This window comes from Cyprinodon variegatus, unplaced genomic scaffold, assembly GCF_000732505.1.
Source record: "Cyprinodon variegatus isolate N-32 unplaced genomic scaffold, C_variegatus-1.0 Scaffold680, whole genome shotgun sequence".
Classification (NCBI taxonomy): Eukaryota; Metazoa; Chordata; class Actinopteri; order Cyprinodontiformes; family Cyprinodontidae; genus Cyprinodon; species Cyprinodon variegatus.
Window position 1 is genome coordinate 1 of NW_015151133.1, and position 55361 is coordinate 55361.

Consider the following 55361-nt stretch of genomic DNA (forward strand, 5'->3'; position numbering starts at 1 on the left):
TTGATATTAACATAAAATGCATTATCCTTATACAATCACAGTTTTTTACATTAAAATCACACTATTAATGTCACAGCCCTCATTCATACAGTACACTGGCGTACATGAAAGACCAGCACAAAGATGAAAACAGCTGCATGCATCTTCCCCAGATTATATATATATATATATATATACATGTGTATATATACATGTATATATATAACTGTATAATATCTCTACCTTGTATGAGCTTTCTCTTTTTTGTTTTTTTAGATTAAAACAAACTCAAACTTTAGTCCGCACTTTTTGGTCACATGAGTATAGTCTGATCAAACAGTTCCCCTGTTACTCTGGAAATAAATATAGCTTTTACCTGACTCTGCACTGGTCTCAAATTTTTTTTTTTAGCTTTTAACAGTTTGGTATATTTCCAGAACTGGACAGTATTTAACTTTTCCCATCTTTCCCATCATTGCAGTTTTCTAGCTTGTACGCCAAAATCTGGTTTCAAGGCAACTTTGCTGCATCCTCTAATCAGCTTCTTTTAAAAGTGATGTCTGCTACTTTTCTGCAAAGAAAGGCTTCCATCTACCAATCTTCCATAAAGGCCAGATTCATATTTATGCACGTCTTTGTAATTGATAAATGGACTAAAATGATATTAAGCTTTTTGGGTCATACTGACAACTTAAAAGTGTTTAGGAAAGGCAATGCAAAATAAGGGCTTTAATGAAATAAATGCTGAACTAACAGGACCAGGATGAGAAGCATGGAGCTCTGAAACAAGACATAGAGACAGGAAACATACAAAATACTCAGGGACAAACTGAAAACAATGAAAACGTACAAAAGAAACAGGTGAACATGATCTACTAATTAGCCTGTGGCTTAAGTAGAGAGAAGGACAACATGGGAGAAACATAAGAAAGAAACCAATAAAAATATATAAAAAGAAAGTCTAAATAAGTTAATGACAATACAATGATATAAACAAAAGAGGCAACACTAAGAATTTAATAAGAAGAAACAGACAAACTACACATTACAGCCATAGATCATGACAGTGACAGGAGGAACCTAGAATCGCACCCACATTTATCCCCCCTGCAAGACCCCCACTCAGCCGCCACATCCCTCCACCTCATGTGCTTTTAAAGACATTAATCGAGATTAGTGAGGGAACATTTGTATTTTCTGAGCATTTTGATTTTATGTATGAAGCTGCTACATAATACTTCTTGACCCACTTTTGATGACAACATTCCAGTATTCTTTGTTAGACATGAATCATGCCAGCTAACAGAGAACAATCATCTTTTCTGGCAGAAACAAGGCGATGCTGCCAGAAAACCTGAGAGTTTTGATGTCAAACCATTGCTCGGCTCACATTCCCGCCTGCAGCCTCCTTCCATCCTGTTTTTATAAAAGTATGAGACAGTGGTGAACATGTGGATCGCTTTCCTTTTGTTTTGCTCCCCACAGCTATGCAGTACATGTTCTTCTTTAACCACCGTAGTGTTCTCCAGGACTGGCAGGGCACCGACCGCACCGTCCCCAGCATGTGATTAATTACACCCCCTGTAGGTCCACAGGCCCCTGAATCAGCCGACTGACATTTGCCATGCTGGCACATTGTAGCTACTGTGTGTATATGAGGGTGCTTCTCTCATTTTACACCATTATCACACTGACTACCCAAAATCTTGCATCTCTATTAAAGTCTCTGTTGGACTCAGCAAGGTACCTGATCAGTGAGAGATGTGTCGTCTTTATGCCCTGAGGTGTTGGTGGTTGGCTGTTGGGGGTGATAAACCTCTTGAGCCTCATTGTTCTGCATTTCCTATAGAGTCTGTGAAGCAGGCCAGATTAACGGGTCTTGTGTTTTCTCTTAAGTGGGCCACTCAAGGGAATATTAAGCCTTAACATTGGAATTAAAACTATGCAGTTGCTAAAACAACAAGCCAGCTGCCTCCTTTGACCTCACTACTAAATATCTACGTGGGGGATTTTTTTTATTTTTTATTTTTTGCTGTATCGCTATGTTTAAAAAAAAGAAATAATTATGCCATTGAGTTGTGTTTTTAAAAAAAAAAAAGTTTTAGTGTATTTCTATTTATTACTTGTATTAAATGCTTAACATAGATAGAATTTAAACAGTCCGATCAGCGTATCTCATGGTTTTATTTGAATAAATGTGGTAGGCAACTTCATTTTTTTTTCTTATATTATTACAAGAAATTTACAAATTCAGGTCTTTATTTGCAGATTTGGTTTTTAATGTAATCAATGCAGATGGTTTAAAAATACAGCAAAATTAGTATCTGAGCGAATATTTACAATTGTTAAGGCATCTTAAAAATTACATTCAGGAGTCTGATTTTTTGGGGGGGACAATTAACACTGCAAAAACGATCTAGAAATAAGTTAAAAAAAAAAAAGTCTTAAGATAAGTGTATTTACCCTTAATTTGAGAAGGTAAGATAATTTGTCAATGGAATGAGAATTTTTACTCTTAAAATAAGATAATTAGATAATATGCAGTGGAAATCAAGCAATGCCATTATTTTTTTTCTTATTTTAAATATAAATTGTCTTGTTCAATGGCAAAGAGTCCCCCTTACCTCTTCAGGTCAAGAAAAAATGCACTTATTTTAAGAAAAAATGACTTATTTAGATTAAATTTTTTGGCAGTAAAGAAGGAAAGCCTGGGATTTTTCCTTGGGTAAAAATCGTGTGGTAAACATTTTGAAGTCTTGAGTGAAATAGTCAACATGTAATATTTAACATAGTTTTCATCTACAATAAACCACGTTATAACTAACATTGTAGAGCTTTATGAACTTTTTAACAGATTGTTCTTTTTGAAGAAATACAATGTCATCATGACACTTCTCTATCAGAGAGCTTCTGTTTCATTATGTTGTTCTCTGAGTCTTTTGTCTGCCTCTCTCTCACATTTGTCAGTCAGATGAATCAACAATAATAGGAAAGGAAAACTGGAGAGAGAGAGCAGCCACTCCCATTTTCTCTTCCATGCTCATTATTTCTGCTGTTGCTTTGAAAGAACAAAGCTCAGAAAGAAGCAGATGCAACTGTTTTCTTTTTTTTTTCATTCTTTAATAATCTTGTTTGATGTTTACCCTGGTAGGTGCAGCGTAAAAGGTTTCATAATATCTATTTACTTTGATACAGTTTCTCATACTAATATTCATGTTCAGACTAAATCTGCCTTTCATTTAATTGAAAATATTCTATGCAATAATGGTGCTCCATTTCCTTACTACACATAGATGTTTTGGCCTTGTGGACGAAATTATACCTCATTAGCACCACAGATCTTATAAACCAGAAGTGCGCGACTGTTACAGAATAAACACAGCTGGCAGCAACGATTCAATAATAGCCTTACTTCGTTTTAGGCTTTGTCATTATGAAAAAACACTCACTGTAACATTTCATTAGCAGTACGGCTATTGCTGTAGTGTTACGCTTGATTTATGCATAAAAATAGCTTTATTATGATTATGCAGGGAGTATTACAGATTATATGGACACTGCAATGTAAGCACCTGGAAACAAGCACCTGTAGTTGTTTGTGAGAGTGCACTTGTGCCTGTAAAGTTTATCCAAGGGGAAAATGCTCAATAGTGGTTGTGAAGAGCCAAAGACCCGCCCCCCAAAAGCACAGAGGCAGGCACGGCCTTACGTAAACATATCACCAGAATGATTGACAATTAGGAGGACCACTTATTTTTGACCTTCAGTTTGATTCATTAAATATATAACTTGCAGACTAAGATGTTTTATTCCCAGACAGTCAATTTATCCTAAAATTTAAAAGGGAAATTGTAATAAAGTAGACAGTCCCAAAGGTAAGGCAGCATGTCCTGACATGACAGTGCACACCCTTGCTACTAGTAGACATGCACCATTCAGAACATAAGGGCTTAAAACGTGACGCACAACGATAAAAAGGAAATTATGTTGTCAATAATAAAACATGCACTTTAAGACAAGCATTTTAACAGCGAAACATTGTGCTAGTGTTTTGAATGTAAAAAAGAAGCCAAAGGTATGAGACGATTTCTGGACAGGTCTTTAAATGTCTACATGAACAACAAAACTGAATAAGACCTGCACTGTTTATTAACTGGATATTGAAATAACTCACCAAGCAAAAATTAGTTGAAAAGACCAAAGGACGTCTAAATTTGGTTGAAAAGTGAGACGTAAATAAAGGTGTAACTCTCAGATCATTGAAAATATGTTTAAAACTGGGTTTGCAACATCTTTTCAACATCTATTATTAGACTAAAGTGCGAAAAAATCAGACCAACCAAACACAGCCCAATTTTTCGCTTTCTGGACAAGACTATAATGGACCACGCAGATTTAAACCCGGCATACACTGTGCAATTTTTTTTCAATACTTGCACGCATCAACTGCTCACACTGTAGGACTAAACGCAGGGTTTAGTAGCACAGTGTGAGCAGCAGCTCACGATTTATGTTTGGCCCGACGCACCGATGCGATCTTCCTGCTCACAGTGTGCGACTAAAAACCACGTCGGACTCAGCTCCTCAGTGAGATGGAGCTGTTCTGATGCGTCTATCCTGAAGCCAAACATATAGAAGGGGCATATTAAGCTCACTATAGTGAACCACATTGTGATGGCAATTTGTGCAATTTTGTGCTGAGGGTCCTAGAAAGAAAGAAAAAGGATGTGGCTGAGCAGGCGTGGCTGCTGCTGCCCGTCAATTTTGGAGACGGAGCTGCTTTTCACTCATTGCATCCCTGCCATTCTGCTGTGTTTACATCTGAGAGGAGGAATAAAAAGAAGAATCCTTCTTTGCGCATGCGCCCTGAGCGATTTGCCCACGACGGTCTGGAGAAGCCCGACCTCCCGAGTCCTGATCAGGAGGTGGTCGTGAGAGGCTGATCGCAGCTCGTAACCCCCTGTACACTACACCACTCATGACGCACGATCAGGCTGAAAGTCAGCCCGATCGAAACATTCTCGCATGACTGGAAAATCGCCTCGAAAATCGCACAGTGTACGCCGGGCTTTAGCTAGAAAAACCATCTAAATGACGTCTGGTGTGAAAAGGTTATACCAAGGTTTAAAAAAAAAACACCCCTGCACGTTTCAATTAATAAATTTAACTGATTCTGGCTTCGTGAACCTTTGGGGTTGGATCAAATATGTCTGACACACGTGAATTTATCACAGTCTGCATTTTTCATTCAGTAATCTTTGGATCTTGTGGGAGCATGTGGAAGTCGCCACCCCCTGACCATATGAATCACACCTTGACAACCGGCATCATGTCAAGCAAAGGGGGCGAGATAAGCGTTTAGCTCTTACATCCCACCACTTCCGTCTCTCCTCTTTCATCATCAAATACAGAAGCAGAGCTTTTCCTCCCCAGCATTCCTCACAGGATTTCATAGATTGGAATGCAAAATGTTACTTTGCTGCATGCCTTGCTCTTGCTCTCTCTCCATTTCTGTGTCTCCAAACTATCATGCAGCCTCATACTTTTCCCATACCAGAATAGTATATCTGATCAGGTTTCAAAATAGGCCGGGATATTTATAAGTACTCTTGTGCTCTACATTCCTACGATAAGTGCGGAGTGATTAGTTTTGATTGTGGGGCCATGGATGGAGAGTGAGGCTTTGCAGTGTTTGGAGTGTTGTTGAGGTAACAGACTGTGTTTTCTAATCCAATGTTCCCTGTGTGTTCTTCTGCAGCAGAGACCTTATTTCCTGTGCAGCAGGTCTGTGTGGCAGTGATAATAGACAGACGTGCTTGGATCTTTGTTCTTTCTACCCTCCATTCCTCTCTACATTGTGTTCCTTTTGTCTCAGTGAGGATTTTTTTTTACAGCTTAAGCACTATGCTAATAAAATGAATCACAAAAGAGACAAAATACGGTATGTTTTAAATGGCTCTGCTCTTTCCAAAAGGATTTGCTTACTTTTGAGATAAATCCTACAACCTTGTAAAATGTAAGGTAGGAAACAAATTCATATCACATTAAGTCACTAAAACATTTCTCAGAAATATGTTTATGTTATTTCGTATATTTGAGTTTGAGATGCCTCTAGTAGATGGCTCCTTAGAGTTCCAGAATGAATAGGGGGGGGCACCCTTCTCAGTAGGTCATGTGTGCTGCAGTGTCAGATGCATACATGCTCTTAAATTCTGTGAAATGAAAAACAGCATATCTAGTGCACTCGGAAATTGGATTTAGAAAATATAAACTGGAACACTATCTTAAATTTTAATTCATGATTGATATTTGCATCAACCATTGTAAATATTTCTTTGTTTTCATATATGGGACATTTAGGCTGCGTCGGAAACATCCACCCTAACCCCTAAATTCCTCAATCGCTATATAGAACGTGGACTATATAGTGGACTTGGTTCTGCTGGAGGTTTCTTCCTGTTAAAAGGGAGTTTTTCCTCTCCACCGTCGCTACAAGCATGCTTAGTGTGAGGGATTGTATTTGAGTCAATGAGTCGATGCAATCAACTTGTTTGCCTTAGATAGAAAACTTTTAATCAATTTGACTGGATGATCTGGTTGAACTGTAAAGTGCCTTGAGATGACTTGTATTGTGAATTGGTGCTATAGAAATAAACTGAATGGAATTGAATTGACTTTATAGTGAACTCAGTTAACAGACCATTTGGACAGATGATCACTACTTTTTGCTTCCTGTTGGTTACATATCTCCACCTCCCCACACGGTGCCTGCACCATCTTTGTTATTTGTTGTCACAGTGGCGACAGAGGCCCGCTATGACAATAAATCCCATAATGCTTTGCGAGGAGAGCTCTCCTCGCAAAACATTATAGGATATATTTGCTCGTCTAGTGATCACGGAGGATCACTATTTTTCAATGCGTATTGTGGGATATTTTGAGTCCACTACTTTTTCATCCACTAGGCGTCCGGACGCTCATATCTATCTCTATATAGTGCCCTATAAGAGATTAAGTCTGACATTCAGACACAGCCTTAGTCAGTACTACATGTAGTACTTTATAAGAAAGACACCTCCTAGATTATTAAAACTAATGGTAGGCAGCATAGTGATTGGCTATTCAAACTGTTCATCCAGAGCTAATCATGGCTCCTTATTAAGTTTAAATTTTAAACTTATTATGTCTTTTTTTTATCTGACTATCAATTTTTCCAAATTCTTTAACATCAATATAGAAAAATCTCATCTGGCCTCCTTGTACAAATTTGTATTTAAACATGAAAATAGACATCACATCTATGTCCAATCTTTATTGTTACTATAAATCTAAATTTTCTTTTAGGGACATAAAAGCTAATAAAATGTTGTTGAACAAGGACAACTATTTCATACCCTTAGTTTTAGGGTTTTAAAGCGTTGTTACTACAGATGAGCTGTAGAGAAACTATTGCACCTCTGTTAGATAGAAAAAACATGGTTATATTCTTTTAAATAATCCGAATTATACAGGAATCTTTCCATCTACATCACAGCTGGCTGATGGTTGAAAGCTTTTCTTCTGAGTAATCCACATATTATTCATTCTGATGACATCAGACCTAACCAACCTGGCTGATAACTTCCTCACCATAAACTGACAAATGTTTTACTATTTAAATCACAGCACCATGTTTTTCACCATCATATTTCACTGTTTACTTGTCCCTCCATTGTTCCCTCTTTTATTTTTAGTCTGTTTTCATTTCTGTTTATTGATACATTCCTCTGTGCTCCTCTGGTTTCTTGCTTCCTCCTTCCGAACGTCACAGGTTAGCATTGCTCACCTCCGGCTTTGTTACAGCCAATTAGGAGAACCCACAATCAGTGCTTCCTCCCTGCACTCTTATGTAGGGCTTTGTGCCCCGCGACCAAGCTCAATGTTCTTCTCTCTAATCTTCCTGTCTCCTAGCAGCACAGTGAATATTGAGCCAGTCTGTAAATATGTGAAAATGTGTTGTTTCTGGAAGTGAATGTGCAGTTGAAAATAGAAGCTGCACTCAGGCATATGAAGAGCTGTTGAAATTACTGCACATTTCCCATCATGTGCATCAGACCTACAAAAGCTTTAATCATGTATAAGGGAGGAATTATACCAGAACAGAGTCAGACGGCTTTTAAATAAGCACTCATTATTTGCTCAAATAGAACAAACCGGAACTCTGCTCACATGAGTGGGAGACATCAGATTGTAAAGCACTGCCAGTAAATGAGACGCGCGGCAGCGCCACGTGACGCAGGTTCAGACGCAGGTGTTCAGCTTCACGGCCAAGTTAGATGTTCGCAGATCAGCACCTGGTGCTGTTCCTCCTCTAGAGCTGCAATGCCACGATCAACATCCAAAACCGCAGACTGTGTCGGGGTGAGCCTGCATCCACCAGCCCCCCCACCCAGTCAGCGACCTGCACTGTATGCTTTGGCAGCAAGTCATCCGGCTCGCTGCTGCAGACACGCAAGGCCAAACAGACCCATGCTGCTCTTTCTGCTAAGACTTTTTATCTCCAGAACTTTCATTCCAGTGCTCTCCTATAACACCACTCCATCAGTGGTCTGTTTTAGGAAATCTTACTAAATAAAAGATTCTTTATTTATCTTTTTCAGCAGTAGTTGTTTACCTGATTGTTTTCTTTCGGAGGGTTTTTCAGGGACAGTGGTTGGGTGTTTTTCTCATCTGCAGCACTAAGTTAAGATAAAACCCACATCTGAGTGAGTCAGTACTCTGACTCTGCCTGCTGCACATAGAGTTTTACTTTTCAGCAGCGCCAAAACAGGACAGCAGGACTTGGACTTCCTTAAGACAGGCACTTAAAACCAAATTCTCCCAGAGTTTAATGGGATATCACCCATAGTATAAAAGCCTGATGAATCACTCCTACTCTTAAGACTTGACAAACGGCAGTTAATGATTTGCTCACCAAACTCTATTTAGCCAGTTTAGATGGGGATTACTGCAGGCTAATTATTAGCCTCATGCTAATTAATTTAGCAGCATTTGATTTCTATTGCACTCTATAAGAATGTGCTGTGAGCATCATAGGATATTATCATGCAATGTTATCTTCAGGGCCTACATGAATATGATTGGATCTAACTCAGCACACTGCTGCCCTGACTGTATGTTTAACCTGCTGGATAGTGAACCTCCTCTCACCGATGGAGATGTTTTGTCAGTCTGAGTCAGTTTATTGCCAAAATGTAGGCCAAAAGACTCCGCTGTGCCATTCACCTTTTCCACGTGTTCCCTACATGGCTTGTGGCAAACTTCTTTTTTTTATGTCTTTCTATAAACAACTTACTTAGAGCACTACTAATATATTTCCTGTCCAGACTTTCTTCTTTCTCCAACGCTTCTTTAACTGATTGCATTTGATTTTATGCTGGGGTATCTATCAAGAGTTTCTGAAGACATAAGCCCCATTTACACTTATCTCTGAAAACCGATCGGTGCTGAGCTCTGTTCCTTATGACCATTTAAAAAACACGCTAGCACGGTTCCTCTCTTCCTCTAACGGTACTACTGCTCTCCAGAGGTAAACAAGCAAAATAAACATGGCGAGGTCCGTAATAATCAGGAAGTTTGCAGAGAGTCAGGCGAAAAAGGCAGCCTTCGGTGAATTTCCTTTATAGTCAGCTTTTGGGAAGAGGATACGAAAAAAACGAACGTCTAATCAGGGCTTACAGACGCAGGAAACAAGGACAGACATTGAGGTTCATTACACTGCTAAGCAGAATCCTTACTGGAAATAGTTTTGCTTGGTAGGGAAGCTTGTATTTTTATGAATGTCTGAATTTTCAAGATTACGGAGGTTGACTATAAGGAGATGACGCTGTCTGCTCAAGAGCTCTTAGTTATCTGATAACCGAGCCAGAACTGAACCGCGCCGAGCCCTACTAATGAACTAGTACTAGTTTAGCACGTTTTGGTTGAGTCTGGTGCTGTACGGTTCAGTTCTGCACACTCAACAGTTATCTTGGTTACCATGCTCAGACCGATCGTGGCACAGTTTCAAAGGGTAGTGTAAATGGGGCCATATACTTAGACAACTTTTATTGTCATTTTGTAACACAAAGAAACAAAACGAAATTTATTTTTTTTCAGCTTTCATGACATTTCCATTTCAGCAGCAGTGATCAAATGTAAGCAGTGTGGGAGAAGAAAATATGGTAAATAAAAAACCTTCGATATTAAAGTTCAGAGTATTAAATATATATGGTGGAATTACGCAGTGTTTTGGTTTGGTGTTGTCAATGTGAAGGAGAGTCTGGCATGCTTTAGAGTTTTCTAAACTTTTTCAAAACAAACGTTCCCTAAACTTTTCAGACTTTTATTTTTCTCCTTTTCCACAATTGTATCCTGATTTTAATTATCTGCCTCATACTGTACAATTCCAATTGGTCGTATGGTCAAAGTAAGTAAGTATTTAGTAAAAATTTCCTAAAATAAGTGTATTTACCCTCAATTTGAGTGGGCAAATAAGATGATCTGCCAATCAAATTAGTAGTTTTACTCTTAAAATAAGATAAGTAGATAATATTCACTTGACATATGACAATGCAATCAGTTTTTCCTACTTTAAATGTAAATTGGAAAAAAAAAATTTACCTTCTCAATTCAAGAGCAAATGCACTTATTTTTTGGAAAAATTACTTACCTAGATTTCTACTTTTTCCAGTGTGGTAATAGATTTTCAGCTGATTGTTGTCTCTCTGTGGCTGGGCTGTACTGTTTTAGATTTGAATTCCAACTGTTGTAGGCTGTTTTGTTGTTGAACCAAGTGCCTGATGCTGATATCAAAGCTGTGAGATAGTAGATGAATCCAGTAAGTTTTGACATAAACCTGCAGCTTTGCTCTTTTTCTCGGCCCTTATCGTTTCAGCTCAGTGCTTTGGTGTCAATCAGCCAGCTTCAGTATTTTGATCCACTCGGATGGTTCTCAGTTTCTCTTTTTTAGAAAACCACATGCAGCTGTTTTTATCCACCAAAAGCAAAGCCTTATCACGCTGAAATAAAAACCAAAGCTTTACATACCAGCTTTGCGTGAGTAGACATGGCAGAAAGGGCCTGGATTCATTCCCGGTTATCCTGCGTGCAGCTTATCATTTCATATTTGTTGTCTGCGCTGTCGTATCAAATAAAGGCATGTAGGTCCAACTTTCTGAAGAAAGGCTCAAAATAACCCATCTGCTAATCCGGCCTGCATACTGTACATAGTTGGCAGCTCATTGGAGTGGTTTCAATACAGGAGTCCTCACAGTTTGGAAAAGTATAAAAATTGCATAAAAGTATGGAAAAATGTATTGCAGATGTTATTCCCTATCCCCAAGAACATTTTCAGTTAAAAAAACACCTTTTTTTCCAGTCCTACAACATATTTTTCTAGAGCCAATAAAAATCTGCAAATGTAAAAAATATGTACTTAATAAAATGCCTTATTTTGAAAGCAAAAGAAAATCAACATGACTTATTTCATATTTTTACATTTTGGAAAAATATGGATCATTAACTTTTAGAAGGAAATGAAACTTTCTTTTAGAACTATGCCATCTGAGTGAGCTTTTCCCATACACGTGGAAAATAAAGACAGAAAGGCCATAGTCTGAAGCTAATTAAGCAGTTAATTACCTTTAAAAGTTTTGTCCCAGCTGACCCTTTTAAATTCAAAGCAGATATTGAACAGAAACGTTCAGTAGATCAGTGATAGGCAACCATGGTAACCCATGTAACTTATACTGTTACCTAATTGTTTTATTAATCCATTTTTAAGAAATTGTTAAATGAGCTGTGTAGGAACGCTAAAATGTTTCCAACCAAAATAAACTATTTTTCATTTTGAAATTTAAAATTGGGAAAACCATTTTCATTTTATAGATATCCCTTCTTATGTGTTTTTATGTATGAATCACTACCAGATGTCAAATAAAAATATCTGTCTCTGGAAATGTGATGAACAATAAAGTTAACTTATCTGTTTGCACCTTCTATGGTTGTGTCCATGCATAGCAAGAAGGGTTTAAATTGACCTGAAAAGTTCAAAATATGAATCAGAAAAAGAACTGTCCTAATTACAAAAACTGCTTGGAAAAACATTAGCCTTAACATGTAACAGGCAGGTATTATTAGGGTTTAACAAGCACATACAGAAATAATATAAACAAATCCTAAAATGGGCTGCTCAGTGGGGCAGTGGGTAGCACTGCCGCCCTGCAGCAAGAAGATCCAGTTTCGATTCCTCGCCCCTGAGCATGCATGGGTTCTCTCCGGGTACTCCGGCTTCCTCCCACAGTCCAAAAACATTGCTGTTAGGTTAATTGGCTTCTCTAAATTCTCCTTAGATGTAATTGTGTGTGTGAATGGTTGTTTGTCTCTGTGTTGCCCTGCAATGGACTGGTGACCTGTCCAGGGTGGACACACCGCCTCTTGCCCGTAGACTACTGGAGATAGACACCAGCACCCCTCGCTTGGGATAACATGACAGAAAATGGATGGAAGTTCAAAATATGGTTGAATATATTTTCTGGAAAAAAGTACCATTTACATCACACACCCAGACAATAAGCTAACAATACAGTTATATTTCTTAGTTTTACCTTTAATTCATCGCTCATACAATTTACATCAAATATGGACTTTCCAGATAAGAAATATATCTGATCATCATGTACTAAATAGGTTAATGTTTGTGTTTTTTTCCTGTCTATTTGATATGTTAGCTGCTGACTCTATTACTAAGTGTGCCAAATCCAAACATGTTCCTCAGAGAAAGTAAGGAAGTAAGAACTCACACTTCCAGTCAATGAAGATCAGGCGAACAGAATAGTTTACACTTTTAATAGTCTACACTTTTAAACATGCCTTTGATCTTAGAAAGGTGCTTCAATGTGCTCAGCAGAGCAATTATTAGTCATCCATGCATAGATGCACATGCAAGTGGAGGCGGAACTACTGTGCTTAAAGTTTTATCAGGAATATCTTGGTCTTCAGAGTTTTTCCTACAGCAGATGGTCTCTGAATGCACCATTCTGCTTAAAACACGTGTCATAAGTCTTTGTCAAAACTACTGATGTTTAGCTTTGTATGGACTATGGAGTCTTTGGTGTTCCTGTTGTTTTTGTTCAGTCATTATGGTTGCTGCTGGATCATTTGATCTTCTTACGGATGTTAACCATACAAGTTTTTTTCACATGTCCTGCTGTGGTGTTGCAGGCATGCCAAATACTGTATAGAAGAAGGTTTCCAACATATGCCAGGGCTGGTTTGCTCTGCTAATCTGATTTATTCAATGCATATTCAATCCAGCATCGAAGTAGATGGAGCATATTTCTATAAACCATGAGGTGAAATTATTGGTGGACCTTGTTTAATGAAAGAAAAACCCACAATGATTACAGAAATATTCTGAATCTGCCAAAAGTAATAATATTATTAAAAATCAATGAAAATTAATGGATGAAAGTCAGACATTGTTTTTCAATCATGCTTCAACAGAATGATAAAAAAATAAAAATAAACTCATGAAACAGAGGTGAAACAAAAATGATGGTATCTATAACTTGATATTTTGTTGCACAACCTTTTGAGGTAATCAGAGCAATAAAACAATTCCTATAACTGTCAATGAGACTTCCACTCCTCTCAGCAGGTATTTTGGTCCACTCTTCATTAGGAAACTGGTCCAATAGTCTCAGGTTTAAAGGCTGCCTTTTCCTGACGGTATGTTTCAGCTCCTTCCAAAGCTGCTCGTTAGGATCTAGGTCAGGGCTAGATGGCCACTTCAGAATACTCCAGTGTTTTCGTCTTAACTATTTTTAGCTGTTTGTTTTAACCTGTGAAAGAGCCATGACCTGCGACTGAGACCAAACTTTCTGACACTGACCAACACATTTCTCTCTATAATCCCTTGAAAGTCTGGAGATTTCTAACCTTGCGCTGCAATTTGGATTGTTGTGAGAGCTGAGTTTTCAGTCTCACAACAAATCCGTAGATTTGTAACGTAGAAATAACGTAGACCTCAACTCAGTTCTACACATATCAATCTGGCTACTGACAGGTTAGGAGATTTCATTAAACCCTTTAAAGTTTCAAGACACCCTTTGCCAGATTAAGCAATTCAGTGCCGAACGATAACAGAGCCTCCTGCTTTACAGTAGGAACAGTGTTCTTTTTCTACATTTTTCCATCTGCAAACATAGGGCTCTTCCATTAGTATTCGTATGATCCATCTCTTTGACTTGTTTTCCTCCTGCAGCCACATCCAGTGAGGGTGGCTACAGTCCTGTGGTTTTTACATTTCTGAATAATATGTGCAACTCACAGGAACATCTAGCTCCTTGGTGATGGTAGCTAGACAGCTAGGCAGCTAGACACAAAGAAACACCTCTGTGCAACCATAAGACCTAAACAAAATTAGCCTCAACTTGACTGCCTACTGAGGATATAATTCAGCTATTTTAATTAGGCGATTTGGACTAAGGACATATCTAAATGTTGCAGGACATCAACCCTCGAGGACTGCCAGTACCCATCTTTAATTTAGCGTGACATTGGACGCATCAATTGCTTTAACAAGACAACTAATCCATGTCATTGATGTAATGTTGCAGCCCAGACATACTTCGGTTTTAAAAGGCTCGACTAGTGTGACTAAAAAAGTTTCTTGTGAAAGCTGGATGGCTTAATCTATACAACTGAATGGAATTGTCATCAGTATTTTCATATATTTTGGCTAAAGTTGGTTTCTATCTCAACTTATTTAAAAAAAAATAGAGGTTAAAATGCTTATTATATAATGCTTTTAAATATTACAAATTGGGAAAATGCAAAAGGTAACAAACTTGTCTATTAGATCAATAATTTCTAAACATGTGCAGAGCCATTTTACAGAATCCTATAACATCAACCATTTTCAATAAATGATATTGATCTATAATAATAAAAACATTAGCAAAGTTTCACAGTCATCCAGAACTGGGATGTCCTTTTTCCACCTGACCGACTTTTTATTTTTCTGGACACCCATGCATTAACCATCTTTCCACCCTTCACTGGTCATCTGTCTCTCTTCTTATATTCCCTGTTTTACTGTCTGTTATCTTCTTGTTCTTTTTTCCTGTTTGTTCATTTCTTTGTATTATTACACCTTCTCTATCATTTTCTTTTTCAGTCCAGTTGCAGTTTTCTAGATTCCATCCACCTATTTAGTAAGAAGGGAACATTATCTTTTAATTAGATGGCAGTTAAAATAAAGGAGCGCTTGTCCTCAAACTTCTATGTATTTACCTTGGTAATTGGTTTCGGTACACACCCAGCCGAGGAAATTGCCCACAGAAGTGACATGCTGCATAATATGGCGCTTTGTTTTTACAAACCCAGACGGTTTATTTGAAAATGTCTTCTTTTTTTCCTACAGCCATTTTTAAAGTAACGCTAAATGATTTTGATTTACCTAGATTTTTGATTTACAAACTTTCACACTTTAATTTTTCCCACAGATTCTTATTGATTTTTTTAATCTAAAACTCTGTATGAGTTTGGGATAAATTCTGCTGTTCTATTTTGTGCCTCAGGCTGTGCAACCCCAGATGAGCTGAGCACAGAAAGAGCCCATTCTGCAGTGGAGAAGATGTTTGAGACCCTCCGCGGTTTAAGCCACATGAGAGACCACCTCAAGCAGCTGCGGTCTGTTTACACTGCAAGTGATGGAGTCCACCAGGTCAGAGATGATTCTTTTTCTCTCATTATTTTGGGATTGCAGTAATGCGTGCTATTTTCACTGCAAAAACTAGTAGAACTTTCTTAAAATACTTGTATTCACCTTACTTTAAGTAGGTATATAAGACGATCTGCCAATAGAATGAGTATTTTTATACTTCACATAAGACAATTAAATGTTATAGACTTGAAATGAAACAATACAGTGTTTTTTTTTCCTATTTCAAATGTATTTTGTCTTATTTCATTGACAAAAATTACCTGGTTAATTCAAGAAAAAATGTCCTTATTTTAAGAAAGATTTACTTATTTAGATTAGCATTTTTTGCAGTGTAAGTGTGATCTTGTTGCTACTTGTTGTTTTTATCTTTATTTATTTTTCTTATCCCCAACACCCTTTGCTTTATCATCTCAACCACATAAAATATACATTCAGTATATTCATCAAAGGTAGTGGAAATCCAAAAGGCTAAATCTATTATTCGCATCATTCAAGAATACAATATAGTAGCAAGCGTTGCATCCAGTAATTTTACCCTCAGCTTTTTATTGTCATTACACTGTCACAAGTACAGAATAACAAAGTTCACATCAAACCCATCTCCTTGGGGAGCGGTGGCTGCCATTGTGCGGTGCCCGGGGAGCAGTGTGGGGTTAAGTTTTTTTTTTTTTTTTTTATCTCTGTATTGCAATGTGAAGCTCTACTACTTAATCTAAAACTGCCACTCAAATCATTTTTAGCCATAGTTATTCAGCGCTGCATGTTAAACTGTTTTTAGATTGCTTGCAAAGTCAAATAACTGCTTGTTAAGGTTAGTGAATTCTAGCTAAATTCTTAACATTTTATGGAAAAACATAGAAAAAAAATGAAATGCAGCATTGGGCAAGGGTTAAAATAGATAATTTATATAATTGAATGCTTATTTGAGGTCAAGATGGATTTACATCGAGATTTTGTACTACCAACTTTTGGGGGCTTATCCGGGATCCAACATTTTCAACAATGTTCCTTCTTTTTACAAACCCTTTATAGTTCTCAAGCTTTTTAGATCACTATGTTTTATTTTTATTTCAATTTGTTGTTAATTTGTTGTGCAATTTTAACAAATAAATTTGAAATAAATTTTATTTAGTTTTAATATTTCAGTTTTAAATAGGATTATAGCCTTTTTTCTGTTTTGTTGTACTAAGTAATACACAGAATTGGGTCAAAATGGAAACTTTACAATATTAATATGATTCCACCTGATTTACTTTTTGGACAAAACTATTGCAAAAATATTGCTGCGAATGTCTAGATTTCAAGAAAATTTTTTAAAGGGATGTATCAATTTGTTAAGTTTCATGTGAAAGAGAAACTTGAAGTAAGGTAGAGTTTTAAAGCGGCATAGTCACAGAATTTTTTTATTTTTTTTATTCACAGTAGGTCAATCTGGTTGCAGACAATATTTTCTGAAATATTACCATATCAGGCTTGCACATGTTTTGTAATTTTTTATTAAGTTTTACATTTGCTAGATTTTTTAGTAAATAAAGCCCTTGGTGTGTGTTTCCTTTAAGGTTTGAAAGGTATGATATTGTGCTTATGCAAACAAGATAATCAAGGAGGTAATAGGCTAAACTAGTTAGCACCTTTCAGTGGAGTTATGAAAATAATGATGAAAACTCATCGATCACTTTAGATACAGATGTACAGAAAATGCAGATGTTGCTGCAGATTAGATGGATGCTGAAGTAAAAGTCCTTACTTATACTGATACAAATAATTCCAAAAAAATTAATAGATGGATAGATTGATTGACTGCTCTATATAATGTGGAGGGAATGCAGACTACTAAAGATCAGAATCCAGAGCTTATCAATGGTGTAATTACTGGTGAAATAGCATCTGATTGCATAAAATTTGCCCTCATTCAAATGAAAATTTTTTAACCTATGACTTTTTATTTTAATTAATCATCATCATGTCCCGGTTGGTGTTTGGCAACATTTCTTTTTCCTTACTGTTCTTTTGGGAGGCTGCAAGAAGGATTCGCTTGGCATCAGAACTTGGAAAGACTGTAGATAAATTTATTCTAAATAGCACTATCAGAGTGGACAGCTGGTGTCAATAAGCTTCATCGTGATCAAATGTTTTTTTGTCTTTTACGTTACATGTGTTTAACGCCACTATGCCCTTTTATGTTTATTTTTGCAAACATACAGAACTTGCCATGGAAAGAGAATATAATTGATTATATTGTCTATTAATACAAAAATATTATCACTAAACTGCACAATGCAATCCCAGTGTTTCTTTTTACCGTACTTAAGACAAGGAAAAACAATAAACCTATTTCAAATTATAGACCAGCATCTTATATATGCAAATGAGCCACAGTAACTTTGTTAGAACAGATCTGTTTATTTGTATTTTGGTGGAATTATGGAAATAACTTCATGTAAAAGGAAAACAGCATGACATCTGCCAGCTACCGCAGGTTTTCAAGAAACATCAGAAATCCATCAGCTAACCCAGCTGGAGTTCACTAAGGTGGATATTAGTTGATCCAGATGACTGTCAGATTCAGCTTTTCTTTATACACTAAGGTTCCATTTTCCTGGAATCCTTTTTTAAAGGTTATTTAGGGGCAGGCTGAGTCAAGTTGCTCTGTTAGTGGAGTGCTTGTTTTATTTCAGTAAAAGTTAAGGAGCATCTCACCTCAAGGGAGTCAAGGGTGTTTTCAGTGTCATGATGTTTTGTAAGTTGGTCACTGTATGCTGTTTAAAAAGGCATAATCAAGGTCACACTTTTAATTAATTGTCAAAAATAAGTTTATTGGTGAAAAAGATAAAAAAAAAAAGGAAAAAAACAGTGTTTGTATGACATAAAGGAAGATTTAAAATGTTTTGTAAAATTATGCACTGAGCCTTTAAAATTACACAAGATTTAACTACTTCCATTTAAAAGCAATCAGATACGTTTTTTTATTATTATTATTTGTTATACAATAAAAATGTGCCTTTGGTTTGTTTACTGCTTAATTTTGAGCAATATTAGTATGTAAAAATTATATAAACAAAACTTACTAAAGTGTTTTACTCAGAGTAAGAAATACACATATCTAAAAAAAAAAAAAAAAAAAAAAAAAAGAGGCTGAGGGTCCAAGAAAAGGCCAGAATAAAGCTCTGTTATATTTCAAACCCCACAAATCAATGCCTTTTTCTCTACAGAAAGTTTTTCAGGTTAAATAATTTGCAAATGGTTCACATGTCCATTGCAAAACACCAGACTATGTAGTAATATGATTTATTTAAAATGTTGGCAGGTCAAAGGAAAACAGTTTATTCATAAATGGAATGAAGAGCTGGAAAGACGGCTGTGAAGCAGAAAAAGTTCATAAGAGAAGGAACTTATTCAGTCATATAATGAATGTTTATTAAATGTATGGAAAGCTCTCAGAATTGAATTAATAAAAGTGCTTTTTGGACCTTTGAAAATTCAACAAAATGTATTCTCTACCAGTTTCTGTTTCTCTGAGTTTAAAAATAGTTGTAGTTCACTAGAATTAGCAAAAACTAGAAAGATGTAGAGCTTTATTTTTTCCTTCAGTAAAATGTTGGGGGGTTTTTTTGTTTTTGTTTTTTATTATGCATGCTGGGATAGCTATTGATTGACAGCTCTGTCCAGATAAATACGCATCTTTGTCATGATTGCTATCGGCTCAGCCTCTGATTATTTGGTTGTGGAGGCAAGCAGATGGTTCTACAGTAAAATGTTGCTCTACTGTCTGGTTCACAGTATTTCTTTGAACCTACTGGGATATTAAGGCAGACTAGTAGAAGGGCTCCTTAACAAAAGTTCTCCTAGGGTCCAGAAATGGCAAGGCCTGCCATTGACTGCATTACTAAATGACACACAGTAGTTTAATTGATGAAATATTTTGATTTTAATAAATATTCACATTATTGCTGCTAACATGAAACCAACAGTGAAAAAAACAACATAAATATCAACTTTTTCCACCATACATTGAGTTTGATTTTTTTTTTTTTTTTTGCATAATATGTTAGTTTATCTTTGTATAATATATATAACTCCTCTCTTTACCAGCTTTTTGCTTATAAAAATAATGAATGCCATGATATCCCATCCCTGATGTGAGAAATATTTCCATATGGTCCATATTGACAGGATTTCATCTTCCATTTGCTGCAGAATTGTGTCCTGAACTTCCATGATGCACTGCAAAAAATTGAAATCTAAATCTAAGTGCATTTTTTTTTTCTTGAATTGAGGAGATAAATTTGACTCTTTCCCAATGGTACAAGACACTTTACATTTAAAATAGAAAAAAAAGAAAATGTGCATTGTCTTATTGTCTTCAGGTGCTTATTATAGTAAAGGACCTATACTTATAGCGCTTTTTCATGTCAGAGGACTTGACCAAAGTTCTTTTCACTGCATTCAGTCATTCACAAACTGATGGTGGTAAACTACAGTGTAACCACAGCTGCCCTGGGGCTCACTGACAGAAGCAAGGCTGCCGTACATTGGCGCCACCAGTCCCTCAAATCACCATTACTACGCAACAAGGGTCATGTGTCTTGCCCAAGGACACCATAACACCGGGGCTTGAACTGACCACCCTCCAGTTCCAGGGCTCCTTCAACTGACGCCACTGTGGCCCCAATATAATCTAATTATCTTAATTTAAAAGTAAAAATACTAATTCCATTGGCAACTCATCTTATTTACCCACTCAAATTAAGGCTAAATACACTAAATACATAAATTTAAGACATTTTTACTTGTTTCTAGATTGTTTTATGTTTATGCATTTAGTAGATGCTTTTATCGAAAGCGACTTACAAAGTAGACACAATTTCATAGTTATCATCAATATGACAAAAAGTTCTCTAAAGGAAAAATCCCTAATCAGAATCAGTGGTGACAGCAAAAAGATAGAGGGAAGGTGGAAAGAGTAATAAAGGGGAACAGAGCTATGGGTAAGAGTTAGGATAGGAGATGCTCCTTGAAGAGGCGTCGCTTGCAGTGTGAGACTGGCTCACTCCAATACATCCTAAACATGTCTGTCGGAGTGAGCTCTGCTAACTGGGAAGCCACTGGAGAACAATGGACTCATTGTCAGCTTTAAGAAATCAGTTTGAGATGACTTGGGATTTGTGACATGTAGTATTATCCTTCAGGAGGTTTCTGTTACAAGGTGGTTAGTCTGTGGTCAGTAAAACTCTGTGGACTGGAGAGTTTAAATGATGCTCATTTTGGTAGAAAGAAGCCCAACAGCTGCCTCCTCCATTCTACTTTACCAGCAGACTTATAGGGAAGGATGGGTCTATGTTTTCTTCGTATCTAGATTACATTTTAACCTGACCGTAAATGTTGAAGCTTAAGTCATTTCTCAGAGGATCACGCATCATTTTTTAAGTTTTAAATTTTTTTTTCAGCCTCATCAAATCAAAGTTTTTTTTTCAGGTCAGCAGTTCGTAAAATGTTTAGCCACTCCTACGTCCTCTTTCATCCTGAATCAGATTCATGGTTTGAGCTTTAACGAGTCATCTTCCCTTCGTTTAGATGCTTAAATGTATCAAGCTGCTGCAACATGATTGGCTGATACGCTGTGTGTGTTAAAGCAATTTCAAATCATGAGAGTCTGTGTATGAGGTGATTAGTGCTTTATTTTGAATAAGTATGAATATTAATGATTAGAAAGACTTCTGAAAAAACCGACAACATTAACAGACACATGACAGCTCCTCTGCTTGCATTAATTATGCTCCTGTAATTCAAGTAATAACTGTTCATGCCAGCAGAGTGCAGAAATTGAAAGCTGTTCCAAGAAAAGGAGAACTTAAATTAGCTGCAAGTGGTCAAACCTGTGGCAGAATGAGCCTGAACCAATAAACTGAGGTCTCCAGAGAGAGGAGGTTTAATTTCCCTGCTGGTGTAAGAGCCCCAGTTAGGCTCTAAGAGCACAGAGATGGGACTTACATAAGAGAACCCAGTCTCTACTGATCCGCCACATTATTATGGCCCATTACCAAGTAGTTGGGGTCTTTGTGACATTCACTGGTTTTTCCAGAACGCCCCACAGATAAATTGAGATCCTGAAATTTGTTGTTCCTCATTGCTTTGTTGATAAATTCGTCACGAATGACGTGGACATCCTGACCTTTTTGAAGCTGCTGAACCTCGCAGCAAACTAACCCACATACTCCAAAACATGTACCTTTAATCTGGAAAAAAAAAGGGACGCGTTATATGCAACCCATTTTTAGGGAACAAATAAAAACAAAACTGCTGATTATTTTATTCACTGCAACATCCCAGCCTGATACTTTTTTTGTGTCAAAGTGGGATTATTTGGTTATGAAACTTTTTTTTTTTCCCTCCAACAGATACCATTAACCATTAAAAGTATTTCAACGGATACTTGATACTCTTATTTCAAGCAGCCTGTTTTTACATGCATGCTTGTGTTTGCTGAGGAATATTTAGGCCGTGTCATGGTGATATGAGTAATCCCCATGTTGCTTTTGTTCTGTGGGTGTTTGAGGCGGTAGTTTAATTGAACTGCTTTTACTGTAGCTTTGTGAAAACAGATGAAAATAGAAAGGTGAGTGACCACAGGTTTAATCTGCATGCAGTGAGTCATCACTTTGTTTACGTCGAGGTTCATTTTTGCACACTGACCCATTAGGCTGTATGATTTCAAAAATCCTCATTTGGCTGCTCGTTGTAGTGGGAGGTGGGTAAACAAACAGAAAGAGGATATTAGTGGAAACCTCAACACGTATATAAACAGTTATGCAACTTTTGATCTGTAGGTGAGTTTGTTTTATTAATCATATTAATAAATGTGCTCATTTTCACCTCGATTTTGAAAATGAATAAATAAACTGCCATGTCACCATGCTTTAGCCTCAGGGAGAATAAGAACGTATCCAGCGTTCCAGACCAGCATCTGCACAGACTTCTGCCATAGCGAGCTCTGCCAAGTCTTATCTGGGTCTTTATTGTTCTCTGATACAGCAAAACTTCACTTCCATAAAAAAAAAACTGCTTTGAATTCTTGGTCCATCAGCTAAGAGTTATAAATGGCATATTTCAGCCTGTGCAGCTGGGGGAAAAAAGTCCTTGTTAGTTGTGAGGGTTTTTTCTTTTTTTTACCTACCTATTCAAAATATTAGAAGATATTTCTGAGCTCCTGCTTTATCAAGGGCGTGTGTTTATGTAAGCTCTTGTTTTTTTTTCTGTTGGGTTGAATTAAATGAGAAATCAGGTGGTTTTGATAAACCAAGGATGACTGAATATGACAGAAAAAATATGCTTTGTGGGCAGATTTATGGGTTATTTAGGTAACAGTATTTTTTCTTTTTTTTTTAACTGCCAATATCTCTTAATAACCATACATCCCTTTAGCATAGAAGATTCTCCCTTTTAGGGGAACCGTCTTTTTTGTCAAGAAAACTGTGTTTTTGTCTTTAAATAAAAAACCAAAGTCTTGATCTTTGGTTCCAGACACATCTTATTGCCTCATATGGTAGTAGTTAACCTACAGTGGATGTTATTGTACATGTTAAAATGCTTTTTAAAGCAGTGGGAAGTTTATTGTTGGTTATTTCTGCTAATGGTAGGTTTTGTTGCTCTCAAGTTTGATGAGATGCATCCTAAATTAAAGAAAAATGGGAATATCTTTTTACATCTGGCTAAAATGAAAATAAACAAATATTAATTTATTTATTTTTTCAAAGTGATTCTTAGCTTGATTTATCCGCTTCACCACCCACTCATAATTGGTCAACAGGCTGTTTTTAGCCACATTTAATGGATTTTTCTGTCTTGGCTGCAGAGGTGTTTAAGCTCCTCTTCCTGAAGTGACTCATAAGTCAACAGGCTGTTTGGCTGAGATGAGCTGTTTATAACTCTGTTGGGAGACGTTTTATACAACACTGGGAGGGGTAATAGGAGGACACAGTCAAGGAAAAACTAAGTATTCATATTAATTATACACAGAGAGTTGGTTTTGAATTTTAGTACTAGAAGTGCTGTCCCCACCATTGTTTTGATCAGTAACCGTCCTCCCATGTTTTTTCAGGCCACATACCGTCCGTTCCTGCGACAGATCCTGGAGGAAGTTTTCCAACCAGACCGACCCGAATGCCCCGACATCGAACACATGTCAGGAGGCCTCACAGACCTGCTGAAGACCGGATTCAGCATGTTTATGAAGGTTAGATATATAAGAAGTTATGCTTTCACTCCAACAACTTTCACAGCAACCAGGGTTTTCTAGAATAGAATAGAATAGAAATCTATTTTATTCTCCACGAAGAAAACAATCCTGGTTTTTGGGTTAGTTTTTCTCTCATCTTTTACTGTAGGAAGTGGGGTAAAATATCTACCCTAAAAAGGATAGATATTTTATATTTTGTTTTACTCATCCTTTAGTTTGTCTTTATGTTCATTTCAAATTGCATACAACAGATTTATTTATCTTTATGTGCAAAAACACAAACTCTGTCATGCTATCAGTTAAGTCCACATAAACAACCCTGCTTTATGACCCCCACAATGAAATCATTAACAAAAAATAGCCTTGTTGGTAGAAGGTTTGGGAAATTTCTTTCAGTAACCTTTACAAAAAAATTATCAGAAAAAAGGCCAGTGTTGATGTTATACATGCCATCTACCAAACAGGTCTAGGATCAGTGGCGGCTGGTCATAAGAGCGTGCCAGGACGCCGCCCCACCCACCAATTGACCTTGATTGACAAAAACATACAAATTCTTCCCCCTAGGGTGCAAAATTATTTGCCCATTGACTCTCGTTAAAAAGTGTACATGCGCAGTACCTCCTCTGCAATGCAAAAGGTATAGGAGAGCTCAGGGCGCACCTCTTATGTGCGCCCTGAGCTAACAGGAACTGTTAGCAGATCATGGTGCAGCTGATTGACAGGTCGAGTCGCAGAGGTGAAATCCCTTAAAGCAAACCTACCAATAGAAGCTGGAGGGGAAAGAGTTTAGGCTGATCAGGCTAACATCAAAATTAATCAGCAGTCCAAAAGACAGATGGAGACGGTTCACTCGCTCTTTTTCCAGGACCTGGTTTAGCTACAATGCTTGGCTAACTGCATGCAGCAAGGCTAATGTTTTATTCTGCTGACTTGACCCTCTGCCTCCTTTTTCAAACGTCAGGATCTGATGCATCACGGATAAAGACAGATAGGACTGATTTAAAGCACTTTTTAGAAAAGGCAGAGAAGAATGAACAATCTGGGATTCTCGTGGAAAATAACCTAATATAGTGTACTTTTTATAGAAGTTTCTTAATTTGCATAGTTGCTTAAACATACACGTTCTCAGAAAATAAATAGTTTTTATACATAAAAAAAAATATAAAGCTGACTAACAGCTTTTTCAGTATTAAACTGTTACATTTTTTTTTACGTTTGTGACACAATATTGGACCATGCAAAACACAGATTTGCCTTCATAAAGGCTCAGAAGGGCTAGATATATGTACAAAAAGTAAACCTGTAAATGAAATTATGTTTTGTTTTTAAAAAGTGTTTTTATAGTGTGTTTTTTTTTTTTGGCATTCATATAGATAAACTGGTGTGATAACTTGGCATAAATTCGATTGGTTTTTGGTATACGAGAAGACTCCACCACTGTTTAGGACACTACATGCAACTCCATGTATTATTAAAAACATGTCATGTTTTATTCTAACTGGATTTGTAAACACCTTAAGAAGGAGGAAAAGCACAGAACACAGGTTTTAGGACCAACAGCCACGTGTCTCCACATGGAGTCCCAGCTGCTCCTTTTTCAAAAATGCTGCTCTAGATGGGCCTCCCCACTGGGGAAAAAAAAGCCCTCGAATTCTGGCTTTTAATCCAAACCAGTTGGTGCACATTGATGAATACATGCTTTTTATATACACCTTATTCACCTCCAAACATGGACAGGGGATCATGTCAGTGTTCCACTTAAAAGGGTTTTATTTCTTCCACATTCAATAGCTTAGAAAGGTATTTAGTATCAGGCTTCAGACAAACACAGAGCAGGACAAAGGTTTGAAGAAGGAAGTAGTAGATGCTGTGGTGTAAGTTAGTATCAATCCCTTTAACTCTGATACTCTAAATTAAAATCCGTGTAAGCAACTTCCTGCAGAAAATAACAGTTTATTTTATTTTATTTTTTTCCTTTATTTAACCAGGTAAATCTCATTTTCAAGAGATTTTTTTAAAAGTAGAAAAGGTTTCTGCCTCATTATTTAAAAAAATACTATACCAGTAAGTCCACATGTGTGTTAAACACATGTGGACTCAATCAAAATGTGTGCTTAGTAAAAAGTATGCTTAATACCTGCTTAAGTTATTTTCAAAAGTTAATTTTAATTTAAGAAACATTCAAATGCAATAAGGTCAGTATCTGTTATTCTCCCTTTGTCTTGGTTTATCACAGCAAGGCCCAATAAAACACGTTTGAAAGGGGTGAAATATCTTTGTAAGGTTCTGCAAATTAGTCTCTTATATAAAAGTTTACTTTAAAGAGTTTAGTTATTCTTTTTAAGAGAATAAATACGTTTTTTGTTAGAGAAAAGATCCTTGCGAAGGTTGATTTGAGTCATACAGCCTTCAACATCATAACAGTCGCTGAAGGAAAAACAACTCAGGTTAACAATTATGCTTGTGAATACAGGAACCTTGGCCTAGTTTAGCACTTATTAAGAAACGTTGCCTAAAAAAAGGATAACTCAAAAAGAATAAAGTTATAAACCAGAACTTGAGGCGTGAACCCTTTTTAGGCAATAAAACACCACTATAAAATCTCTATTTTTAACCAAAGAACCCGCCGTTAACATGGTTTATAGGCTATAGGACTGGACCCTGCTGTCTGAGCTGAAGGCCTGTGCAGTGTTGCTCAGGAGAGCCCCTCCAACTGTCTGTGACCACGCTTGTTTGTGTGTCTGGTGTGCCATGTTTAGTCTTTGTTGAAACAGAGTCCCACTTGTCCAAGAGTCGCTCCCGCTGCTTCAGTCCAACTCCTCCATAGTAGGTTTGTATAAATGACTTTTAAAAAAATGGGACGTCGTCCAATCGGCTGTTTGGACACTAACGTTATTGATGGTGTCATATGATCACAGAGAAATAAAGAGGAGAGGCATTTGGGCCTTTACCAGGAGGTGGGGCCTCATTTTAAACCTGAAAACCTGCCATTGAAAGGAACAATAACTGATCTAAAAGATAACAGCAACTTACTAACATGGGGGTCTGTCCTACAAGAAAAAAAAAACTATCTGCAGTTTGTAATTAAATTTACATCCCTGATCATTTTCTGGTCGTAACATAAAGTCATTATGATGGGCTGGAATTTGAGCCTTTTTTATGTATGAAGGTGTTTGATCTGTTCAGCATCCTTTCAACTCCGACCAGCTCCCCTGTTCTAAATAAACATCCCACAGCATGATGGGATGTTTTTTAGGTGGTATGTAATAATAAAAAAAATACGAGGAGCATAAAAGCTATTGTAAGCTACTATTATATTTCTGTATGTGAGCTTAAATAATTTATGACCGTGACTGAGTGGATGTGCTCTCTTCGTCCTCTGGCATGGGAGCTGCCTTGGAGCTCGTCTGCCTGTCTGTGTGTTTCCTGGACGGGGCCGCCTTTTACAGCTGCTTTTTGTATCTCTGCTTCTGTCTCCTTGAACCCCAGTCGGCCTCGGCAGATGGCCGCTCACACTGAGCCTGGTTCTGCTGGAGGTTTCTTCCTGTTAAAAGGGAGTTTTTCCTCTCCACTGTCGCTACAAGCATGCTTAGTGTGGGGGATTGTATTTGAGTCAATGAGTCAATGCAATCAACTGGTTTTCCTTAGATAGAAAACTTTGTATCAATTTGACTGTATGATCTGGTTGAACTGTAAAGTGCCTTGAGATGACATGTGTTGTGAATTTGGCGCTATATAAATAAACTGAATTGAATTGAATTGAATTGAATAGGTTAAAGAGCCTTTATAAGATAGGAGTTCAACCCTCGAGTTAGTTTGAAATGAGAAATTATCAAGGAGCACTGCATTATGGGAAATGATGGTAGCACTGTTGCTTTGTATAAAGAAGGACCAGGTCTCAGACAAATCTGTCTGAGACTCTTAATTGTGCCCCCTTCACTCAACTATCGCAGTAAGAATCCTAACCTTAAAGACAAGGGATCAGTAAAATTATTACATTTGAAATATAACCGTTAATTTAAAAAAAAAAAGGCAATGTCAGAGCCTCAAAATATTTGTCTGGTCACAATTAACAAAGGTAAGATGCTAACTTTTTCATCCCGCCCCTCAGGTGGTAGAAACACATTTTAACCGATTTTGCCACCATAATAAAGAGAGGAGAGTTGCAGCTAGCTCAGATCCATGCATCTGAGCTAGAAGTAGACGCAACAGTAAGGTTTCACAATAATGGACAGCTGAGCATTTAAGGTCATGCCAAGAATGAATTACTGAGCAAAATATACCAATATGTTTGTTAGAAGGCTGCCCCGATCCAATGTTAATATCCGAAATTGGATCGATATCAGCCAAAAAAATTAACATGGGAATATACTTTATCAGCCTGCCTCTAAAATCTCCTTTATTAGGAAGCTCATAGAAACACTTAACTTCTATCCACTTTTATTTAAAGTTTGTAGGTCAATTGTTATATCTAATGTTAAGTATTGGTCTCTGTTTGTAAAATATCCCTTGATCAGGTCTTTTCTATCATTCCACACTATAAAATAAGGAAAAAAGTTTGTATAAAGAATGAATCCTCTAAGCTGCCATATTGGTGTCGTATCACAAATTAAAAGGTTGTTTCTGGACACACCTAGCTTGTGATAAGTGAACGGGAAAAATGATAAAATAATTGCAATTTATGTCAAAAAAGAAGCTAAACAGATGTGCTATGATATATTTAACAGTAAGTTTGCTTTACGGATTTTTTTTCCTTTTCCAATATCTAAGAAAGAGACATCAGAAATTATAAAAAGAATACATTTTCATAATAATTTATATTAACATCTGTCGTTGTCTTTGATTTGATCAAAAATTGTTTGTTTTTTTTCTTATTACTATTGTAAAGGAGTCTGAAGAACGATTTGCACGAATACAAAAACATTATTTTTCAGCTGGAAAAAAAAACCTCACATTTTATCAATGTAAAAGGTATAGCGGATGATTTTCGCAAAATTTTGAAAACACCCACCGTCTCCACCGAGAGGTATCGTCCAATTGAACGCGTGCGAGAGCGTGCACAAGCACATTTCTCCTCGTGCACACCCTGTTTAAAAGTTGCTGTTTGCATCGCTCATACAAGCTCACTTTCCAAAAGAAGATTTGTAGTTTCTCCTTTTTGTAAGACTCACCACCAGTAAGTGGAAATGGGGACGAGCACTTAGGACGGCCTTACATAAACATATCACCAGAATGATTGCCTATAAGGAGGACCGTTTATTTTTATGATCCACCTGGAAAAAGAACATCCTCTACTACCGGTATACCTTTTAATAGTTTGTTTTTATGCAGAGGTAACCTTCCACACAGTTTGCTAAATTTTACCCTTAAAAGAACAAGTTTGGAAATAATCTGAAGTCATTTTTTGTCCTTTTTTTTTAGCTTGATGTGAAAATGTGTTTTGCTCTCCATGTTATCCATTTAGAGCCTAACATTACACTGGAAAAACTATGTAGAAATAAGTAAAAATTTCTTTAATTCTGTGTATTTACCATTAATTTGATTGGGTAAATAAGATGATTTGCCAATGAAATTACTATTTTTACTCTTAAAATAAGATAATTAGATAATATGCACTTGAAATAAGACAATGCAGTTGTTTTTTTCTTATTTTAAATGTTAATTTTCTTGTTCCTTTGGCAAAGTGTCTCACTTACTTCCTTAGTTCAAGAAAAAAAAAAATAATTAAAATGCAAATTTTTTGCAGTGTAAGCTTTAAGTGTAAGATTTTTTTATTTATTTGCTAGGTGTTTTGATGAGCCTCATCATCCTTATTTCTTACACTGTAAATCATGTCTGTGCTCATGGCCCCTCCCTCTGTTTGCCCCATGGCAGCACACATGGCTCATGGTGTGTGTCTTTAGGCGCACACTGCTTGTGTTGGGCTCTCACATGGAGCAGGCATGTCCCTTGATGTCTTAGTTAATTTAAATTGGTAACATAACACGAGCAGAATCAGCCTGAATAATATTCGCTCGCACCTTTTTTTGCAGAAGCATGTTAAACCATCCCTGACACGCCTCAGTCCACATGTCGCATCACAGGCTGCCGCTTCACGTGGACAGCCACCCTTGCCACAGGTCCACCCCCTGCCGCTCTGATTGCTTGGTTAGCACTTAGAGGTTTGTCCTGACCGCTGCCAGCCAACCAATAGAACTACACCTTCATGACCCAGCGACCAATAAGCCTCCCACTTTGCTGCTGCCAAATGACATGCCGTAAAAAGGTCTGTCGGAGGCCCCTCTCACACAGGATGGTGGGACATTTGTATCCGAGGAAAAGCAGGTGTGAGCAACCTGCTTCCATTTTCACGTGTCAGCCATCCTGACACCAGTGTGTGGATCCAGAAAACAACACCTACATTCATGGTTTTACTACAAGCAGCTGCACCGTTAGAAACGCAAACATGAGTAGAATCAGATGGTTGATTTAAATGTGATAAAAACTTTAGGATGATGTTTGACAAAGAGTGCTGTAAAAAATGAAATCAGTATAACGACGTGCCCTGATTTCCAGGTGAGCCGTCCACGTCCAGGCGACAACCCTCTGCTCTTCCTCTTCCTGGTCGGTGGAGTGACGCCATCAGAGCTTCGCCTCATCAAAGATACAGTCAGCTCACTCAAACCAGGAACACAGGTCAGTAGGCTAAAGAGGTAGAAACCATGTTTTTTAGCATCAACTTAAGCTTTTTACTCAAGTAAAAGTGTAAAAGTACCGTTTAAAAAAATACTTAAAGTATAAAATAAAAGTAATTTAGGAAAACATTTTAAGGAGATCTACTTTAAAACTATTTAACCTATTAAGGAAAACAGTTTCCTAAATTCTGGATGCTGACTTCCTTATACTTAATCTTTTTAGTGTTTTAACTAATGGTAAAAGAGTCAAATTTAACTTTAACATCTTGAAAAATTATTAATTTCAGTATGTGGAGAATAACAAGTTGGTGCAGCACCGAGTCCAACCACAAATACAGGAATTGTCTGGATAAAACTAATTATTTTGATGTGTTTTTGGGGTTTTTTTTTAAATACCAACAGGCAATAATGAAAAATAGCTTAAATGGAGTCTATTTTTTTAATTTAACGAGTTGAAAGTAGAAATAATTGCAAAAAAATATGAGGGATAGAAGTAAAAATGTTTCTAAAAAATAATTACTCCAGTAAAGTATAGATATCCAAAATTTCTACTTCAGTAAAGTAATGAAGTATTTTTACTTTGTTAACCCTATTTTTTAGCACAAACATTTCACAGTAAACCTTAAATATTGGCTTTTTTAAATAAATGTGTAAAGACTGTCGGACTGGAATTTGTGTTAGGATAAAAAATTAACATGTATTAGGTTCTAAAAATAAGAAAATACAACAAATTGTATGAATAATATGTTTTAGATTATTTCTTACTGTTTTAAAGAAATGGCAAAAATGCAATTACTTTATTTTTGTCTGATTTTTTGAAGTGTTCCAGTCACATTTGTCAATTTGTTTATTTCTTCCTCTGGTCTGCTTACAGTTTCCCAAACCCTGCAAAGCATTAACTGATATTCATATCAAGTTAGATGCAGATTGATATTTAACCTTTTAGCTTTAGCCATGAAGAATAAAAGCAAAGACTCTGATTCATGATGGGTCGTAAGTCCTGACCTAATTACGCAGGTGGCAGAGATCAGGTGTGAAGGTTAGAGCCCTGTCTGATCTTTCCAAGGATTGATGCAGTTTTCACATGTCTGCCTGTTTGTTTAAGGCCGTCTAAGTGCCTTATACATATGCAGTCCACACCGCCACACAGAACATGCAGATGCATGCAGCTTCTCTGGTTGAGCGGAGGGAGAGGGAGGGAAAAAAAGGGACATCAAACGGGGTAATGTAGGGTTTTTATAATAAATGGCTTTGAAAATTAGGCCAGAGGCAATGAAAGGCTTGACAACGATCAAAGCTGTCCATGTTGTAATTAAGAGAGCTGAATAAAGATGAGATTATACAGTAAACTAGTGGGCCACACACACACTAACCAGAGCAGGTTCATGTGCAACACGCTGTCTACGTGTAAACGCACAGTGGCTGGTGTCTGCTGTCCAGATGTGGCTGAGGGTTCTGCTTCTGCAGAACTTCCTCACAGACATGCTCACTCTGCCATTACAGCCAATTTTAGGTGCTGACCTGAAGTTAAAGCAACACTGCTGAGCAGAAACAGAGCTCCTCTGTTGTGTAACGGCACTGCTGCCCTCATTCTAACTACAGCACCATGGGAGGGTATAAACCAAGTAAAACTGCAGTCTTAAACTTTATCTTCATCTGATTGTTGCTCTGCATCCAGGTAAACAAGCAGCACACAGCACCAGATAAAGAGCTTTACCAATGAAAACATCAAACGTCCAAATTAAGGCTTGGAAAAATATGTAGTAAACAGAAGAGTTAAACAAACCAGAATAGGTTTCATATTTTAGATTCTATAAAGCCGCCACTGCTTTCCTTATACTGCGTTATCTGAAGAGGAATGGTTTTTACTTATCATGCGAGGCCTGAGAGAAGAACTTCTTGCCTTCTTAGGTCGTGTTCACAGTCAGGACCCAGGCTGATTCTCATTACCACTATTTGTTTCTGAAATAATACAGGGCTTTGGAGAAGAATTCAGGCCAATCAGATTTTAAAAAGAATGCACAAAGTTTTACACAAAAAAGATCCTGCATTTATATGCACCAATGTATGAGTGAATACTTTGCAGGACCACCTTTTGCTGAAACTAACTTCTCCGATTTTTTTGGTGTATGTTTCTACCAGCGTCGCCCATCTAAAGGCTGGTAATCTTCTAATTTTCAAGCAAAATAGTTGAAGCTCTTTATGCTTTGTAAGGCCTCCCTCCACAATATCAGGTCTATAACGGTTTTTGTTTAGTTAATCTTGAAACAAAACAAAAAAAAACGAAAGCTTAAAGTACCAGGAATAAACTAAACACATAAATATTCAGCATCAGGAATATCACCAAACAACAATCAGTTTGTGTTTAAGTAAACAGTATATATAAAAATTATTGTAATTTCCTTTTTTTTTTTCATACATTCCTTCTGAGCGAGCAAAAGTTGCGACGTCCTGGCATCCTTTTTTTTCTATTATAAAACCCTTGCTTGGTTTGTAAATTAGGGCAAACATGTCCAACTAGGTTAGACTTAAACTTAGACTCAACTTTATTTATTCCTTGGCATCACTCCTTCAGGGAATTTCTGGTTCCAGTAGCTTATACAGAGTACAAAGGGCAGAGTTAAACCAGGATGACATTAAAAATAAAAATAGAACAGACAATATAAAAAAAAAATGTAGAAAGTACAAAAGAGCTTTAAAAAAGTTGTAATGTCATTGAATACGTTTCCCTTAGATATAAAAAATCTGCACAGTAGAGAACTAATGGAAAACTACACAGTAGTTGACTTGGATTATTGCACCTGTACTGTAGAAATGTACAGACCTTATAAATAAGTAAGAAATTAGAGATTGCTCAGTAGTTGTTATGTGTTACTGCACAGGTTAGCAGTTGTTCATCGTCTCTCCAGTCCTGGATGATGAATTGAACAGTTCTCAATGAGATCTCCAAAGCTGGGCATATCCTACCCTAACCATCTCTAACTCCTGTCTGGTGTTTTCTCTCCTCTATTGACTTAAAAATAAAAGTTAATTTCCTAAAGCTGTGAAGGCAATTGTCTCTCTGTAATCAGGGACCCACCCTCCATCTCACCTTCACACACACTCACACACACACACACACACACACACACACACCCCTTCTTAGACACACCGACAAGATTAGAAAGACATTAACCCTCCCTGCTGACGGTCAAATAGACCAACAGCCCATTTCACACAATGCTACCTGCTTAATATCATTTGTTGTATTTATATCTTCTGAAAAATGTGCTAAAACAAAAACATTCTTTATAATGAGTTAATAGTAATACTTATATTTCCTTCTTCATAAGTGCTTCTAATTTCTGTCTGTGTTCATTGTGAGACAGATGTCTCAATAAAATGACAAAGATTCTTGATTCCTGATTCTGGAAATAATCCATTTTAAAACTTAAGCCGGAGAAATCACCATTAGATTTTTTTTCTCACTGCTGTTTTTTTTTCCATTTTCTCTGTGACCCTGTTAGCTGTTAGCTTCTCCTGCACATCAGCTTCTAGTCTCTTAACCCCCTCCCCGTTGGATAACTTGATGTTTTTTGTCAGTGTATCCTACATCTGTCCTTTGTTCAGATCCACACAGAAGGCTTTGTAAATGTTCTGCTCCTGAACCAACTGCTGGATTCTCGTTTGTTGATTTTGTGCTTTTGTCACAAGCTTTGAATTTTAATCCTTGCCTGTGATTTAAAACTTCACCTGCTTTGTTTTCCTAACCTGCCACCTTCTACACCTTTGCCTTCTAAATATATCTATTTGTATAAAAGAAGATGTAACTATAGAGACTTTTATAAAATCTTATATTTAGTATAATAGTTCTGAACAAGCTCTCAACAATCTTTAAGCTCACATGATTTATGGTTAGATTGAAATTGTAGCTTAGTTGTTCTCCTGTGACGGATGGTAGGATCTGGTTAAGATTTAATTTTGATGTTAGTCATATCTTTAAAAGAGGTGTTTTCATGGTTTAGATGGTGCTTTAAAAACTGCTTGTTTCACAAACAACATTCCTTTTTATTCTGGAATTAAAAAATAAATAAAAATCAAACATTTATGCAGATGATGCACATGTTTACTTTTATTTTTGTAGGATGAATCAATCCTGTCATTGATTTCAACATAAAAAAAAATATATAAAAATAAAAAAAGAAAGATTTTAAACTGTGAATCCTTAGTTTTAGATCAGAGAATTTACTTTCATCTACACTGAAAGACATTCAGAAAGATTAAAACATATTCAATATTTATTGGCTTTTTATCCCAATTGAAGGAAATGGTACCTAGATGGCTTTAAAAAAATAGCAACTTATTTTTAATATAGTTCTATTATTTTTCACTTGCTAAATGGTGTATTATCAATGAAGAGGATTTTCCCTCGACCTTTAGGTTTTTCTTTTTATAATTATTTTATTAGTAATTAAATAAGCAATATTTTTTGATGTTTCTAATAGGATTGTAGCCTTTTATCTAAAAGCAAATACAGTTAAAGGTTCTAGATAAAAGACTTTATACAAGATTTAAGATATTCTTAAAAAATGTCTTAGATTTAAAAAGAGGAAAAATGAAACTTAAACTTCAGTTTGCATAACCATTTGTTACTTTCCTTCTTTAACCAGTTACTCATAAAGTTTCTGAGGTTTGGGTTTTTGATTAATTCTTTGTTTTCCAAATGCTTCTTGCCTAATTTAAGCCAATGCCAAAGTGTATAGAGGGACAAAGATCTTCATCGTTTGTTTGCTGTATGTTCCCCAAGCGGCTGCAATGAAACACCTTACTGATTTTGATCAGAGATAAACAAATGATTTATAGCAAAGTTTTAATGCCTCAACTACAAATTGACATAAGGGAAAAGTGATTAAAGCTACAGAAAATAAAGCTTTAACCTTCACCCAAATTCCCTCTTGTTTATTCAGCAGTTGCTGAGGTTTCAGTCTTTCTTTTTTTTTTATGTTGTTGGTCGTCCTCGACCTAACACCTCTGCTCTGATTGTAAACCCCTCGACCCCTGCGGTGTTGACAGGTGAATGTTAAAGGTCAGTGCGAGCGGTCTGCTTCTTTACATTGAAATTAAACTGCCCAGCTTGAGTCGCAGGTGGTTTCCATGAATCCCAAAGCTTTTCTCACACATCCTTCAATGCATTGAAAAGTCACGGCTGCCGTGTCAGAATAAACATCCGATTGGGCTTAACATTTCAGTTTTAAAAAAATGAACAACATTATTTCATGTTTTTGACCCAGACGAAAACTTGACAGCTGATCCAGGAAACGGATAAACTTCTGTTACCTTCTAAGAAATTTGCTTTAGGCCTAAGGGGGGGAAAAAAAACAGAAGAAATTGTTGGTAAAGTCTGAACCCTGTCAAGAATTTACCTTTTAAAAAAATGTTAATTTAATTTAACCCTTTATAAGGCACTATATTAAAATCAAATTTTAAGCCAATAGTGTTATTGGAATCCAGGACAAGAACTTATTACCTTTGTAACATAAAAAAAAAAATGATATTTTGATGGCAAAAATGAATGTCAACGTAATAACAAGAAACGCCAACTTGCCCAAATATATTAGGAAAAATAACAAAAGTGCTTCTATAAGAAATTCATTAAAAACCCTCTGACAGTGAAAGAAACACATTTTTTTTTTGCTACAACATAACCTTAGATACTGGTGCTTATATTTTTTAGTTTATATACTTAAATATAATAGTTAACTAGGCTTACGGCTTACTAACTTTTTAACTTTACTTTTTAACTTTTCAATTAGCTTTTTATCTTTTTTCTTGACTTATTAAAACAAATTTTTAACTTAATTTACAGTAGGTAATACATCATTCAAGGGCTCATCTAATTGGTCAAATGCCAAAATAAGATGTACAGCCATGTAGCGGCATCTTTGCTGAATGGCTGGACATAGATCTTGTACTTCTAGACCTCACAGAGGGACGATGGGGGGCTCCATTCGTTAGGGTTGCTCTATGAAAGGTGATGTTTGTAATAGAATGGTAATACAATATTCTTCTTTATTTTCTGTGTCCTGTCTTGCAATGTGGCAATAGAATTGATGTCTTAATGCCAGAAAGAGCCCAATTTTTACTCTCAAAAGCGAAGCATTACTGCTTTCACCATAGTTTTATAGCTTTATTATGATAGGGAATAATTCATGTTATGTCAACACTGCAAAAAAAAAAAAAAAAAGGTGAAAGGAAGAGAAAAGAGGGGCATTGACAAACTTACTCAGTGTGCTTCATCACCTGCAAAGAGAGATTAATTTAGAGGGTTTAAATTCCTGCGGATTGTCTCTGTCACTCCTTTACATGTATATTATAAGTTACACACATTGGCATATTTCAACCTTAATGATGGTGTTTGCTCTGCTCCAGGTGCTGGTTCTCTCCACCCGCTTACTAAGACCGACGGATATTCCTGAGCTGTTGTTCAGCACCCAGAGACTGCACCCAGATATCAGTTTCTGAGGGTTGCCATGAGGAACAAACGCAGCCTTGTGCGTTCAGAGCAGCGCACGTTTGGACAATCAGGTTTGGAGCGCAAATCGTCGTCATTTTACAGAAATGCTACGAGATTTAAAAAAGAAAAAGAAAGCATTCCTGCCCTGTATGTCAGCGAACAAAATCCTTGCTTTATACAACAGATGTTTTATGACCTAAATGTATGAATTTATCAAATCTGTAACAATAAAGTAATTTACCAGACAGAAAACCTGCTGTGTTTCCTTTTATTTGCATGCACTGTAAATATAGTATGTAGTTTACTATAATAGTGACAGAGTGAATGTGTGAAAGGGGAGGTGAGAGAATACCCTCTGTATATCAGCATCATAACCTCTTCACATCACGACAAAAGCTTCATGTTAAGCAAAACGTTTGGACCATTTCTTCGCTCACACCTACACGGATGATTCCCTCCTTCATTGGTTTCATTCTCTCCCACATGACTGAGATGCATGAGCTAAAGCTCCATGATGTCACCCACATCCAATCCTGCAAAACAACAGGGGGCTTTTTTTCATTTCCACGGATGCATTTCAGCCGATTCTGTAAAAAAGCTTTTTAGATTTATCAATTAGGATTTTTTTTTTTTTTTCAGGATTTAGTCATATTAAATCCCATAAATCCCTTTAATGCAGATCTGGGTGCATGCAGGTATAGCTGTCGCATAGGCTTTGCTAACCTCCCCCCATTCCTGCATTTTCTTTAAAATTGGTGATAAATTAATTTATCCAAGATTGCATCTGTTTTTGTCAAGCATTTTATGTTTTAATGAACCTTCATCAAGTTTAGCTGTTTTTGTTTTGTTTTATATTGTTATATCATAACAGGAGGGGGGTGGGGCAACATGAGGAAAGCCAATGATTTCCCCAGCAACAATCAAGATAGTTGTGCTTCTTTTTTTCTGTAAAAGAAAAGAGAAACGCACGATTATTAAAAACTTTTCCAGGAGCTATTATGTGAATGTTCTTCATTGCTGTGCCATTATTTAGTAGCTCTTTTTGTATCACAACTCTTTACATTTTAATGAATTGAACAGAATAAGTTACCGCTTGTTTCATAGTAGCTGTATGACTTTGTCCCTTTGTAGTTCAAACTTAGACTTAAAGTTTAAACCAAAAACTTAAAGGCTTGGATTCAAATTTATTTATCCCTTGGGATTAGTCCTTCAGTGACATTCTGGTTCCAGTAGCTTATATAGGGTAAAAAGAGTTAAAGCAGGAAGCCATTAAAGATAAAAATACAATATAAAAGAGTGTATATAGTAAAAAGTTATGTCCTGGAATAGGTTTCCCTTAGATATTAAATATCTGCACAGTAGAGAGCTCAGGAAATACACAGTAGTTGATTTGGGTTATTGCACTGCAGATAATTAGTGAAAAAAATAACAGGCTACACATTAGATGACTGAATGTTAAGAGCCCTTCCAGTTAAATAAAAGGGTCTAAAATGTTTCAGGACATTTTCTAGGTTTAGAGGAATATTTCTGGGTTATTGTAACAAAAAAAAAAATAAGATTTAAAGGTCAAGTTTGGGTCTGATTGGTAATTTAATATACGGTATACAAATGCACCAACACATTACAATGTCTTTAAAAGTCAATTGGCTTGTGATTAAAAGTTGGTTTAAGATATATATTGTTTGATTACCTTTAACATTCAGTCTATGGGATTAACTATAATATAAATATAACTTCCTTTAAAGAAGCTGTAAAACTTTAAAGATCTCATTCTGTTAACAAAAACACAATTCTGGATTCCTCCTTTCACACTGGTTCTTCCCCTAAAAAGAAATCTGCATAACATTAGCTTTAAGGGGCAAAAATCCTTCATCTGTGCATTAGCCCCATTTTTTTGTCTTGTGTGCTTAAGTGGGTTTTAAGTTTAGCAGCAGACTTGACTCATCAACAGGGTATCAGTCGCTCCATTGTCTTAATGCCACTCATAGCTGCGAGTTATCAAGGCCTTTCAGAGGAGCTCTATTCAAAGGTCAGACGAGCTTTTCTTCGATGCGTCATCAGGAGTCAGAATCTGATTAAATAAGCAATATTTCTTCTTTTACCTGCTGAAGATTCTTTTACAAATGAAATATGGACACAGCTGTAATATTTAAATCATTTTATTTTTATTACAAAGTGAACTTGTAACAAATAAATAACAGGTCCTTTGGACTTGTTTTCATAAAGTGCATCAGTGATCATAGTCGAAGCATGCTACACCCCGTCTGCTACAACCCAAACCTCACCGCCATGTACAGTGATGATCCTTAAGGTTCAAAACAAAACTATACACGTATTTATACACACTGCAGATGTTGGCATTACTGAGCTCAGCTCCAGAGTATTTGCTGAATGGGAACCCGCTAACAGGGCCATGTAGTGGCTGTGAATAGAAACCACCACAATGGGCCAGCTAAAAATAAGCCGTCCTTCAGCTGTTGCCAGGAGAGCAGAATTTACACTTTAGATCAACCGATAAGCAGAGTCTGTGGGCTCAGCCAGCCTCCATCGGCTTCCCCGTGTCCTCACAGGTCTCCTCCTGAGCAGATAAACCTCTTTCCCTGCTTCGTTTCACACCTCATCTGACATGAGACCGCTCTCCACCAAGAGGTGGACAAAGGCTGCCCTGTGGATGCTGCCACTGATCGGTCTGTTTCCGTCACCCAGACTGGTTCAGAACTAATGAAGGAGAGATCCTCTCCTCGTCTTTTCCCTCGGCTTCCAGTCCTCTTCACACAGAGGTCACAGTTCTGACTTTAGCAGACAGCGCCTGTTTGAAACGCCTCTTGAGATCTTGCATGTTGGGAGACTTTGGCCGGGGAATGAGGGGCGAGCGCCTCTTCTCTGGGGCGGCGCTGGCGGTTGGAGGCGGCGGCTGCTTGGCGAGCTGGCAGCACAGTCTGTGGAAAGCTCCATGCACCTGGTTATAATCTTCGCTGGCGGAGACCTCGAAGAAGGAACATCCCAGAGTCCCCGCCAGCAAAGGGCCCTGCTGGGAGTCTACACGCCTCAGGTGAAGCAGGTCTGCCTTGTTGGCGAGCAGGATCAACGGGGGCACGCCGGTCCCGCCCGTACGGACCACCAGCTGGTGCAGCTGATCGATCAGCTCAAAGCTGCGGCGGTCGGTCACAGAATACACCAGGACCACGGCGTCGGCCCACTGGATGGAGCACGTCACATGATCGGGGATACTGATACCATTATCAGTCATCTAAAAGGGGAAAAGACGAAATTATTAAAATTAAACATTCCTCTGTGGAGCAACTTCATTCAGATCTAAAGTTTAAAGACTTAATGAAAAGTAAACTCTTGTAATGACTGGAATGCTGATTGAGCAGACAGGAGCTATAGTATTACTGCTGTGGAGGGGGTGTGGGTGACAGGGGGGGGAAAAAAGTCTGGATTTGGATCATGGTATCATTTACAGTGGCCCCAGCCAGCCATTACCCTAAATGGTAGATTACTCAGCCCAAAATGAGGGGCTTGCTTTGGGGGGGAACCATCTCTAGGTTTCAGAAATGTTTCCCAAAAGAAACTAACAGCCAGAAAGTCAATTTATGTATGAGATTTGAAATAAGTTTGATCATAAATGCTACATCTGGAGCCACCACTGATTAAATCAACCAAAACAAGATGTGAGAGAGGGAGGGAGGGAGCAAGGAAGGAAGGAAGGAAGGAAGGAGCCCCACCTCTGCACCAGGAGTGTCCTGGACCTGGATGGTCACCTGATCTCCATCCACCTGGACCTCTCTGGAGTAAAGGTTACCTGGACACAGAAAAGAGACCAAAATCAGCTGATTTCATCAAAACAAACAGAATGAAAGCAAATTCATTTAATGGAAAAGTATTTTTAAACTTACCGGCATTTCGCTCATAGTCTCCAATAAAACGCCTCGTTAAGAATCTCACCACCAGCGCTAAAATTAACAAAAAAAGGACAACAATGTTAAACCTAAAATCATAAATCCATATAAACCCAAAATATAGCAATATATCTGTGTTTGGTAAGAGGCTCACCTGTTTTTCCCACTCCGCTGCCTCCAATAACCGCTATTTTAATAACCCGGTTCGGGACGCAGCACTCCGGCGCGCTGCACTCCGCAATGGTCGACATGTTCTGAATAAGCCTCATTTTTTCCTCCCACTGATTCAGTTTCCACTAAAACCGCGAAAGAAATATAGAATAAAACGCTTTGAACTCGTTCAGTAAAGTTAAAGTTATTCCAGGATCAGCAGTGAGGATGTTTCCAGCTGCAGAGCAGAGAGCGACTGAAGCTGAGGAGCCGCGCGCTGATTTTATAGCCTTCCGCCGCTGCTCGCTTCTGATTGGTCGCTCAGTATCTCCAGCGACTCGTGTTTTCTCCGCCCACACGTGGATAAACAGCGACTCGTTTTCAGAAGCAGAGCTGCTGCTGCTGCTGCTGCAACAGGTGGGATCCGACAAAACAGGCTTTCTTTGGGGGAAAAGCTCCGGATTAGAATCTGGAGGGAGAGGTGATATTTTCTCATGTGACTCTCATGGAAGCATTCTGCCTGTGAGGAAAAACATGTTTCACATATCAATAAAGGATTTAGGTTAAGTATCATAAAGGCAGCTATCAGAATTTCCTTCATAATTACAAATCTTGGATTTTGTAAAACTTGCTGTTTTTTTTATCTAAGAACGGAAATATGCAGTTTATCCCTGCAGGATGCCTGTGAATTTGGTTCTCCACTTCTCGATCAGCATTATTCAATAAAATAACCCAAAGACTCACGAAAAGATGAAAATGTGAACTTTTAATCTTTAAAGCGGATTATTTAATAATAATTCCACTATTATTTCTAAAATAACAGGAGGATGACATGAAGACAAAGAGCCTGATTCCAAAAAGGCTGTTCTTTACTGTTATGGAGAAATAATAAATAATAGTGGCAGCCTAGTTAGGGCATAGAGCTTTGAATCCTGAGTTCGAACCCCACTCCCACAGACTGCCACTGGGTCTCTGAGCAAAGACCCTTAACCCCACACTGCTCCCCAAGGGGATGGGTTAAATGCAGAGGTAAATTTCTCCAATGTGAGATCAATAAAGTTCAATAATTGAACTTTCTTATCAGAGTGGTGTCTATGAGGATCAAACCAGCACAAGCGCCCTGCTTTAAACCACTAGGCAAACACTCATAGAACAGAGGTAGAAATATGATAAATGTACATATTTTTAAACAATGCAATTCTTATTACTTAATTTTTGTTGCAGGTTGCGTATGTGAAATCAGTTGTGACTGAATATAAAAAGGATGCATTACGTAACTCATGTTTTTAAAGGCTGATTTCATGCTCAATCTGCTGTTAACCCTTTCCAGAAGCTGTTGAAGCTGAAGCTCAGGTGATCCAGCTCCTTTTCTTGAACATTTTAATTGGGCAATGAAGTTTTTCATGTTCACCTCAAATAAGGTTTGTCCAGATCAGAGCGGTGCGCTGCACAGAGGGACAGAATACAGAAGCTGCTGGTCCTTGACTTGTCCAAATCCCAACCTCGGGACCTTTTCTGCATGCCTTCCCCCTTCTATCTCTCTCTGTATTTCCTGTCTGACTACAGTGAATACAAGGCCACAAGTGCAGCAATAATCCACTTTGAATTTGGATGCGTGCTTCACAGTCCGGATGGAGTAAAAAGTTATGTTTTATGTGATTAGAGGAACAGAGGAATAGCACAAGACAGTTATTTTCTAACGTGTATCCTTCACAGGAAATGTTTCTGGCTGTGTGACTTTGTAGACAGAATACAAAATAAGAAATGTTTGGAACCAGTAACTGGAAAAATATGAAAAAATAAGCAGTTGCTTTAAAATTTGGTTAATGTTTTAGTCTAGAGAATATTTGTATTATTTATTTGAGAATCAAGGTTGATTAATATGGATTTTGTGTAAATGGGCTTTGAGAGGATAGAGAACAAGGAAATGATTATATGACAAAGTCAATTTGCCTATAAATATCGTCCATAATTTGGAAACTTATAGTTACATATTCTAAATTGTGGAGTTTTGAGATCCTCAGTAAAAAATCAACTAAAACACAGATAAAAATTGATCAAATTTTATTTGATTTTTCTATGCCCTAATTCTGTTAGAAGACAAAGAAAAAAAAATCTCTGTTCCTTTGAAAACCCTCATCCTGCTTTCTAACTGACTTAGTTGTGCCAAATACCTGAAGTCACGAGTTTCCTCTGCTTTATTTTGTGGGTCAGAAGCTGGACGTTTCTTCTGATCCAGTTTTTTTCTTTGGAAATTCCAATCCTGTAAACATCAGGTTTTCCAAGTCAGTCTTTACAAACACACTAAAAGGAGCAATAACCAGAATATTTACTGTTAGTCACGAAGTAATGAGAAAATAATTTCTACTTTTGGACTGCAAGACTTCTTGAAGAGGATCTTTTAACTGAATTTAATCAGAAAGTGTAGTCATCAAATATTAAGTGGGTTATTTTAACCGTCCCTACGTGTTGGAAATCCCAGTGGGAAGGAGGAGGTTTCTCACTAACCTTAAGTTCAGAATACAATATGACTGCTGATTACAAAACCTGAACTTTAATAATTGATTAATCTACAAATCTAATTAAATGTTTTGCATACAGACTACTTTAATCTCTTCTGTAAACATGTTGCTGCAGTGCTTTAAATGGAAACACATGGAGAAACACAATGCTACTGGCCTTCAGGGACGATAAGAATAGCAGCTGATTTCAAACGTGTTAAACTATTTAATGTCATTCCCAGTTGCAAGTTTTCATTTCAGATTTAGATTAAAGAAGTTTTAGAAATGAAATGCATGTTATGAAACAGGTAGATAAGGGCCACAGAAAAAAAAGAATATTCTCCTAAATTTTGACTTTTTTTGAAAGGATTAGACATTTATGATGAAAGCTGTAAATTTTTTCCTGTTTATGAATAGGTCATTTTGGATTACCACCAATGTTTAATGTGCTACAGTTGGACAGCTATGGCATTTGAGAAGCTAGTTTATTACATTAACTCTGTGATTTTCAAAATGAGACCAGCTTCTCAAAGGGCAGTCTGTTCAGTGGCAGAAGTTGAAACCTAAATCTGAGGAACTTTCTTTTAAACCTCACACACTTTAAGTCCTCTTCCTTTGGTATGAACATCGGCTCTGCAGAGTGCTTTTGCTTCCTCTGGTCAAACTGAGATTCATGAAGCATAAATATCTCACTGCACATATCACTTTCCACCAGTATGCATGCTTAAAGTTTGCCTGACGACCATAGGCACAAGTTTTGTTGGTTTCCTCCCAATCCTGTGTTTTGAATTCAGTTTTTTGGTGCAGCTCTGCGTCAGCAGGTGACCTGTTCAGGCATGTCCCCTAATTTGTCCTCACAGGGGGTTAACGGCTGCTGATATTGCCCAAGTACACTGCACGCAACACAAACAGGCGCCCACATCCAGCCATACCTTAAAAGAGTTCATGCAAACAGCTATGCTGCATGGCATTATAAAGGTGATTGGAGCTGTTTAAGAGACAATTGAGAAGCAATCCAGTCTTTTTTTAAGCATATTGTTCAGTAATTAAAAATTCATGTGTTTTAGAAAGTTGCTTTATTAGGGATGTTGTTGTTTAGTCTGAATTTCTTTTACCTCCTCTGCCACAAACTCAAAAAGCCTCCCCCTCCTCCAACCCTACCTCCAGTTTTTCATTTTTTCCTCAGAGGTATTTTGGCATCCAGCTCTCATATGATTACAGTCTGGTATGTATTTCTGATAAGAGTGCTGATGACAGGCGGCGGTGCTGAAAAATGAAATTAGTGCCCAGGATTGAGGAGAAGCCAGCGCTGCAGGGTGTTGCACCCACACAGATATCCCTCTGACCACATCACAGACGACACAGTCAGCTCCACCCAGCGGTTCTGGGAGGTGAGGCCTGTTTTCTTGCTAATGGTGAATAAACACATTCTTGCATTTGATGACACATTGGATTCCCCTGTTTCACCCACAGATCAGGGCAGGCACGGGCCTCTGTTGTTAAATGACTGATGCAGACGAGGGTGTCACATTTTCAGCATATTTTTAACACAGGAAGATTAAAGGCATTACGACCGTTCCCTCCTCTTGCAGCAAGGCGAGAAGGCTAATGATGGCAAGCCATAAAGGGAAGGTTTGTTAATGGAGGGCAGCAGAGTTACTCACACATAGGAGGTGACAGGAGTTGCTGCTGCGCATGGTGACTAAAACGACCAATTTGTTGACATGAGTCTTTAATGTCTGACAAACAGCGCAGGGACTCCCATTAACTCCCACTGCCACATGACTCTGCCCTCAGGCTGGTGGAGAGGTACAGCCTCAACCATCCATCCATGGATTTATTTTTCGGAGCAACCTTACATCATTTTTAAACTATTAACATAACACTCTTGAACAAAAAAAAAGCTTTTCACCTCATATTTTGCAGCATTAGAAAGTTGAGTCCGGAAGGTCTTTATTTAATTTGTTTGGTTTAAAATTGAAGTGGACATGTTGGGGCATGACTCAGCCAAATATGGAGGAGGCAGGAAAGGTGGTATGTCCTTTTTTGCCTCCTGAGTCAGGACTGGCTTTCGGTCTGACGTCACCTTTTGCAGACTAGCTCTGAAGAAGACCCACAGTCAGTTCTTGCCCCTGGGCCTTAACCTGCAACAGAGGGTCATTTGGGATATCAGCAACGTAGGCAGTTTAAAGACTTCCCTGGGGTAGAAAACATGAACTGCAGTCATGTGTTCATCAGCATGATGGATTCTTATCATCTCCATTGCCTTTAATCATTTTAAGCAAAGGTGATTGTTAAAGAGTCTTGCTGTTCATTTGTTTTTTTTTATTACCTGAAAGCAGTACAATAAATTTTTTAATTTGCGGCAAAAAAGCAAGAAAAACACGTCTGTTCCTGTATTTTCTCATGGAACCCATCATACGTTTACATATACGAAACATTTGCATTTCCACCGACCAATGGAAATTAGATTTGCCTGCCGGCACAAGCAGCACTGACCCACACAAAAGAAGAGAGGTTGTTTTTTCTAATTGAAATGTAAACCTTCCAACATGCCCAAGCATTTGCATACCTGTGAATAGTCACAGCAGTAGGGGGATGAGTGTAGAGGTTTTAGTTGCTTATGTGAGCTACGGTGAAGGCTTTGAATGACAATGGCCCCCCCTCTACACTCTCCTCCCTCACAAGGAATTCCTCCTCCAAGCTCTATGGCTTAAGTTGGGTATTTATACCTCTTGGACGAGTCGATTTGAAATATTCAACCATTATGTTATGCAACATTAAAGGTGTTTACATTCCATTGCTAGTTGCTGACCTAATGCTGGATAGTTGGCTTCTTCTTATTTCTGTGGACTGGTGCAAACACATTGGTACCCAAAACTGTGTGCTGATATGTTTAGTTGTGTGTGTGGATACATTAAGACAAGAGAGATAGAAAAAGCATCAGGTTTTTGCAGTAATCACACTGACTAAGAGTGTTTTGGTCTACCGTTCATTTGACTATAGCCATATGTATTTAAAGTAAGACCTTAAACTCTGGGATTATCCTGCTGCTGCTGATTGAAGCCTTTGCCTTTCTATTTTCTTGACATACGCAAGACATTCTACGTACTAAGAGATCAAACGTACTCTCCATGACTGCATATTTTGCAAGGTTTTTTCAACATAAACACAATCATGCTGCAGCTGTATTTTCAGCTTATGCATTTGGAACAGGATGAGGAAAGGCAAAAGAGATTTAAATTTGTTGATGCAGCATCTTTTCCAGACCTTCCACTGAGGTTATCAGACCTTGTTCCAATATTCAAGATAAAAAGAAGTCACACCTCTTAAACGTTCTCCTATGTTATCCATGCAATAATTTCAATTCAATTTTAATAGTTTTTTTTATAGCACCAAATCACAACACATGTCATCTCAAGGCACTTTTAACTAGATCATTCAGTCAAATCTATCTATTCTATCTAAGGAAAACCAGCTGATTGGATCGACTCATTGACTCGAAAGCAGTCCCTCACTCCCAGCATGCTTGTAGCGACAGTGGAGAGGAAAAACTCCCTATTAACTAGGGCTGGGTAAAAAAATCAATTCCTTTACATTTTTGCAAAATCGATGTCTAGGAAATGAGATCGATTAGTTTTATAGTGACGCGCAAGACATTCACATTGAATGAGCAGGAAAGATGCACTCAAGATTACTTCAAGCCAGACAGCTGCAAATATAGCCATTAGGTTGACTGAAGACATCAACAAATGTGGGCTGACCAGAAAACACCCTGTAGTTACAGACAAGGCGGCAAATATGGTTTGTTCAGTGCAGTTCATGCAGCTAATGCATGTCTGCTGTGTCCCCATTATTTCACATCTGCTCGCTTGAGTGAGGCTTCCCCTTTTCACAAATAAGTTTGCACTTTTGAGACGGTTTTGTTCACATCTCAAGTTTAAACTGTTTGATTTACAAGTTTGCACTTGGTGTTTAATATGACAGGAAAAAATTAAATACATTGAAGCACCGTTGAACCACTTTCATTATTGTAAAAACAGATAGAATCAAAATTAATCGATTTAGAACTGTGTAAATCAAAATCAAATCAATTCAGGACTTTGGGGAAAATACCCACCACTACTCTTAACAGGAAGAAACCTTCAGCAGAATCAGACTCGGTGTCAGTGGCCATCTGCTGAGGCCGACTGGGGTTCAAGGAGACAGAAGCAGAGATAGAAAAAGAAGAGATACAAAATAATATATAGTATACATAAGTATAATATAAAGCTGTAACCATGTTTCACATTTTGGATGCTATATTTACAGTCTCTCTGATATTTGTTTTTTCAGTTGTGTCACACTATTTCTTATTGGGGATGATGCCGTGAACAGGACTCGATAATCTGACTGTGCTTCAAACATTATGCTGCTCTCTTGGTAGGCCTACTGATGCCAGGCTAGTATGAAATGAAAATTCAGTTTAAGAACATTATTATGAGGAACGTCATACTCTGGTGAAGTAAGTATCGCGTTAGATGTCTGTTCTCCTCAGATTCAGTGGCTTTGTCCAGGAGAAAGGAGCAGGCAGAGAGCAAGTGCTCATGATAAGACTATGTCTATGTCGGGAGCTGGGTTGCAGAGAAAGCATTATCAAAGGTATGACAGAGGTCCTAGTTAGGTAGGAAGGGACGCTGAACAGATTGTGTTGGGGCACAGCATCCATTAAGTTAGATTTATGGCTCAATTTGGGGCCTCTGTGGGTAATTCACACTGTCCCTGGGGGTCATGTCTGTGCGTCTTGTGCAATTTACGACCTGGTCTGAGGTACGATGGTGTGTCTCATGCTGGAGGCAAATCCAGGTCCAGAGAACAGCCGCTGTGGTACTTAAATTGAGACAGACAGTATCCTTAAACGGCTGATTCAGCACTAAGTTTAGGCTGTAGATCTGTTTGATGCTAAACTCCAATTCATATTTTGGTGCTCATGGTACCAGTACCAGCAGAGGTTTACGTAATGTTCTGGTCTTACATGTATTGATGAAAGCCTCCTGATTTGACCATTTTTGCATCTACCTTCAGCTAATATTGCAGAAGAAAGTGTTTTTAGATATATCTCTAGCGCTGTGGAAATCAAGATTATTACATTGTTCCGGTCTCTCTTAGCAAACTACTTGTAGCACAGTTAGGAAAGCTGAACAGCATCTGGTGATGCATGAACATTATTAAGTGTTGCTGCAAAATTTCAGCTGCCTTTATGTCTGGACTGTAAAGGGGCCTTTCCATCATATAAATATGGTTCTTCTCATCCTAAAAATTTCATTGCGTTGCAGACTTTGTTTTTAAGCTGTATATGATGAGTAAACAGTCCAAATATGCTTTAATCTAAAATCTAGCTCTAGCAGTACAGTTGGCCTACTGGGAGGTGAAATACTGGTCCACAAATAAGTCTTTTAAAACAGATTTGTTTTAATAAGTCTTTTAAAACAGATTTTCTTCCAGCATTGTTCTGTGTTAGTTCTGGCCACAAATTGTAGGTGCATCATCAATTTTAGTAATGCCTCACAAACAGAGCTTTTGTGGGTATGTAACCCGGAAAGTAACATTTTAGTCTTTCTTTGACTGAAACACCTTTTTTTCTACATTTTTGACATTTGGATTTTGGTAGTTCCTCCAAAGATACAGCGGGCTTCTAAGCTGCTTCTCTGAATCTTTATGGATGCATATTTAGATGGTGGATTAATCTCTATAGCCACATCCAAAATAGAATCTAAATTTAGTGTAAAACCCAACATAACCCGGCTCCATCTTATATGAGAGATCTGATTGTTCCTTATTTTCCTAACAGAGCACTTTGCTTTCAATGTGGAGGTTCACTGGTCACCCCGAGTGTTTCTAAAAGTAAAAGTGGGAGGCAGATCTTATAGATATCAGGCTCCTCTCCTGTGAAAGATTCTTCACCCTTTCTACCTTTAAGACATTTAGGCTTAATTGTTGCTCTGATAAACCTAATAGATTGGCTCATGTTATCCTGAGCTATCTCTATCAGATTGCTGCTTAATGCTTAGGTTGCTGGAGGACATAGGGACCACTTTTCATTCTACTTCTACCTTCACATTTTGCAATATTTATAACCTTAAGTTCTCAGTGCTTTTCCTCATCATAGTAGCTTCATCTGCTCTGGTACTCTGTTCAGCCCAGGTTACACCGATTATGTCTGATTTTATATTTCAATCAATCAATTTCAATCCAGTTTTTTTTCTATCTCACACTGACCTCAGGGAGCCTAAAGAGGCTCCTATTATGCTTACGGTGAGCAGATCCCAATCTGTGCAGTTTGTTTTTTTCATATGTGTCTCTTTGCCCCACAAATTGAAACAATCTGCCAGATTTCACTGAGACAGATTATGCAAAGTGCAACAACAAACAACAACAACAACAAAAAACAGTACAGCTACGAAGCAAATGGCCGCTTCTTGAGTCTGTGCCACATCTCTTTAAATCAGAACAGAGATAATAAAGGCTGTAGGATGGTCTATATGCATATGGGACAGGACGTTAAAGAGTTGTTATTCTTCCTAGTCCACAATTTGATGCGTTGCAATAAGCTAGTTCTTGGTGAAGCTGTAAGAGGTTATGACCAGAGAGAGATCTGTCAGCTTTATTGATTTTTTTTATTATTATCATTATTTTCATGAAGAGGGCAGAGTGATAAGCTCTACTTACCTACACCACCCTCCCCTCCTTGTTTTTTTTCTTTTTTGGCGAGGTTTAAAGAGGATAACTACTGTACTATATCAAGTTTCTGTCCTCCTGAATTTTGTTCAAGTTTTCTTTATTTTATTTCAGGGAGAGTGATGAGCCAAGCTTTCCTCTACCTTGTTTTCTTTTCTAGGCTCAGAGAGGATCACTACTTAATCCATTCTCTGTTCGCCTGAGGTCCTATTATGGGTAAAGTATGCAGTTTTTTTACAATGTTTTATGCACAAGTCTGCCCCAAATACAAGTCCTATATGTTTGCTGTGCAAATCCAAACCTGACTGTTTTGTCTTGCAATTTACAGACTTTTGTTAGTGTTATTTAACTCAAGGCAGATATGTTTTAATTTGTCTCTCTTCCTGTCAGACCCATGAAGTTGCCCCTGAACTGCTGCGCCATCTGACTAAATAGACCTGGGATCCATTTTAGTTGGAGCTACAAAAGTCCCCTTCTAGAAAATCTTGCCAAGTGTGTTTATCCCCATGGACTCTGAATAAGCACTAAACGCTATAATGTTATTATGGCACAATTTTTTGTTGGAATGGATTTAATTTGTTCGCATTTTACACCTGTGAGACCATCCTGGAGGTAGACATTATTTCTGACCAGAAGACCAACTCAGGACTCATCTGTCTAACTGTTTCCTTCCTGGACACAGCCATCTATGGAGCTTGTTTAACATTACTTCCTATCACAAAGAAAGTGTTTCTGGATTAGTACTTTTATTTTCCGTTAGTGTGTCTGCTTCTCTCTCCTTAAAACTCCAGTCAGTCTTAACAAAAGGCCACTCGCATTGAGCCTGGTCCTGCTGACATTTTCTTCTTGTTAAAAGGGAGATTTTCCTCTCTACTGTCACTACATGCATGCTCTGTAGGAGGGATTGCTGCAGAGTTAACAACATAATGACAGAAAACTTTTAACCAATCTGACTGGATGATTTATTTAAATGTCCTTGTAAAGTGCATTGAGATGAGGAATTGTGATCTGGCGCTATGTATATAAATCCAAAATGATTTGAACCCTGTATAACTAAGTGTATCATATTTGATAAGACCTAAACATACAAACATTAATTTCCTTGAAAAATCTTATGTATACAATCAGACATATGTAGTGAATAGAGAAAGCTGAATAGTAAGCATGGAAATGTTGTATGTATCATAAATTATAAAATATTAATGATGTATGTGAACTTAAAAAGTTAAAATCTGATTTTTTTTGATTCACTGGAATGTTCTTGAATAATAAAGTGTAAACTGCGACATTCATTTCATGGTTTAGGCTGTTCAGAGTTAAAACTTTGAAAACTTATTTTAAACATCTCCACAACTTTGCCAAATTTCCCAGATTTTTGTTTGTAAAACAGCATGTTCTTTATCTTCCAAGTCATATTTTAGATCACTTTGAGATTTACTATGGCACATGTGTCAGACTCAAAGTCCTTGGGCCAAATATAGCCTGCCACTGCAATCTATGTGAGGCATTGTTTAGAGGAGTCCATCACTTAGTTTAGGTGAAGTAAAAATACATCCAGTTGTAGTGGTTCATTTTAAGATTTTTGGGAACATTTTAGTATTCTAATCACACTTCTTTGCAGCTCAAAATGCTACATCATTTTCCTGTATTTAGCAAATGTGACAAAAAGTAACAAAGTTTGTGTTTCATAATATTTGTCATGGTGTAGAAGTTTTATATTTGAGTGGTTAATTTGTGTTATCTGGCATTTACTTATTCAGAGTAATGTTATAAAGTGTGCTTAATTTAACAAAATCATAAAGTTCTAAGGTCTAAGTTTTTTTTCTTATTGCTGCAAACTGCATGTTTAAAGACTCGATGGTCCCAATATGGCCTAAGATTAAAAATGACTTTGGTAACCTTCATCTGTGGCATAAAGATTTATTAAAATGCACACATTTGAAATATTTGTGGTTGTTAGATGGTAAAATGTGCAAAACCAAATTAGGGTATGAATACTATTGCAAGTGACTCTGTTATTGTAAAACAAGTCACCATTTTTCAATGCAGAAATGAAAATAATATTTAAAGTACATCACATATTGGTTCATTACAAACCTCAGCAGGATGTTATGACCGATGAGGAATAGAGGAATAATGCATGAGCAACCTGGCTCTAGCAAGGATAAATTAAAGTTCAAACAACAAACATCACAGATGTTTCTCTGGTCATTTTGTTTCAGTTTGGTCCAACACCTGTCCTGACTATTCATCCCCTGTTACCAGTTATCCCTATTCATGGCATCCATTTATCTTATCGTTGGATGCTTTCTTCAGGGATCTATCATCTCCTTTCTTTGTTAGGACTGATAAGTTTGGTGTTCAGACTGACAGACAGGCTTGCTGCTGTCATCGCATCCTGCAGGAAGAATGGACTCAAATACAGGAGGATTACAGTAGAACATCTTTAGACACCAACATGTCTGCTTTAATGTGCAAATGTACCACAAAATTAGAAACATAAAGAATAAAGATTACAGCAGCGGACGGGTTGAGCAACGAGACAGCACTGTTAAATTGAGATTCTGCAATCTGATACCAAGCTTGGATGGATTATTTTACTTCTTTGTTTAATAAACTGAGATGTCAGTTTTTTTGTATGTTTTTTACAGACTTTGACAGTTTGCTACGTGGTGTTTCGTATAAAAACGTTCTTCCTATCTGTCCAGTTTAACTTGGCTGATGGAACAACAATATTTGCTATCTTTCAATTTCTGATCTTAAGCTCAAGCTCTGCTGAGTTGAGCAAAAGAACAATACAAAACACACAGGCCGATCCACCTCTATAGTTAAAAAGAAACATCAACGTCTAGTAAACGTAATAAACAAAGATCTGCAACACAAAGTAAAAAACAAAACAAAAATTCAACATTCAATGCAATTATAAAAAGTTGTGCTTTAAAAATGTATTACTAAAAATATAACATAATGAATTTATGCTTTTGAAGTGTCCTAGTCAAAGTTTGAATGTAAATCAGGCCTAAATGCTGCTGCATGATCCAAACACCTTTGATTAAATTGTTTACGGTGATCTGCTTGTTTTCTACTGTTTTTTGCTCCCAATGTGCACAAATAAGCATAATGCATGTTAATGTACCAAATTTTTATTTTTATATGTGTTTGATGGTTATGATATTATTCATTATATATAGAAAAATGCTGATGGAAAATAGTATTTACTTTTTTAAATGCATAAAAATCTGAACGTTAAAGCTACAGTGTGTAATTTTCAGCGACATCTAACGTCCAGACTGCAGACTGCAGCAACATGAACATCTCCCCCCCACCGCTTCTCCCCCCCAACAGTACGGCGAGCATTACGGGACAAAATGTCTTCCACGACATCTGGATCACCTACCTTCTCAAGTGATGAGGTTTGTTTACATAGATAATTTTACAGATAGTATTTCATTAGTCTGTGTGTTCAGTACCGTCTCAGTTCATCTCTCTCAACTTGCCGTAGTTACTTTCGAGCGTAATGGGCGATCTCGCAATCGCTAGTTTGTTGGCTCTGCGCTGCCGTAGTGCAAAGATGTTTGCCTCCATGGCTGCAAGACCCGCTCCTATGTAATTATAAATAACGAATTCTAAGGCAACACAAATATTAAGGTTAAGAGGCTGAGCTCGTAGATGATGATAAATAACACAGTTATGTATAATACATTATATTACATTTCTGACTGTATATCCCTGTAATTATTACACACTGTAGCTTTAAAACTCAACTTGTAACTGAAACAAATAATCACAGCTTTGCTCTTGGAAAAAATAAACCATATTCTATATTCTTTTTGCGCAGTTAAATGCCTTAAATGTTCAAGCCTGAACAATAGTTATGCAGCTTGGTCACTGACAGGCCTACAGAGCTGTAATAAACATTGGTGGAAAATAGAAAAGTACATTTACTTGATTACTTGAGTAATTTTTTGGGGCGCTAAATATAACTTTCACTCCACTACATTTAAAGGAAGCCAATAGTTACTTGTTCCTTTTGAAATTTAATTTCAACAATGCATATAGAAGCCCTTCGGACTGTATTTGGACACCATAGTTTAACAGATTTTCATGATTTTCCACAAATGTGAGAAACTCTGGGCAAAAATGATTTGTAGTTCATACATTCTATTAAGCCCTTAGTTGTTGACATGTGACCAAGTTGTTTATTAGGATGAGTTTTCAAAGCTGTTTTCAAGTTTTCAAGCTGTAGTTTCTTTCTGGTTATTCATTGAACCTTCAACTTCTATTTCTATATAGTAAAAGTGTAAAGAGAATCCAGACACTCAAGTTTCTTTTTGGTTTGTTTTGAAATAAGAAATAATAATTAAAATAGCTGTCCTTGTTTTTTTCGGCATTTCTATGCTGAAGTTCTTTACAAGTGGTGTAGAATCAGTAGCAGTTGGTTCTACGCCTAAATACATCAGAAGTTTTCCAAAAGTTTCTTAAACTTACGCTTAAACGTTTCTTTAAAACTACTCTTATAATTATAGAGAAATGCAGTGATATTAGAAAAATATATGAGTATTTCTGAATACTTAAGTACTATTAAATACATGTTTGACATGGATGAATGCTGTATGAATACTTAAGTATTTTCAAAAGTGAGTACTTCAATGCTAACCTGACTCCGCCAGATGGATTTGCTCCGCATATCCATCTGGTAACCTTCCTTGAAGTTATTTTGGGAAGGGGCGAAAAAACTGGTTAGCTGATTGGCCTATGTTGGTGATAGACATGGCCAAATAAACCAATCAGATCAACGAAGCATATGACGTACTAACAGAGCGACGACTAAGAGGAGCCAAATAATAGATCAAACTCTTGCCGAAACCAGTCAGTAGAAGAGCAAAAAAATCTTTTCCTCTGAGAAAAGCCTCCAGAGCAGTGTTTTGCTCTTCTTTCAGTGAAGAAATACTCTGTAATTC

The 55361-nt window shown here is 37.4% G+C and overlaps 2 protein-coding genes across 2 annotated transcripts; one reads left to right on the top strand and one right to left on the bottom strand.

The window, feature by feature from the left end:
- Nucleotides 1-15544: 15544 nt before the first annotated feature.
- On the top strand, nt 15545-37372 carry LOC107097226 (sec1 family domain-containing protein 2-like; the record flags this gene model as incomplete). Its single annotated transcript, XM_015394294.1, has 4 exons — nt 15545-15727; nt 23826-23960; nt 30519-30638; nt 37046-37372. Coding segments are annotated over 4 exons (531 nt in total), but the record flags the coding sequence as incomplete, so codon positions are not given.
- A 2509-nt stretch (nt 37373-39881) lies between these two features.
- On the bottom strand, nt 39882-41438 carry rasl11b (RAS-like family 11 member B). Its single transcript, XM_015394301.1, has 4 exons — nt 41187-41438; nt 41030-41086; nt 40859-40935; nt 39882-40380 (listed from the first exon to the last, which is right to left on the bottom strand). The coding sequence occupies exons 1-4, from the start codon at nt 41299-41301 to the stop codon at nt 39901-39903; spliced, it is 729 nt and encodes a 242-aa protein (XP_015249787.1). The 5' UTR covers nt 41302-41438; the 3' UTR covers nt 39882-39900.
- Between the last annotated feature and the right edge of the window lie 13923 nt (nt 41439-55361).

Coding starts and splice junctions, on each gene's coding strand:
- rasl11b (XM_015394301.1), bottom strand. CDS start 41,301: ATGAGGCTTATTCAGAACATGTCGACCATTGCGGAGTGCAGCGCGCCG. Junction 40,936..41,029: donor AGACTATGAGCGAAATGCCG/GTAAGTTTAAAA, acceptor TTCTGTGTCCAG/GTAACCTTTACTCCAGAGAG. Junction 40,381..40,858: donor AGGACACTCCTGGTGCAGAG/GTGGGGCTCCTT, acceptor TTCCCCTTTTAG/ATGACTGATAATGGTATCAG.